Genomic DNA, 55900 nt, shown 5'->3' with positions numbered 1-55900 from the left:
TTGTACCTAAAAACTCCCGACAAGCACTTCACTCCCGTTCCAAGTTCCGATAAACCATCGCTAGCGAAAGGTGCGCGCGCGATTTTGAACAAATGCCGTGTCGCGCAACAGCTTCAGAAAAAAACCCAACCCCAGAACCACGCATCTGATCATACGGATCTCATTATGAAAGTCAGCAAAGCCACAGACGGTCCCTGCTTGGATGTTTGCGGACAGCACCGGGTGCCCGCCTGCCACGCGGCATGCAGGCGGCAAGCCCGGGCCGCCGCGAGAGCGCTGAGCGTGGATGGCGTCGGCTTTACCGCGCGTGAACGAAGCACCCGCGCTGCCCCGTTGCCGCGGGTTTGGGTGCGTGGCCGTGCCCGGCACGTGCCCCACAGGTGGCGGGGGAGGACGGGCCGCAGGCGGCCGAGGCGGTGTGACCGCCGTGGCGGGCAGCGCCTGGAGGTCCCGCCGCCCGGCCAGCTACGCCGCGCGGCAGCTCTCGCCGGCCCGGCGTTCAGAAATACTGAAGAGACGTAAAGGAGAAAACAAAGTCCAGGAGTTCTAGCTGAAGAAATGAAGGGGAGGCTGGAGAGAACGGGGCGGTAATTTCCAGGCCCCGCAGAGTTACGGCAGGTCTCGCACTCGGACGCGCTCTCTGGGGAACGGCGCAGACCGACATCGGCTTGCTTTGACGGGAACGACACGGACACGCGCGGCCCCGGCGCCCGTTCGGTCAGCAGCCCGACGCGGCGCCGAGAAGCACGGAGCGGCACCGCCGGCGGGCTCAGCGCCGGGACCGAGAGGCCCCGCCTCGGCGGCCGGCGGAATCCTCCCGGCGGGGCGCGGTGGGACGGTGGGTCTGGCCGGGCGCCGGGAGGACGAACTACGTCTCCCAGCGTGCCCCGCGGCGCCGGGGAGGCCATAAAAGGCGGCGGCGGCGGCGACCGCCTCAGACGCCGGCGGTCGGTCGGGCGCTTCCGGGCCCGTCGCGCCGCTGCGCCGCTGCCTCATGAGGCCGCAGGAGCCGCCGCCGCCGCAGGGCGGCCCCGCGCTGCCGGCGCTGGAGACGCTGAAGCAGCGGGCGTGCGAGAGCGTGGAGCTGAACGCGGCGCGGCTGGGCGCGCTGAGCCGCGACATCTGGAGCCGGCCCGAGCTGGCCTACGAGGAGCACCAGGCGCACGACACCATGACCCGGTTCTTCTCCAGCCGGGAGCTGCCGGGCGCCGCCTGGGCCGTGCAGCCGCGCTACGCGCTGGGCACGGCCTTCCGCGCTGAGTGGGGCACGGCCGCCCCTCGGGGCCCGGGCCCGCGGCCGCTCCGCGTCGCCTTCCTCTGCGAGTACGACGCTTTGCCCGGCATCGGGCACGCCTGCGGGCACAACCTGATCGCCGAGGTGGGGGCCGCCGCCGCCCTGGGGCTGAAGGCCGCGCTGGAGAGCCTGCCGCAGCCGGCGCCCGTCGCCGTCCAGGTGAGAGCCCTCCCGGGGGCGGGGGCCGCGGCCTGGGCCCCGGTGGGCCCCTGGGCCCCTGACCCTCCGCGTTTGTGCTGCAGGTCACGGTGCTGGGGACGCCTGCGGAGGAGCAAGGAGGAGGCAAAATAGACCTGATAAACGCCGGAGCGTTCGATGGCCTGGATGTGGTTTTCATGGCGCACCCCTCGCAAGAAAACGCGGCTTACCTGCCCGACGTGGCCGAGCACGAGTGAGTGAGCGGGGTCAGGTGGAAAGGGCCGGCTCGTTGTGAGCCTTTTCTCCCCTCCCCGGCTAGGGGAGCTGCTTTGCAAGGGGCTGATCTTAGGGCCGGGGGCCTTGCAGCTGCCCTTCAGGTGAGGTATGTGCGGTCAGTGAAGGAGCCAGGTCACTGCTGGGGACACCGAGCCGTTCTTCCGAAGCGCAGTGTTCAGCCCACTGTTAAAGATCCCTGACTGCTCTGATATAATCTTGCATGCGTCCCAAAAATCCATTCTTTATTCTGATCTTTCTAGGTGTTTCTTCTTGAACATGCACGTGACTATCCTGTCTGTTAAAAAAAAAAAAAATTTAAAATGCAACTGGGGGGAGTCTCATGGATCGTGGGTCCTTGCTTTCCTGGGCACCAGGTCGTGCAGTTCTCTGCGCACATTTTATTTTAATCAGTTTTGAACATGTTTCAGGTTTTCTCTCCCGCTTTTGGAAGAGTCAGCCAGCTGAGCTTGACTGCCGTTTGGATCCTTATTAACTTCCAGCCTAAATTTAATTCTATATACTTCCTATATATAAGTATTGACAGCAGTCATACTCTTGCTCAGCTCTTTTTTTGCCAGCTAGCCATATAACTCTTTGGAAATCATACTTTGTCTTCTTTTGATTAGCCCTACTGTTCAGTGGCAGCACGTGTTCTTTTGTACTTGGAGTCACTTGTCTTGAAGTACTCTGTGCCGGATGTGCATAACCAGATTTGTACACAGTACATGAGGTGGAATTTCCTTAGACCTTACTTAGCTGGTGCTGGGACCATAGTATCTCCTTACCATTTTGGAGCCAGCTGGCATGTTTGAGGCTTCCTCTTCAGTCATTTCCAAGCAGTCAACTCTTAGACAAATGCTTAGTTTGTAAGTATGTGATCTTTTAAAACATTTTTGAGCTTCAGTTTGTTCTTTCTCTGCCAGTCTGCAAGGCCATGCTGTTCTTCCTTTGATATTATAAATGTCTTCTGTTTTCATAGTGTTCCAGCAGTAGTCTATCAGCAGGTTTTGTTTTACATTTTTGTGTCACAGTTACTAATGATTCTTGATCCCAAGGTCTTACCTGGCAGAGATTCTGCTAGTAACATCCCTCCAGTGCAACAGCTTTTTCAAAGTACTACGTTTGGCTGTCTCTGACTAAATTCTGTAGTATTTAAATAACTGGTTTTCCAACCATTTCTGACTTGATGTACTGAGAGCTGTTTTCAGCATGATTGTGCTACCTTCCAGCTCCTATGTGCTTGATTTTATTGGCCATTGTGCTTTTGCCACTGCTGTTCCTGGTGGATAATTCGCTTCTGTTACTGCTAAATTTTATGGTTGCTGTACCTTCAGACTATATTTATAATCTTCAAGATGCAATTTTCATTGATAGTTTTGTCTTTCTGTTCATTTCAACTCTTGCAAGAGTCTTTTGAGTTTGATACGGTAAGATTTTGAAGTCTCCCTTCAGAGGTGATGGTTTGCTGTAGGATGCAAGTCCTAAACAGCCTTCAAACCTTGAATGTGGAGGAGGCATGGAACTGAAGTACCGAGTGAAACAACTTACTACCTCCAAAAACTCGAAATACTGAGTTTGTCATGATTTATGTAATTATGAGATTCCAAAGGTACAAAGACCATTTTGATAATTTGTAATTGATCTTTGGTTGTTTCCAAGGAATTTAAGGACTGGTGATCACGAAGTTGCTAGTATTACTGTATCTGCAACCTCTGAAAGCTGGCTTGTGCCTAAAGTAAAATTAACATACTGGGATAAATGTGGTGAATACCTGCTGAAATTTGCTGATTCTTATTCACTTATCCTTCACTTAATCAGCCTATTTAATGTTGGTCAAACAGGATCCACATTCTTCTGCTGATATTCTTAGACTGGCTTAGGGTGTTGTTATTCACCAAAATCCGTTGGGTTTTTTTCTTAAAGTATGTGACATTTGTGTAGCAATAGAAATACAGGAAAAGGAATGCTGAAAGAACATTTTAGTAAGAAGCATGTGTTTCTTGGGGAAAAAAATTATTGCAACGTGACTTTCTGCTTTATTTTGCCTTCTCTCCATTTTTTGGAGAATATCCAGGGATCTGTCCTGACTTCTTTGTGAGTTGATATGAGGGGTTGCAGTCTAATACTTGGGATGTTAATAGATAAGTTTTGTTGTCTTGATTTCATAATGATAATAAATTTTAAGTAAAACTCATACTTTACAGTATGGGATGTATTGTTGTCTTGGAGGATGAGGGGGGATGGAAGAGGGCATACTTAATTTGGATTGCAGGCAGTAAGTAGCAGGAGACATTTTCTGCTGCAACAGTACACTCCATTGTGTCCCTCTTGGCTATCCAGTATTTAAGTTCTGGTATTAACTTAGAGCTGTGGTGTGGTTCAGGGCATGAGGGGTCAGTTCAGGATAAGTGGCTAAGCTGGCATTTGTGCAAGATGGAGGGACAAGCAAGTTCAGGTGGTCCTAGCTGGGTGAGAGACAGGTTGTGCATCTCTTTGAGCTTGAAGATGGAGTTTTTTTATGTAAAGGACTAGGTATTGAGTAGAAACAGATTTAGTTAAAATCTCTCCTATTGGTAAAAAAACCTAATATTTGTGTATTTGATAAATAGTAATACCTTCTGTTGTTGTCAGTATTTAGTATTTGCCTCTTGTGTAAAGAGTTTTCATATCATTTGAAATATTAAATTATTCTGTAAGGCTAATATAAATGGCCCTCAGATGAAGCAAAGTATGAATTCTTATGGGATGTGTTTCGGTGCAGTATTTTATGACTTATACAAAGTTGGAGGATAACCTTGGTGCTAGATTTCTTCCTTGTTGGCAAGCCTTTCTACCAGCATTTTTGAGGTGTGCAGGGAAAGAACATCCCTGCTGTAGCATAGTAATGTGTATTTTATACTAGGCTATGCCTTTACTACACTTGTAAACTTGACTTTTGTTATTTAGACATGGGTTGTATGTGATCTTATTAATGTGCTTTTGCTGTCATATATATGTACACATTTTATTTAAGTTTGACAAGAATTAGGACCATCAACTTCTAATTTTGAATCAGAGAAAAGGGTTTGTTACCCTCTGAGAAGAACGTTAGTAACTTTAAGTCTCGGAACAGTCAGGTAGTATAAAAAAATTGTTGGAGAAATTTAATTAGTATGTGAAGCCCGTACTTCTCAGGAAAAGGCTCTATAGTGGTATGTTACCACTAACTCTTTTGCCTGTCTGGCCCTTGGTATCGTTCTATTTCATTGGTTTTCTAGGAATCTTGCAGTATGTTCTTGCATTCAAAGATAGTTCAACTTTGCTACAGTGTAGTGCCAGGTAAATTGTTGGTGTTCTGCTGCACAAAACTTAAATAACAAATATTTGTGTGAACAAAAGGAACTTTTTATTTTAGAGGTTTTCTTAGTGAATGAAAAACAAGTAATGCCTTTTATTTCCTAGTGTGACTGTGAAATACTATGGAAAAGCTTCTCATGCTGCTGCTTATCCTTGGGAAGGAGTTAATGCATTAGATGCTGCTGTTCTTGCATACAACAATCTGTCTGTTTTAAGACAGCAAATGAAACCGACCTGGAGAGTTCATGGTGAGATCTTCATTAAATTTAATGTCCAGCAAGTAGGAGTTTAGTCTGCTGAAATACTAACTTACAAAATCCCACAATTTAAAGTGTTGTATTATTGCACTAAATTAGTATAGTCACTTCAAATATTATGAAATAGCACCATTTCATTTAAATAGTTTGTCTGTAATCTTTAAAATCATGTCAGTGTCCAGAACTAACTGCTGAAAATAGGCTTATAAGTCAGATTCAAAAGAGGACACTGGTACCTCGGTAGAGGCTATACAAATCTTAAATCTTTGCACTTGCAGTTCAGAGAAAAAAGTGGTAAGCTTATTTTGATACATAGCCTTGAATTCGTTAAAGTTAACGTATGTGTTTTTGCAAAGGTGTAAGATTAAATGCTTCTGAAAAATGAAGTATTACTTACTGCATCATTTTTGTAGTAGACATTTCATTAATTAGCCTTTGTTGGAAGGTGGTCTAGAGTGACTGAAGCTTATTTGCTGAAGTACAAAAAAAAAAAAATGATGGCAGAAGCCTATAGTTCTGGTTAGTAGCCCAATCAAGTAGATGTTTACTGGATTCTAGTATTTAATATCTCATAGACCTTGGAGTAAAAAGGTCATTTTGCAGTAAGACATGTTAACCATTAAGCTTGACTTGTATTCCTTCAAAATCATGTGTTCCTTTTTGTACAGTGAGAAAGTTTCAGAAGTTGAGATGGAAGCTGCCCTTTAGCTGTAAGCCCAGGTTTCCCTTATTACTACATGCAACACAACTTTTTCCAGGTTGAAATTAAGAAACTGCCATTTCTACAGGACTTCTGAATGTAGAACTGCATATTTGGAATACTTGTTATGAGCTTAAAACTCTTTCAGAAGTTCTGAGCTAGTCATTATACATCTTGGCTGCTGCTGCTGTATAATACATATGTGTATTTCTCTTCAGCATATCTGGATGGAGTCTGGAAGCTCTAACCCTTGTGATGGTAGATGAAGATGTTTGCAGTTCTGCTGTGCAGCATACCCAAATGAATTTCAGACAGCGGGCATAGCCTCTCTATCCTATTGCTCTGTAGGAAACAAGGCACTTAAGAGTTTTGGTGTCTGAAACCCATGTGTTGCAGGTTTAAGGCTGGAGGTGCATAAGTCTTCTATTGAATATAAGCCTAAACCCCTCAATACTGCTTTCTTAGTTTCTAAGGGCTACATGGGTAATGTAGGCAAAAAAATAAGTATCCAAACAAGCCTCCTAGAGGTAATACTTCCTGAACCACAGCAAAACTTAAATTACTGTATCGATACAATTGCTGTCATAAATGTGGTTTTCAAACCGCAGATATTTAGAATACTTTTGGGAAAGTATAAGCAGCCAGAATGAGATTTAATTTTAGGAATGTTTTCTTTACAACAGTGTAGTGGAGATCTTGTATTGTAGACTTGCAGTAACAGCAGTGGCTGACTTAAGTGATACTAAAAATCTTAGTGTTAACCCACTAACAAAAACTAAACTAATTTTCATTACTTGAAGTCTAGAATTTTGAAGCAATGTTTTATGTACTTGAGTATTGTTGGTTTGAGTTTGTCTGATATTTGCTAAGTTATCTTTCTTCCCTGCTTATGAGTGGAGTAAATGTTGCCCCCTTGAAAAATAGGAATGTAGATTTTTTTCTGTTCAAAAAGTTGTATTAAACAGGTTGTAAAAAAAAAAAAAAAAGGTTCCATCTACAAGGGCAAACTGGGTGCTACTAGTAGTATGCAGGCAGCCTACTTTTAAGCTAGATCTGCTGTCCAGTCCATATTGCAGTTGCTTTGAAATTTAAGTGTAGATGTACTGTTAGACTCTATCCAATTCCATTTACAAATGTGCTGGACAAGACAAGTGAAAGTTGTTTACTCATTAGGCTACTTGTTTTGAGCAAGTGTGTTATGATATGTGTCATGCAAATTTGCATGCTTACTTACTTGCTGGTTCCTTTCCTGTCATGTCTGTCCCTCTCATCTGAGCTGTTCCTTTTGTTATGGACTAGTACTGATAGTGGTTTAATTCAGCACTTCGTTTACTTCGACTGTATTCGAGACTGGAAAGGTCTTACTTGAGGGGGAGTTCATAGTCTTAATAGGTTTTCTGCACCAAAAGTAAAGATTTGTTGCCCATTTTCATCCTGATAGTGCTGTCTTTTCAGGCTTCAGTGACACACATCAGTGACTTTGTGCAGTATTTCCATTTAAGGTAGATAGTTTCTCAGGTTCTAAAGAAAACAAATCTTATTCCATGTACATAAATTGAGGGTAGGAGGCCAGGGAAGCAAACAGCCTGTTGAAGGCAACTAGCTGTTAATGCATTGAAGTCTAACGTAGAATTGAGGTCTACAATATTTTGTTGTTGAAATATCTAAATATTGTGGTCCTTTATGGTCAATTATAGCCTCTGATGGCATAACTGAAAACTATGTAGTTGTCACACATTTCCTTGAGGGAACACTTTCAACTCAAACTTTCCTCTTGAATAAAATAGATATATTATACATTCCAATATTTCTAAAGATCTAGCATGAGGACTCTAATGAGCTTTCTGTGCACTGCGACACATACATTACTCCAGTATTGCTGAGAAATGCAACTTAATTTCTCTCCAAGCTGGCAAAATAAGTTGGAGACATTGTAGTTGAGGAAACCTTTAAAAGCTGGAATCCAAGGTAGCCTTTATAATGAAATTTTTTTCTTTCAATGGCAGCCAGATTGCTTTACGACTCTGATGCACTGAATTTCAGGGGATTAATTACAAATGCTAGTTTGGCTTGTCTTTAGGTTTATAACAGATGTCTAACCAAAGAATGCAATGAAATTGTGCTGAAAAACATGTACACATTCCACTTAATCTGTGATGAAGAAACTTTGTCCGCATACTGTATTTTTTACATTCTTTGTATTTCATGCTCAGCTGATGTTTTGTTGTTTTTTGGTTATATATTTAGTTCTTGAGCAAGGAGTTTCGTGACAGGGCTGAAGATCAAGCAGTTGTATTTAACACTGATAACATGACTTTCCCTTTCTGCAGGCGTAATAAAAAATGGTGGTGTGAAACCTAACATCATTCCTTCTTACACTGAACTAGAGTTTTACTTGCGTGCCCCTTCAATGAAAGATCTTTCTGTTCTGACAGAGAAGGTCGAGAACTGCTTCAGATCTGCAGCACTGGCCACAGGATGCAAAGTAAGAATATATTCATGGTCATGTGTTTCTGTTACACTGGAGATAAGGTAGGCCAGAACAGGAAATCGAGGCTTACATTTGTCTGCATGGGGTTTAGCTGAAATAAATCTAAATTTTTATGATACTATTTGCTATTGTGTTGCTTTGTGTCTTGAAAGAAAGCTTTGGTTTATAAATAGAATGCCACAGAATCATAGAAGAATCTAGGTTGGGAGAGACCTCCAGAGGTCATCTAGTCTAACCCTCTGTTCAGAGCAGGACAAGTTAGAGCAGACTGCTCAGGGCCATGTGGATTTCTGAGTATCTCCAAGGGTGAAATTCTACAACCTTTCTCAACAAGTGCTCTACCCACCTCCTGGTGAACAAGTCTTTTCCTGATGTTTATACTCTGATGACTGAGCACTGGAACAGTTTGCCTGGAGAGATTGTAGTGTTTCCATGCTTGGAGATACTCAAAAGCTGCCTTGATATGGTCCTGGGCAGTCAGCTCTAGGTGACCCTGCTGCAGGGGAGTTAGAGAAGATGACCTCCAGAGGTGCATTCCGACTTCAACCATTCTGTGATTCTGTTGTATCTAATAGGAATTTTCTTTGTTGCCTCTCGTCATATCACTGGGCATCTCTGAGAAGTCTGGTTCTGTCGTCTTTGTCCCCTCCCCATCTGATAACTGTAGACAGCAATAAGATTTCCCCCTAACCTTTTTTTTGAAGGCTCAACAAATCAACTTTGTTCAGCCTTTCCTTGTATATCATGTTCTCCAGCACCCTAATCATCTTGGTGGCCTTCCCCTGGACTAGCTCCAGTCTTGATTTGAGGAGCACAAAACTGAACACAATACACCAGATGTGGTCTCACAGAAGTTGTCTGCATCAATAATAAAGATATTAAAACAGTAATGGCACCAGTATTGATTGCAGAGGAATGCTGCAAGTAACAGGCAGCAATCTGGATTTTTGTGCCGCTGATCATAACACTTTGAGCTTGCATGTCTTCTGTGTCCTTTGAGCCAGAGCGGTCATCATGAAAAGCTAAGCTTGGTCATGCACTGTCTGCTCTTTTATGAATATATGCTGGATGTTCAGAATCGCCTTGTGATTCATGTGCCTGGACGTGGGTCTTAAGAGGATTTATTTGCTCTATAATCCTGCTGGGAGCTTGAGGATAGGACAGTCTGACCAGTCTGTAATTTCCAAGATCCTCCTCTTAGCCCTTCAAGGTGGATGTGACCTTTAGCTCTTTTTCAGTGAGCTGGAGCATCCCTCTATTTCAGTGACATTTAAAAAATGATAGCTCACTGATTGCATTGCTGCTTCTCTCTTACTCAGCATCCTGGTCCTGTGTACATACAATTTCAAGAGCCCCATAATCTTTTTTTTTTTTTGCTGTGGGTGATGCTCCTCCCCTACAGACGGTGCTACTAGGCTCAGAGACCTGGGAGGCTTGATGGCAAACCTTACCAGTAGGAACAGGCAAAACAGGTATTGAGTTTTTTGTCTTTTTTTTTCCATGTTCTTTGTCACTAGATCCTTTGCCCCGTTAAACAGCAGGCTCATGTAGCAACCAAATGTGAAAAATTGAGTGACTTCTCAGTTAGCATTCTTATTTTTTTTCTTTTAGTAAATGGAAGTGTCTCCTGTAGCATGTTCAAGCAATATGGTTACCTTGCACTGTATTGCTATGATAGGTGGTTCTACTTGCTCTGTAGTTACAAGTTTATGACTAATACAGCTATAAAAAGAATCTCTATGCTCATCAGAACAAATAGGTATAGTGTATATGAATGAGCTAGTGAGTTTTAAGGTCTATTTGAGGCATTAGATGCTGTTTTTGTAGTATGACCCCTCCACTCTAGCTGGAAAAGGATTTTAGAAAGTGCACTTTACGCAGAATGAAAGTTAAGATCTCTTTTGAAATTTGACATCGGTATGTTTTTTACATTTGTTTTCAAACTTCTTGCCTGTGTGAAGTCATTTCATGAATGGTTGTAAACAATAGTAAAATAGAATTTGGTGAAAGCCTAAATTGATTTCTGTGTAGTTTTAATAGTACCTGCAGTGGAAATCATTAGATGGTGTTACCAGAAATGTTTGTTTCCTATTTTTGGAGATGCTATCTGTGAAATCCATGCTTCTGGAATTTGGCTGCCTGGTGCAAGCTTGACACAACATCAGCTGTGTTTTGATCAAGAGTAATATTTGGCAGAATGTTGTATTTTTGAAAGAAACTTAGCACTTATGTCTCTTTTGACATGGGCTTGAAGTATGGATATGTACTTATTTTTTCTGGTCTTTAAATTCTTTATGTTAAACTGGCTTAAGTTGGAGAAAAATTTCTAATTATTTGGGGGTTTTTTGTCTAGGTTGAAATAAAAGGTGGTGAAAATGATTACTACAATGTGCTTCCAAATAAGAGCCTGCAGAAAGTTTACAAGGAGAATGGAAAGAAGCTTGGAATAGAATTTATATCAGAAGACTGTATCTTGAATGGCTTGTCAGGTAACTCCATCTGGGTTTTTTGTTATGACTTAAGCTTAAGTTGATCAACTCTAAAGTGTATAAAATAATGGAATAGAGCTAGGTTAAACATAGTTTGGTCAGAAGAAAAAGCCAAATTAGAAAGTTGAAGCTCTGTAAACGGATTGTACCTCTGGCCTGTGTTTCTGTATTTGTTGTAGAATCTGAGAAATTTTCCCAACACATATGAAGAGCACTAATAATTTTCTGATAATATTTCTGAAAATATTTCAAGAAAGAAGCAGTTTGGGCGGAGGGATGGAAGGATGAAAAGCTAAGAAGAATCTTACTGAGAACATGAGGGTGTGTAATAAATTGCCACTCATTCTGTTGCTTTGAAATACAGAATCCTGGTTTGCTATGAATGGAGATGAGATGTAGTTTTTAGGAACCTTGTTTAATAATATTTTCCAAGCTTACATATAAACAAATTTACTAGCATCTAACTAATATTTTAGACAGTTTTTTAAGAGATTTTTAAGTGGAAGTTTAAGCATCTCGGTAACCATAATTTAAAACCTCTTCCATTAACAGGTAATTCTATGCCTCTAATTTTAGTTCACAAGTTCAACAGATTAGTTTTCCAAAGGGTGCTGTTCAAGTAGATGTTCACTTCTGGGTCTTGACTATGTCTCAAACTATTTCACTTTCTTGGTGTCTCAGAGCTATAGTAATAGGAATATGAATTCTTGAATGCTTAGGTGGGTTTCTCATAACCCTTAACGGTTGGGTTTTTTTCAGAATCTTCCTACAGGAGCTCTGTTCAAGTCTTAACCACTGCTGATATTTTATAGCCTTCACTACTGATCATAACTGTATATAGAAATGTTTTTACTCCACTCATGTTAAAGGTTTTTCTCTTTGGTTAGAAGGAAAAGATTGTTCTCAGAAGTTGTTATTCTAATTAGTTTGATTGTGGTACTAATCTCTATATTAACTGCAGACTATCTTTGGACAGTTGAGATCTTGGTGTTTGGGGGCAGACTTCTCCAAAGTTGTTTTTTTTTTTGGGTGGGGGAGACAGCATATCTAATGGTATTCTGGTTGTTTTTCTCTATTTCTTACTTCCCTTCCAAATTAAGGCAACAGTAGCTTATTTTCTTCAACTGGTTTGTTGTCTTGGGTGTAAGAACAAATTATAACTAAAGGCAGATTCCTTTTTTCTTCAGTGTGGTACAAGTAAGATTTACTACTTGGCTCATTTAGCCTAAGAAAGGGGCTGAGGAACCTTACTTAGAATGTTTACTGTGAAACTTTCCAGAGCTCTGCTAGTTGCTTCCTTCAAACCATTGTATTAAGGGTGAAGATCATGAATACTGGTGATCTTGCTGTTTCAGAGGGCTTCAAATGAACTTAGTACAGACACCTAATTGTAATAGTGCTTTCATATGTAAGTTACATGATATGCTAAATGTTAGCCATTACCTTGCTTAAATTGAAACTCCCCATATGCCTGTCCTGTCCTTAAATTGCTTATCAAATGTCAAAATATGCTTGAGCAATTGTGGTTTTTATCTCACACTGCAGTAGGCTTTACTGAATTTTCTTTCCACAGCTTCTACTCTGAGTTTTTGCAGTGGGGATTCAGGAGTGCTAACAAAGCACAGCCTCCAGAGACATAGGAGTGGAATTTTGTATGCTACCCTTTTTTTTCGGGGGGTTGAGTGTTTTGTCTCATCTTTTTCAAGACCTCTATTTCTGTTTAGTTTTCATGTGGTTTTCAATGTTTTCTTTTAGGATATCAGTTTCTTCTGTTGAAAGGGAAGGAAGATAGCTCAGTTGCTTCTCCATGTCTGTGCAGCAGAAAAGTCGTTAACAGATGAGCATACTCGCTGCCACCTCTACATGGGTATTAGTATCGGTCTGCTTACAGGTATCGCTTTAGGCAGCTAAGCGTTACAAAGAGTTTCTTTAGTCTAAATCACAGTACCTTGTGTGTGCCTTGTGCACACTCCACTCATTTGGCACACGGCCAGGATGATGTGAAATAATGTGAATCTGAGTTAGATTTGACCAGGTGCCATGACCTGTTTCTCCTTCTGGTGGTAGGGTAACTCTACTACAGGATATTGAGAACCTCCCAAAGCAGATGGCTTAGTTTAGCATGCCTTAGTTGAGGCACCCACGCTTGTGATAACTTACCCGGATATATTTAGCATTCATGGGGTTCATTGACTTCCTGTGCACAAAACTGATATGGATGATCTTGGGAAGGAGCTACTATGTTTTGAAAACAGCACTTTTGAAGCTTGGGGCTGTGTATAAATGCTTCCTGGAATCTTTTGCATTTTCCCCTCCATTCATGTTTGTGGTAGTACTGACTTCCATTATGTGTTCAGTGACTTGGAGAGGCTTCACTATTGGCTTGAGGATACCTTTTTGAGAGGCTGGAGCTCCCAATACCTTTCTGTGGCAGATGGTGCACAAGTCTCTATATTGCATTGATAACTGTGCAATTATTTATGCTTCTAGAAGGAATCCCAACCTGTACATCTCTAGCAAGCATCCCCCCAGATGTTTGTATGGGAACCATTGGAACACCTGATGTTTTAAATATGCTGCTAGGTTATTACCACTAAAGGATGTAACATTTTTTCTGATAAAGGGGAAGATTTGACTGTCACATTTTTATTAAAAGCTGCCTGGTTTTTGGCTTGGTAAGCTCCCCATTTTACTAGAAAATACAAAGTTTAAATCCCTTACTTTCAGCAAAAATAACTTGTAAATTGGTAGTAGATTGGATATGGATGTAAATTTAAGTGGAATTACATGACCAAGAGATGGGATGCACTGGAATTTCTAATGCTTCATTTGCTGAGTGAGAGCAGGGAAAAAGGCCAATGCAGTCTTTCCTGCAGTTTGTGTATTAGGACTTAGTAAGGCAAGTCTAGAACTCCTGGTTTAGTCTGGAGTAGGCAGAAGTTCTAGACTTCTGGTTTGTCTTTCCAGACTGACCAAAGAATGGATCAATAGTGTAGACTACGGAAAATTAAGATAACTTGTTGCTGTGCCAAGAGTTGGATTTTCTTCAAATGTATACTGAACTTAAGGGAAAAGATCATGGTTTTGGACAAGCCTTGCTGCTTCTGTTTGTAGGCAGAGCAAATAGCAAGCTAGTCTTGTCCTCTTTGATCATACAATGTAGGCTCTGTGGACTTGCTTTTAATAACTATATGCTTCCAAGTAAAATCTCTATGCTTCAATCATTTCAATACTAAGTCTTAAGGCATTAGCAATATCTTCTTTCCATAAAGTGTCATGATATGGAGGCTACCCAATGTGTTACAAATAATTTTAAATCTTTGGAACAGTCATTTTATATGCCATTGCTAAAGAAAAAAATTCTTGCAGCTCTGATTGGCCTCCAAAAAGTTAGCTGAGATCCTAGTTGGTCATCCCTAATTTTCCCTGCTACGAAACAATGCTTCCTCTGGTATCTGAATTTCACAATAACTAGTATGTTGATTTCTCCAGCTTCTAAATGTCATTTTAACAAATACTGAGTGGATTGCTTGTTTGGGTAAAAAAAAGGCACTTGGGAAGTAGTTGCAGACTCTTGGATAATTTACTCTGAAGGATCTACTACTTCTGGATGGTATCATTAAATACATAAGGCAGTACTGTGAGATAGGTACTATCACGAGCTAACATACTGAAAGTGCTAGTCAGGCATAAAAGAATCATTAAAATCTGCAGCATTGCTATCAAGAATTTTTTTACATCTACGAAGCGCTAGCATTTTGTCTGGAGTTTAGTTATGATCTTGTTATTTCAAGAGTGCTTGTGCTGTTAAGGTTTCCATAAGTGAGAATATTCAAAAAGCACAGGAAAAAATAGTTGTCCTCAATTTGTTTTTGTTTAAAGGTAGATTGTTCCTACTTCACAGTCCCCTACCTAATGCTGAATATTTGCATACTGGTGAAAAGCAGGAATTGTTGGGCCTGGTTCTAAGGGCTGTAGCAGGAAAATAGCTGAACTGCCTGAAATTCCAAGGTTTGCAGCTTTCATTGTTTCTGAATTAACAGCTTACTATCAGGAGATGCTTGATAAAAAATTAACAGTAAATGGAATAGGAACATGCTGGTACATCTTCCTTGCAGTCCAGTAACTGATTATTGATCAGAAGCGCACTGGAGAGCAGCATCTGAGGATGGCTAGTTAGGGAAAACATCTCAGTGATGGGAGATTTTTGTATGGACAGTGACTCATTAGAAATGCTTTTATTTTAGTACTTGGGGCAAAGGATACTCCATTTTAGATAAGGGCTGGAGATAATATCTATCATACGTTTTCTTACAGCATTCAAAACTCTTCAACACTTGTTCATTAAGAAAATTTCTATGCTGCTTCTAGGTTCCACGGACTTTGGAAATGTTACATTTGTAGTCCCTGGGCTTCATCCTTATTTTTATATTGGCTCTGATGCATTGAATCATACTGAGCAGTACACAGAAGCTGCAGGTGAGTGGAAGTGAAAAGGTTTAGAGGTTTATATTTGGAACCCTTATGCTTTGTATGGACTGGTTGCTGACTCTTCACTACAGCAAATCTAGAAATTATAAATATTTCAAATTACAGAGGATTAAAGCTTTCACATGCTTTTATGGTATTCAAAGCTACTGTGTAGTATATGTATGAAAGTGTAAGTACTGGATCTGAAAGTGGCTGCATGTGAATACCCCTAGAGAAATGGAGTTGCTTTCTTCAAGCATGACGGGATCTCAGCTGAATATAGACCCTGAAACAATTAACTTAGTCAATTGTAGAGTTGCAGAAAAAAGCTGACAAAATGTAGAATTTCTATTTTTGTGTTTAAAGTTAAATGTATATGGGAAGGATGACCACTCCTTGTACTAAAAAGCCTGACTTAGTATATCATCTAGACAGAAGAAATTAGGATTATCCCTAGAGGCATATTCAGAAGAGTTTCTAAACATGAGCCAAAAGATAAAAGCAGTTTTTACTCCTAAAGCACAATACTCTGGAAATGTGATAGAGATAATGGTATAGAACTCTGCATTTTCTAAAAAGGAAACTGTGAACACTCACTTCCCTGTTTTCAGTCTTAGTTGTTTACATCAGTAGCAGAAAGTTAAGTACTTGCATGTGAAAATTCATTTTGAGGCATCAGAAAATAGGTGTACTTCATGCAAGTAGATTTTGAAGAAACTTCTTGCAATTGAAACTTGAAGATCTTATTTTATAGAATATGCCTTATGTGGTGAGCTAGTGGATTGTATCTAATACTAGTAATCTAACCTGAAATTTCTCTTTACTTTTTTTCTCCAGGGTCACAGAATGCTCAGTTCTATGCTTTGCGCACAGCAAAAGCTCTGGCAATGACAGCGCTGGATGTCATTTTCAAGCCAGGTCTGCTAGAAGAAGTCAGGGAAGACTTCAGACAGGTGAAGCTAAAAGAAGAGGAGCAAATAAATCCAGTAGAACCTAACAAAGAATCTAGCATTGGCATAGGAGCATGTGCATCACACTAAACTTTATTAAACCTCTCTCAGTAGGATTGACTTAATGGAGATGCTCCATTTAAATCCCAGAAGGGGCTGGATAAACACATAGCTGAAGAAATGTTGATTTTTCTTTTTGAACTTTAGGAGAAGCAAATAGTATCATTGCTTTCAAAAAATGTGCAGTTTGCTGTATTCAATATGGTGATGAATTTCAGAGCGAGATCTCAAATATGTTGTCTTTAAGTTGCAATGTTGAATAAATGATAGTGTTTAGATCCCTTGTCAGTGATTTTCTATGTATTGCTAAAGTAATATAGGGGAAATACAGCATTTACATGGAAATTTTTGTTCTAAAATGAGCACTGTTCACTCGGTGATCACAGGGGGAATCTGGTCTATGAAGCATTTCTCTCTGGCCAGTCACTTTTTCTTGGGACAAGATAGAGGCTTAAAACCTGAGCTGGTTTCATTGGAGAGAAGGGTATATGTTTGGAAGCATGCCTGGTTTTGACAATAGTAGCTTCTAGCAATGGAAAAGAACGGCTTGTATGGAAATGTGATCTGTAAAGGTCGATTGTCCTGAGATGCACTGACCTTCCTCCTCATAAATTTTGGAGGTGTCTTGGAGAAGTCGTTGATCAAAAAAATTGGAGAGCAACTAAATGTTCAACACATTTAAACCACTGCAGGGAAAATGCAAGTGCATCTTTTTTAAGTTCTACTCTAAGGCAATACAAGTATCCACACAAGGTGTTGCACTAGCTAAACTGATCTGAAGAGTATGTATAAACTTAGCTAAACTGGGGGAAATCTTCATAAAGATTCAAGTGTGGTACTGTGAAGCAGTAAATGAAGGTGACCTTGAACTGGTTGTGTGCATACCCCTGTAGTAAGCTTTGAGAAGCTTGCACTGAGGATTGCTTGTGCAGTAACTGGCTTCTCAAATGTCTTTGTTCCCTTATCCTAAGCAGCAGATCTGTTAAGTCTTGCCAGTTGTCCTTTCTGTGTGTTGTGTGGTTAGTCTGTTTAATCGTTGTTATTTTGCTTCCCAGAGGTGTTAATGTTGCAGATTTTATCTAGGTAGTGTTCTGTGTTTCCAGACGTGTTAGGAATTTTTTTAATTTGCTTTTCTTTATTTCTTTTGTTCAGATACAAATTGCTGAGTCAATGGACAGACTGAGTGGAAAAAGCAGCTTACTGGTTAACATTTTCTAAGCATAGGTATTATAGTAAGCCTCTGAAAAGAAATCAGGCAAACTGTATTCCCCAAGAAGTCAGAATACCCAGGATAATTTCAGAAATCTTGTTTTTAACAGCACGAGTTTCTAAATGGTAAACTCTAGAATTGGAACTCTCTGTAATTGGAATTTGTATTTTATTAATTTCTATATTCAATTTCTAATTTTGGAAAAAAAGAGGTTCCTAATCTTGATTTAACTGTGCGCTGCCTCTGCATTTCTGTGCACTCTTTAACACAGACCTCCAGCTGCTATTTAAGAATTCTATTGAGACTTTCCCTTCTTAGAAGGCAAAAAGTGTGACTAGGCTGGCTTCTGTTTGTATGTCACCTAGACAGTGTAGACAACATAATTTGACAGTTTTTAGGATTTCTGATACTTCAGCCTCTGTCCTTGTAGTAATAGGACACAGACTATCTGTTGATACATTAAATGCTCAGTGTCTTTGGAAAAAGGAAGTAACTTGTTTATCTGTTTGTGTAAGAACTAGAGGCACAATTGTAGGGGTTTGTTTTGTGTTATAAGCCAGTTATTTGAAGAGTTGAGCATGACCATAAGTATTCCAGGTTACAGGATGGTCCTTACTTGCACTGGGATCCTTGCTTTCATTAGCAGACAGTTTTGACAGATGAATGCATGAAACAGATTAGGGTTGGACTCTGAGCTGTAGGTATGTCCAGGGTAGTAAGTTGGATACTAAATCCAACTGAAATTTGGTCCAAGGTTTGTCAAAGGAACTTTCTCCTTAACTTTTAATGTAAACCCTGCTTTGCCAGGTCTCAGACACAATTACAATTCATTAAGTTCTACTGGGTTAACAAGCTAGTTTATGAACTTCCTTAGCATATGCAGCTTTTTATTTCCTCCTGCATGAACTGCTTAACTTCTTGCTTTGCTGTTTTTAAGACGGAGTGTTGGGATCCCAGTGATGGCAATACATGCTGTGTTGTTGTTTCCTACAAGCTGATATGCATTACAGCCTTCTCAGTTCTCTTTGTCCAGTCTAGCTGGCTGTTGGCTGCATCATGTCCAAGATCATTCAATTAAACATTTCTGCACTAAAAGCATATCTTATTTTTGTTGTAATCATCGCTGGAATTAAAATGAAACTGAAGTACGGATTAAAGAGGAGTTGATATCAATAAAGCAATTTAATTGTGACTGAATTTTCTTGTCCTTTGATTAATATTGGGATGCTGCATGACTTCATTTAAATAGCGTGTTTGATTCCCCCCCACTCCCCCCCCCCGGTTTGGTATGATGATGTAAGAAGGTGTTTTAGGCTTTCCATTTTAGTCTGCCCTAGTGAGCAGTTTTTGTGTGAGGGTTAATGCTTTTCAAATACAATATTTAATGGTAGTCTTTATAATCTTAGGGCTGTTTCAACTATTAAAACATGTTAGAATTCATAGAATAATAGGAATGGTTCTTGGAGGGCTCTCTGGAGGATCTCTGCTAGGCTAAACCTGGTCCAGCCTGAAGTGGGATTATCACCAACACTAGGTTAGGTGAGCTTGGTTTCATTTGCTGAATCCTGGAAGCCTCCAAGGATAGAGACTTTTCAGCTTCCCGAGGCAAGTTAATTCCAGTTTGTGTTTCAGAATGTCTAAGGTCCAGAACTAAAGGAGTTTCAGATTTAAAGTTAGGATTTTACTATCATAATGATTCTATATATAAGAGAAATTTATTTCCTGTGGGAATAAAACTCACTTTGATTTTCAGTAATTTCTACTCATAATAAACCACATGTATATGAAATATTTGGCATGGTTTTTAAGTTACCCTAACTACAGTCTTTTCCAAGCTGTTTGTAATTTAAGAATATTGGAATATTTGTCAAGAATAGTACTTTCAGCAGTGAATCAAAATGTACAGGTAATAAACTGTAATTGCTGAAATGATTCTGAACAGCTGATAGCAAATCACAGCTATTTAAGGATGAGGTGATTATGTCCAGACTTTGTGAAGAACTAAAGCCTCTGCCAGCCTACCAAGCTACAGTGTTTCCTTATTTAATGTCTGTCCTAGAACTTGAGTAAAAGATATGCCTGGTTTAAAACAGACACCCCCCCATGAACTGTGATGGATTTCTTCTTAGGAGGATTTAAAGGAAAGAACTTGTAACCTGCTGAGTTAAGCTATCTGGTGTAGAAGGGTCCAGCAGCCTTTCTTCATCAAACAGTAAATGGGGAGCAGCTTTACATTCTTGTGAATTGTATTTCTGTAATCGTTTCCTTCCCATTGTCTGAGTGCTCTGTACATGGTTACGCTGCAGTCACAAAGAGCAAGACTGTTCCTGTGAAGAAGAGTCATAACCCATTAGCTGTTGAAGTTTGTCTAGTATTCATTGAGCAATCTTCTCATAACTTGCTAATAGCATTCTTTAAAACAGATTTTTGTTGAGAGCAAAGTGCTTAGGATTAAATAATTTTAAAATAAAAAAGTCAGTGTACATGATTTCCTGTTTCTCCCCAAGGTTTACGATTTCTTGGTCCTGAAAGCAGCAGCCCTCCACAGAGCCTTTGTCTGTCAGCCTGTCTGGTTGACTGCTGCTGGTACCCATGTTTTGTTTTTATTGGGGAGCAAAAGTGCACCCTCTTAAAAGTTCTTACCCAACTTTGGCTCAGTAGAGAGTTTGGGTAAGATTGCTGCCATTTTAGACTCCTTTTGGCACTAATGGAAGCCAAAAGTATCTGACAAAACTCATCAAAGATTTTTCTCAGCCACAGCTGCATCTGAATGTCCTTATTTAAAAATACAGTGAGAAGCCAAATGCCTTAGTCCTTGGAAAGAATGAAGTCCACATCGTTATGGATAGTCTTGGCCATTTATGCAGTGCTATCATTTATGATTGCTCTACAGTACCTATAGAAAGTTATATTTTCAGATGTTTAGTCTCAAAGGTAACTGACAAATGTAGTAACAGCTCATCTCTTCTTAGCTTCTCAAGACCCTATCAAAGGATAAAAGCACATGAATGTAGTACATGTTCATCAGAATTACAGTGCTTGAGTCTTGTTTCATAACAACTGCTTGATAAGTACTTAAAATTCATCAGGAGTTGTAATTTTCCATAGTTTTCCTATTTATATGTACTTTTGGTTCTGTGAGACTGGAATGTGCTTCGTGCCCTACAATTTGTTAGGCTTTCAGGGATTTGTTTCAGCATCTGAAGGGCCCTGGTGTGTTGTACTGCCACTGAGCTACTTGTGTCCCATGGTGAAACATGCAGTACAGGTGCTCTCACAGTTGCTTTTCGTTTCTCTTTGCTGCCTCTTCAGTGCTCCATCAAACACCATCTTGCCATAGGAGCAAGTGCAGGAGAGGGGAGTCCCAGGGGTTTTGACTTGCTCTTCAGGGCTTGCAGGGAATTTGGATCTGTTTTGTACTGAGAGAATCACGTGCTCGGACATGCAGCATGTAGAAAGAGAGGGACCTAAGGGTTTTATTATTGTGATAATATCCTTTTACCGGGGAAGAAGAGAGATCATTGATCTTTCTTCATGCCTTCTCACTATTCTGTCTGTTGCTGACTGAAGTTTGCCGCCTTGCTGCTTCACCCTATCAGTAATTATCAGCATCCTTAAAGACTATTAAAGGCTTCAGTCTCCAAAGCTCTTAATCTAGAGGTGCTCACAGGCAGAACTTGTGTTTATCCATAATCCACACAGACCTGCCAACATGCTTCAGCTTCTAAAAACAGCATCATCCCAGGCTGGGCTTTGGGTTAACCGCCAAGAAACTGGTCTGAATTATAAAGTATCACCCTAAGCAAGAAGAACGAGGACTGTAACATATATGGTCTGGGGTGGAAAGCTTAATGTCATCTCAGGAATTTTGAGTTTGCATGCAGGCTTTTTGTCAGAGCCCTGCCTGTGAAATCCCAGGGCTCTCCAGCCCTACCAGCATTGCAGGATTTAAGGACATTTGGTATTTGACTGGATCAGGTCCTGAGCAAAAAGGTCTTACATACACGTATAAACTCATGGAGATCATTGTTTTGAATGTAGAAAACACACAGTGCTGTACAAATGTGAAGGTTTATTGTGATTCTGAGTGTTTCTAGAAATAAATGAAAACAAACAAATCACACTGATTTATTGTGAAATGGAAAGGAGCAGAGTGTTAATGATTGGATACAAGACCCATACACTGAAAGGTTAAAAGCTAAAACACTGTGTATGTGAATATGTTTAAGGAGTACAGTTGTTGATAGCAAACACTGGCTGTGTATGACATATCCTGTACTTATAGAATACATCTATATACACGTTTATATAAGACTGAAAAGGCACTAGAATTTCCCAAATAAAACACAAGTAAGTTAACAATGTAAATCCAAACATGGAGGTTGGGGAATCTGTTTAGGGAGATGTGCTGGAAGGGAAACTTTGAAAATCACATGGGAGGTTAGAAACCAGTCTCCCACTGAAAGCCAGGAAATTCAAAAGTCCAGCCCCCATTTGTATCTTCAAAAGCTCCCTTAATATACTGGCCAGATGCCAAATAATGTATGTAGTATGAGATTAATGAGTCTATAAAGGAATGTACAGTACTGCAGCAAACTACATAGCATTAAGCTTCTTGTGAAGCTGGAAAGCTTACTGTAAAATCTGGCACTCATGTTCACGCTGTTCTTAAATTGTAGAAATAATGGGTTCTTACAATATGGAGAATCTAAATACATTCCTGTGCAAGTAGTGCCCAAGAAATCTTGGAGCTATTTGTGGGGGAAGGTGTCGTCGGAATAAGGTAGGGTGGCCAAACCTGGTGGCCAGCCTTTCTTCTGCTTTTGCCAGAGTGACCTTTCTACCTTCTGAAATGTTAATAGTTTAAGAAAATAGGTATTTTTTTTAATCTCTTGAAAAAACCTACTGGAGGATAATATGATATGAAGGAAACTTGATAAAATGAAGCTAAGACAGTATGTGTATGTGAAAAAAAAAAAAGCTATGTAGAAATGAGTAGTAAAACTATCTTATGGGTGGATGTGTCTTTTAATGATTTTTAGCTTTCGTGATTTCATTGCCTTACCTATGGAATGTAGGCTGCAAGTGTAAGTTAAGCATAGGTAGTTTTGCAGGTCATGATTTCAGCAGTTGTAAGAAATAGTGATTATGTTTACATGACATTTATTTACATAGGAAATTAAAGCAGCAACCACCAGTGTTCAAACAACTGCAATGTCTGTGTCAGGAGCCTAATGGTAGAGTGGCAGATCAGTCAGTCCAGGGCAGATGTCATGTAAGAGGATTCACTTTCCTTTTGGAGACAACTGCTTTGGTCTGATTCTCAGAGCAGCTACATCTGTAAAAGACAACAGCATCTGCTGTGCAGGGAATAATGTATTTCATAATTGTGTGAAAAAGCGTGGGTGTGTTTAAAGTCTGTTCATCCAAACCCTCGGTTGGCTTTGTGGATGTAGGTGTATAACACATGGCAGCAGACCAACTGAATGACCACGCTTTCTGAGACGCCTTTGGTGTTCCTGTTATTGTAAAGGCCCCTGATTCCATTCAACTGATTCTTGTTTTCTGGAAATATTTTATTACTTCTGCATTACAGATTTTGCCTTTTCCATATGGAGTATTTATGCTGACTGGCTGCTCTGCAGAAACTGGGATGGAGAGTTGGGACTTAAGTCAATGCCGAATGCCCCCAGCTCCAGCTGTGCCTCTGCTCCTGCCCTGGATGATGCTGAGCCTGCTCGAAGGGCACGATGGGCTGCAGGGTGCTGGGGGATCAATATGCTGTAAAAGCAGAGTCGGTTAGTTGTATCTGGGTCCGCAATGGAGCTGCTGTCTCATGGTAGAAGCTCCTTTTTACTTCATTCGAAAGTTTTTGGTATGGTATCTTTAGTAACTCAAATATAAAGTCCTTACTGCTGCTTTGTCAGCTGTTGAGCACCTTGCTGTTATGCTTTTACTAAAAACAGATTAACTAGGCTTTTCCTGGAAGCGAGTACAATTACTGCTGGCTTTACAGGCTGCAACAGGTTCTCAGGCTGTGCAGACCAGTAATGCCCAGACTACCTCAGAGAAAAGAGGCTCCTCCTGGAGTAGTTTTATTCTTTTCGTAGACACCTGATTGTCTTCACTGGATCATTTTGTAGAGAAACATGTTTCCTCTCCCATGAAACTCAAGAGCAAAACTCCCACTGACCCAAAGAAGCAGACCCAAGGAGAGCTCCTGTGTTTCCCAGAGCATTTAGTTAGCATTGCAGGAAGTCCAGCTTTTGTTCATTCTTTAGTAAATGTACATTGCAAGTTGTATTTTAAAAAGATAGTCAGAACAGCTTGAAAAGATTTCTTTGTTTTAAACATGATCAAGACAAAGCAAAGTCTGAAAGTATTCCTATGTGGACCTGTCAGTGCAGTACTGCTAGGGCAGCATGCATTAAGCAGTGAAAGCAAGCTGTAGCCATCAATAACCTTGTCAGAGTGTTTCCTGGTACTGGGTATTTTGTATTCGTAATGACCATTTCTGACCTCATCCTGTAAACATGCAAGTATTTGCATATTCTTGTATTTATTCGTATTGAACGTGAGAAGTCTTTTGAGTTGAGAGATGTATGCATGCACTCAGGTACTTAGAGAATGAATTAGGATTTCAGGGGCACAAAATGGAGGATGCACCATATACAAGCAACTGGCAATTGTAGTCACTTGTTAAAATAGTTTACAGTGGCCTGTGAGGCACAAGAAGGAACATAGCACAGCTTTAAATAAGTATAAAATTTTAGATTGTATATCCTATATTTTGCTGAAATGTGAAACTTGCACAATTATTTATGCCACAGATGAGTTGCATCTAATAAAAAAAAATTAAATCCTGAAAAAAAATCAATCTTCCTTCCAGTTAAAACAATTCCCCATTTTCTGTCTGTTAGCCTATGAGACTGTACTTTCATTTAACGTCACAGTGCTCTGTGACTACAGAAGTTACGTATATTTATGAAAAAATGGACCAGTATATCAAATTAAATAGAATGTATGCACCAGGGAATATTATCCTGGAGTACTTGTCGATGGCGTGAGTGTCGATCCGCATGCTGACGTATCTCTGGTTTTTCCTCCTGCCCGAGCCTCTCTCAGACCCCAGCGCCAGCTGCACCATCATTCGGTCTTGTTTATCTCCGTTCTCCGACACGTAGTGCCCCAGTTCATTCACATCCCCGTCGTTGTAACTGCCGTCCATCATCATGGGCCGAGGCTGAGGTAGGCTGCACGCACAGGGAAGCTGTGGACACAAGTGCGTGCAGGATGGTTTTGAGTTGTCTCCAGATAGACATCCCTTTTCTCCTTACAAAAGCAGAGGAGGGGACAAGCCTGGAGAATTCAGGCTGCTGGGACGCAAAAGGGAGAACGAAAGGATGGAACTGGGCAGCAGCTTTTTCCTTCTGCATTTTCACATCTGCAAGGCACAGCGCAGTCAGGGAGAGAGCAGGGCTCTCTGTGGAAAAGCTCATTTGGCTTAAGCACTGCCATCAGGGTGTGAATAAAGACCTGTACCTTGAAGCTGAGAAAATCAGAGAAGAGGGCAGAGGGAAAGCACAAGGAGGAATGTGTGAGGCTTGCCCCATTTGAAGAAAAGAGCTTAGCCTGAAATTTTGGCTGGTTATAATTTAATGTAATGAAGGCAGAAGGGGGAAATTTGGACCACTGTGTAAGTTTAGACTGTGCCTGGAGAAAGGTGGGGGATATCTGCCATGTTATCTGAAACCCAAAACGCAGTATGCATCTGATGCTATTTACAGGTTCGGATCTTCAGTATAAAAAAAAATTTAAAGGTAAAATCCTAAAACCTATCCCATTTATAGAGGCAGAGGAGGGCTGTATGTAGAGGGAGTTAGCGTCCTCAGGCTCTGAAGAAAGAGCAGTGAGCTTGGGTGTGGGTTGTCTGTAGCAAATCTTTATAACCCAGAATGCCTCACTGCTGGTGTTTTTCGCATGCACCGCGTTCTCCCCAGGCAGCTGGGAGCAGCACACTGTAGCTGCAAACTTTTGAACTTTTCCAGACATTTGCCATACCTTTTCCCAGGGGCATAAAGCTGCATTGGAGATGATAGAAAACCTCACCTTGTCCCGCAGTTTTCTCTCCTTCCGCTCTTGCACCGTAGTCAGGTAATTCACTGCCGCATATTCCAGCACCGAGAGGAAGACAAACACAAAACTGACCCACAGGTAAATGTCCACAGCTTTGATGTAGGAAACACGAGGCATAGAGGCGTTCACCCCAGTGATGATCGTGGACATGGTCAGCACGGTGGTTATCCCTGGGAATACACCAGCAGAGAGACCGTAAGACACATTCAAACCAGACTCTTCGTCACAAATACAGCTGTCGTTACGATTTCTCGACATCTGAATTTACCTTGCAGTATTGTTTTTCACATTTGGGCGATGGGTTTCACTGCCTGAGGAGGGTCCAGGCAGCCCTGATTTCTAACTGGGGTTTTCTTGTCTTTTCAGTGAAAACAGCTCTAGTTCTGGTCTTGGGGTGTTGCTAGCCTTGTTCCTCGCCACACCACCACCCTCCCGCCCCATGGCCAGGCAACAGCGCTTTGATCCCGTGCTGGCTGCACCCCATCTGCAGGCTCAGGACAGTCCTTGGAGGGGACTTGATGATCCTTATGGGTCCCTTCCAACTCGTGATATTCTATGACTCTGTGATTCTGAGTATCTCAGCTTCCAGTTCAACCCCTCCACAGCATGGGCACAAGTGAAGCCCGTCTGCTGCTGCTGCTGCTGCTGCTTCCACCAGTTTCCCCAGGCCTGCATTTTCCACCTGCTCCTGGGAAGTCCTGCTTCGTGGGAAGTCACCAGCCAGCTCTCACGCCTGGTCTGTGCCTTCCCAGGAGCAAAAGCGGAGACTAATGGGGCCCCAGAGGGCAAAGCTGCCCCACATTACACCATGGGTGAGCACAATGAGCACATCAGCAAGGGCGGGAGCCCTCGTAGTTCGGTGTTATCCTGGCCCTGAGGGAGGGTCTCTGTGGTCCTCTTATTTCAGGGGCTAATTATGTCACATTAATGATGCCTTTGAAAGTTGAAATGATGTATATAAGCACAAAGGACTGAATTCACAGGAGTATCTAGGTGCTAAAAAGTACTGCTAAAGGCAGTGCCTACATCTTCCAAAAAGCCATGGCCCAAACCCTTATGCTCCTTTTTATAATGTCTCAAGGCAATGGATGTTGTTGTTTCTAAACACAGACATGGATAACTGCTCCGTTGCCATCTCTGCTATTCCTCTATATATCCTGTCACTGAGGAATATGATTTTAACAATAAATAAAATCCTGAGGTGCGTTGCCTGGAATAAGCAGAAGTAAGCTTGGGCTCAAAGTCTGCAAACCCACAAACTTTGCTAAGGGCAAAGCATCCGCTTTAGAAGATTTATGTCCATATCATAGTTCTGCTCTCATGGTGAGTCCTCTGACATATGCCTTTGAAAGATGCTGCAAAAGGGGAAGCTGAATCCCTCACATTGCACTGTAAACTTACTTAACAAGTTGAACAGCGCAGCTCAGCTGACTGTTACCTCCACCCTCCCTCCTCTAGCAAAACTCAATAAACTGAAATTTTGCCAGAGCTGCTAATGCTGATTTTCACCTTCTTGCTCACTGAAGTCTCTGAAGGATACTGACACTTTGGATCTATATGTGGCCTGTCTCTGTTAACAGCAATAAAAGCAGAGCGGGACGTTTGCTCTCTGATTTGCACTGCTTACAGGTAGCGCTTGTGCAAGTAGGGAAGGCAATTTGCTTGGCATCGCAGGGTAGATGGAGAGTTTCTACCATGAGCAGTCCCTGCATGGGGGACACACATGTGACATAGCTGATTTCTGTGCCACAAGGCAATGGAGGGGAAGTGCATAGCACAGGGGACTTTGTCTTGATGGTCAAGGCTGCAGTTGCAGCAATTGTTTCTTAGGTCTGCTGACTACAGGATTGTTTTTACCTAATGGGACTCTGGCAGGAACTGCTCGGCGATCGATCCAGAAAGACACCCAGGACAACATGACCATGAGGGTGGCGGGGAAGTAGGTTTGGAGCAAGAAGAAGAAGATGTGTCGGCGTAAAGTGAAGTTTATATAGAGGCGATTGTACCACCCTGTATAACAGAGAGAAGGAAAAAGAGAAGTCACACCAACACCAAACTACTTTCAGATAAGGTGATGTTGCATCAGGGGAATAGTGCCTCATTTGCTTTTAGAAAAACACGGTTAATGACCACAGATCATTGCAGTTTACAGAAAAGACTCCTTACTGAACTAACTATCAAATTCCAAGTGTCTTTCAGGACCATGTCTTCCAGAGAAGAGAATATAACCTGTGCAATCAGAGAGTTTAGTTCATGTTAAGGCTTGGTGTGACCCTGAGGAGGGATTGTCTTTCCACACTACATAACCATCAGGATGGAAGTCTGTGGCAGGGACAGCAGCCTCGGCATAGAAGAAAGGCAGGTCTGACGGGCCACAGGGAGACCTCCCAGTGGACAATCCTGCATGGCCAAGGTGGAGAGGGACAGTTTGCGCACCTTCTTCCCCCAGCCCACTCTCTGGCAGGCACCGCAGTACCCACCTGTGCTGCTGTAAAAGGCGAGCTTTGTGGTGGTGTGAAACTCCTGGATCAGGAACTGGGACAGCGATATCCTCTCATCTGTTTTTAGGGAATCATTCCCATTTTTCCAGTAGAGCATGAGGTCATCTTCAGTGTAGGCATCTAGGGGAGCAGAGGACACCTCGGTGCAGTGCACTGAGCCAGATGCTATCACACCCACAGCACTTTCCAGGCTACCTGCGAGGTCCCGGCTGAAAAGGCCACATGCCACCACCTAGCTGAGAACCACGCCGATGGTGGGTATGGTTGTGGCAAGGAGTGGACTAGCTCATTGTCACAGCCCTCAGGTCTGACGGCTGGTGCATTTTGTAAACCCTTCTGTTTCTCTAATCATAATTTTGCACACATAATATGTGTGTCAGGTAACCCACCGCACCCGAACTTGAAAAACTGTCCCTTATAAACATCCTAAAATCAGAAGCAAAGGAAAGGAGTCTTAGAGGAAAGAGCCTGCTTGAGGTAATGGGAGGAACAATCTATCAATGATCTGAGGCATGCAGGAGGAAAAACTCTTGAGTAAACTTTCTGCCTGTGATGCACACATGAACGTTACAGCTCTTGGATTTTTAATACATGTGGAACTACGGTAATGTTAATCCTTTCAGATGGGTTTAGTAGCCGCTCTTCCCAGACAGGGAGAAAAAATTACACATAAATGTATTAAAACAGAATTAAGATTATAATTTCTTATTGCAAGATTAAGAAGGAGAAGAAAAAAACCTCCTGAAAAGCTAAAAGTTTAAAATGTCTCTGTATGAAATCTACCCAATTCATATGTGCGTCATACTTGGGACAAAGGAACTACATGTGCGTATAAGCTGGGTTTATCTCAAATAGGTGTAAGAAATGTAAGAGGAAGGTGATTAATGTCACTGCCCCATCATGGTTTCTACACCATGGATGAGCAGATGGTGCACGTGCAGGGCGTAGGGCTATTTATTTATGTGTTTGAGGGCACCTGGGCAAGTGGTTGCTGCTGGGGACTGCTGACCTGCAGGCAAGTGGCCCAGGTCCTCTGGGGGCAGGGGGGCAGCCTGGCTGGCTTTCAGGGACACTGGCAAGACAGTGCTCACAGCTAGTTTTTAAAAACACTGGATTGTTGCAAACACCATCTAATTCTAGTGAAAAAATATGGGCAGGGATTTTTTCTCAGTGTTGAAGTCTGCCGACTTTGATTAGAGCTCCCATGAATGTAGCAGCAGTTTAATTATTGGTATAATTATTGATGTAATTAAATACAGTTTGGGTTCCCCTGGGGTGCAGCCCTTGGCTCCCCTACACCTCCGCTTTACTTACAGCTTTCAATCTCCAGGGAACATGTCTGTGTGTCCAGGGGAAAGCGACTAAAATCCATGTTGCACATTGCTGTTACTGTAACTCTAGGAATAATAAAAACCACTCCATTAAAAACTTGCCTTCTTATGTGAGTGAAAAATAGTAAAGCTGTGAGTTTGGTTTTTTATTAAGTAACTATCTGGCCAGTAATAGTCAACTGAAGACAAATACCTTCCATTCAGCTAAAGCTATTCCTCTTTAGTTAAAACCATTTTTTCTTCTGAGCAAACTAGTGTTAGAAAAGATAACTAGAAAGTTAGGCCATTACAAATTGCTACTAGATGACAAAAATATTGGAGAGGAAAATGGGAAAGGGCAGAGAGGGCACTTCTTCCTCTTTGACTATCAGCAAACATCTCTCTGCATAGATCTGTGCTTTCAATGGATGCTTTGTACAATAAAAGAATTTCCATTTATCCAAGCCATCCTAGTGCCATGAGGGATGCAGGTAGTTTTCTCTGCATACCGTGAATTTTCAGCTGCTCAATGAGAACCCGGTGGTCACACACGGGTATCAGCCACCAGAGGGCACAGGCAGTGCCTCGAGTTGGGGCTGGAGCTGGCATGCAACGCAGACCACTGAAGTGCTCTGCCCCATCAATCAAAAGCTCTGGTCTTGCTATAGTCTGATTATCTCATTTTCAACAGCATAATTCTGTGTTCGCACTGGAAGCATCCATAAATCTTGACTCAACTGTCTTGAACTCTAGGGAAGTAAATGAAAATAGAAGTATAAATTGGAATGGGGAAAGAATTAATGAATTATAGCAGGACTAATGGTAGACAGATGTCTGTCACATAATGATAAAAACACAATGGAGTCCCTTATGTTAGTAGTCCTTCTGCATGTGTGGGTTCCCACTGACATTGCTTTCCTATCTGGATTTAGTCTTTGAGTGAAAGTGCTTGGCTCAGATTTGTTGTTTAGGTGCCAGTGAGGTCTACAGCGGTTTCCAAGACAAAAGAAGACAAAGTCTGGCAAAGGGACTTAAAAATGCAGACACCAAGGAAAAATATAATGTACAGTCAAAGGCATTCAGCAAAGGCAGGCAGGCAGTAATGACCTCTTTGCTCTTAAGGGGAGACCAGCATTCATACTTTCTGAGCAGTCATAAAACACTCCAACCTGCAGTTGCCACTGAATAAAATAATGAAACTCTGTCAATTTGCTATTCAAGATGTTCACCACCATTTTGTACAGGACGATTGTTTAAGCACAAGACTGTGTGTGGCAGGATCTGAGTAGTTTTATATTCTTCTGTTCCCATCTTCTTTAGACAACCATAAATGCTTGCAACGCAGATGATGATTGGTATCATGCAGCTAAATGAAAGAGTATATAGGCATGCATGCTATAGCTGAACATTATGTCATTTTATTGTCCTTTTTTTATTGTACTAAGGAACTGAGCAAACTTTGCAAAGGCTTAAGGAACACCTGAACCTTGTCTAATATGCTGAGTGAAGAAAAAGCTTTAATAATGAGAAGGTAGATGCTGTTCAGGCTGTGAATTCCAAGGAACAGTAAGATAAAAATATCAGAGAACAAGAAAATTCTTGTCAAATTGATACCCCACCGGGATTCAAGAATTGCTTTGCTTGCCTGCCTTTCATAAAATTATAAAACACCTTGGCAGGCTGAGAAGTTGATCTCCTCAGCTTGTGGCAGGCTCAGCTCTACCTCTGCCACTCCTAAGGTTGCTGTCTAACATGCCCTTAAAGACCTCCACAGCCTTCCCAAGCAATGTGTTCTGCAAGCTTATCATTAGTTAAATCTATCCATCTTGCTGATACTGGCCTCCTGACAGTCAGTTTTCCTTCAGAATACATTATCTATCATCTGATGCTTTGTTTATCATGTATTTTGCTATTTCATTGCTGTGGAGGTGTTGTCGACATTCTTGCATCAGAATATTGTACAGCAATTTCCTAATAGGTTTTTATGGGTCATTTGGCAATACTTGTGATCTAACTGGATGGAGCTGCAGCCAAGAAAAACAGAACCACTGATTTTAGTTTCTTTTGGAGATTGACAGATGTTCCTCACTTAGCGTCTTCAAGTATGAAAGTGTTATTTATTAGAAAGAAAAAAAATCCTGGTTTAATAATGTTCAGACTTAGGTCAGCAATGTTCCTCTCAAAGCTGATCAACCATTTGGAAAATAAAGGAGAAAGCCAAGGCTGGGATCACCCCTCAAACTACAGGACGAAACAAAGTTTACCGAAAATGTGCCCTTCAAGGGGCATTCATGCCCCAGGGGACTGCTGCGTCTGGCCACAGCTTCCCAACAGCAAGAGCAGACACTAACCATGCACGCAAGGTGAAGGGATGCTGTGGAACCAGCAACACTGGCATAGGAATTGGCTTCCTGTGACAGGCACTTAATGAACTTGCACAGGGACTCAGATGTCAGTGGATAGTCAGCACATTCATTCTTTTTTATGGTTTTTTTTAGTATGAAGTCATGCAAAAACACAATACAGGAATCAATCAAAGTGCTTTCTCTCTCACTCCACTAATAGCTTGCACTGACCAAATGCAGCTTTACCTGAGGCTATAAAGTACCTTCCCATCTGGCTGGACCCGCAGCATGACGTTGTCTGTGGTGGTGTCATGGATGAAGGAACGCTTGGAGTGGACGAAGAACATGTCGGGGACCCAGATCTTCTTCACCAGCCTGCCGTCAAAGGTCATGCTTTGGTTGTTGGTGCTGGGGAAGGACAGCCTCTCATCTTTCCAGTAGTGCCTCAGATAAAGTGTCATGGTGAAGTCCTGCAACAAACAGGCTTGTGTCAAAACTTACACCTTACCGGCATAGTAGTGATTTCTCCTCTCTAGGACAAACCATGAGCTGTAGAGCACCATTCCTGAAAGCACATCCACTCCCTGAGCTGCAGGGGACATGACCAGCTGCAGCTTGTTTATTCCTCAGGTCAGACTGACCTACTGCGTTCAGAAATCAGAGGCCATCCACGTGGTGAATCCACCTCTGAATTGCAAATGTTGCGTTTTGGTGTCTGCGAGCCACTCCAGGGATGAAAAGGCAGACATGCCGAGGCAGTGGCAGGTGGAGAGTGCTGCCGACCACTTATTAACCCCCAGCCATGCGATGCTGCATTTCTGGAGCCAACAGGGAAGAAGGATTTGCTGCCTGCACTGCCCTCCACGCTGCTCCGGCAACTGCCTTCCCCCAGGCAGCTGGAAGAGCATGCTGCGGTGAGAGCTCTTCCTCCAGCACAGCCACTGAAATCTTTGTGACTCAGTATTTGACCAAAATGGGGTTTTTTTGCATTTTCTCCCCACATATTGTACTCTTGGATCCGAGGCATGCTCCTTCTCTTTGAGCTCTGCTGTATTCGGAGTCAGACCCCAGAGGCACGTATGCTTGGGTTTGCCTCTTTCCTTATTTCGAAGGAGGCCCTCGTGTATCTGAAGATAAGCTCACACACAAGTGTTTATAAGCATGGTATCTTTGAGTGTTGCATAATATATTGCCCATAAACTGAGGGAAGTGTCTAAGACTGACCAGTCTGCCCTGATGTCTGGAGTGGAGGAAGTCAGATGGATTTGGGGTGGGGTTTTTTGAAATTATTTGACATTTGATTTTTTTTTTTCCACAACACTTCCCAGGCATTTTGAAATATGGCAGTTTCTGCAGTCTTTTTTTAGTAGAAGTGATTTGTTAGTTGCAGCCTGTGCTATTATTACACTAGAGGCCAATATAATTCTTGGAAATGCTTTATATCACATTGTCGTGGTTTAACCCCAGCCAGCAACTAAACACCACGCAGCCGCTCACTCACTCCCCCCCACCCAGTGGGATGGGGGAGAAAATCGGGAAAAGAAGCAAAACCCGTGGGTTGAGATAAGAACGGTTTAATAGAACAGAAAAGAAGAAACTAATAATTACAATGATGACACTAATAAAATGACAACAGCAATAATAAAAGGATTGGAATGTACAAATGATGCACAGTGCAATTGCTCACCACCCGCCGACTGACACCCCGCCAGTCCCCGAGCGGTGAATCCCTGCCAGCCCCCACTTCCCCGTTCCTAAACTGGATGGGACGTCCCATGGTATGGAATACCCCGTTGGCCAGTTTGGGTCAGGTGCCCTGGCTGTGTCCTGTGCCAACTTCTTGTGCCCCTCCAGCTTTCTCACTGGCTGGGCATGAGAAGCTGAAAAATCCTTGACATTAGTCTAAACACTACTGAGCAACAACTGAAAACATCAGTGTTATCAACATTCTTCACATACTGAACTCAAAACATAGCACTGTACCAGCTACTAGGAAGACAGTTAACTCTATCCCAGCTGAAACCAGGACACACATCCAACTGAAGCTCCCAAAGCCACTGACCATGTAATTTCCTCTTTTTTCATTTCATCCATTCTACAGTGTTCCTTAACATCTTTTTCCTGTATTCAAATTTAAAACAGCTTGTTCTGGGAAACCTTTTGCATTGACTCCCATGTGTTAATATGTCCTTTAAACAGTAATACATTGACAGACATTTGTTCTTCAGTGAGAACTCAATGCCTCACTTTTTTGCATAAAGTTACCTTTATGCGTGCTGTGGAAAAATCAAGTATTGTCAGCTTTTATTAGGAAAGATTTATTAATACTAGCTGTAGGCTATTAAACTGGGAATGACAATATTTTACAATATGCATCATCTGAAAATCCCCCAAGCAACAACCATATAATATGTCTCTCTTCTTTTGGTCCATTTCTCAGAGACACTATTAGCTCTCCCATTATGTTTGCAAATTAATTTCCATCCTGGGTAACAATCTGGTTTTTTCCTTCTTCCCATTTTTCCTTGAGATAAAACAGCTGCCCAACATGTCCTGCAAAAGCTCTGTTAATTTCAGACTCAGTGGCCCATAATAGACATTTATAAAATCTTAAATTAATTGGACAAAAAGAATCTGATTTGTGACATCCTAATGAACTTCTTTAACAGCCTCTATTATTTTATGACTTTCTTGCAAATAGTCAGAAAGTAGGAGAAAAAAAAGGAAAGATTGATATATCTAACTCCTCAGGCTTAAATTCAGTACAGAGTGAGTATCTGTCACTGATGTTTCTTCATTTAAAAAGCAAGCAATGATCTTGCAAAGCACCATGGCCTTTTTCTATAAAGCTGCACAAGTTAAAAAGAATTGATTCTGACAATACAAAGTCTTCTCCGTCATTATTTTGCAAACAGCCAAAATTGACCCTGAAAGGTTTTTTTACCCGAGGCCATTCAGGGTTTTTCCCATGTTGCTGGGTGTTGCAGCATGATGTTACGCGAGGAGCAGGGTCATTATTCAAAAACCAGGGAAAGTCATTGAAAATCATAATGCTTGCTTAAAAAATGAGTTGGTTTGTTGGGGTTTTTTACTTTAAAATCCTCAATGGTAAGTTCTTTCCCTTTGCTTTCAAGTCCCAAAGCTTTTGGGGGGCTCTCCGGCCACCTTCACAAGCTTTCTCCTCAACCAGAAGAACTGGGACCGTCCCAGGAGAGGCGAAAGCTCAGAGTCCCCATGGCTGGTGGTCAGAGCGCCAAGAGCACCAGGGACAGGGGGGACAACTGGAGGGCTCCCCGGGGCTGGGCAGAATGTGCAGCCTGATGGGCCTCAGCATTGCAGCCCTGCTGTACCCTGCAAGTGGTCGGTCGACTGCAGATATCCCAGCCTGCCCAAAAGCTGAAATAGGTGTGGTGAGAGGAGCCCGGCGTGCAGCCGGGGTGGCTGCCGAACGCCAGCTGTGCTGCCACACAGCCACGATCCTAGCTTTGACATGGGAGGAGGTCAGGCACAGGCTCTTTAACCCTGTGGCTCTTAATTTGGAGCACAGAGAAGTTGGGGCTTTATGTGAAAGCTTCAGAGCTGTTTGATACATTTGTTGAAAGAGCAAAGTATTTTGAAAAGCATTCTGTATTGGGGTGTGATTTTCTTTTTTTTTCTCTTCCAAAGCAAAAGCTGAGCTGCTGAGAGACTCTGGGGATGCTCTAACAGGGTGGGTCTGACAAGCTCTGGGTTTCAAAAGGATGAATAAAATTAGTGTAGGTCTCACAGTATACATGCAGGGCCACCTCCTGTTCCCCTTCTGTGCTCCTGCTCTCCTGCGTAGGCTGTTGTTTACATGTCAAGTATGCATGTAAAATTTTCCCATGCAAAATCTCCTGCAGAAATCATACCTTACTTTCAGTAGTGTTTTGTGATGAAAAAAAGCCTCTCCAGCAAAAATCAAGACCAAAATCTGCACTAATTCGAGAGTGTTTGAAAACTGACTGTTTTCACATTACTAATTGTATGGTAGGAAATGAAGGACAGAGACTCAGTAAGGAATTTAGCCTATGCACAGCACGAGCATTAGTCCTGCATGCCCCTGAAAGTCTACTTCAGTATCAGTGTGAAGATACGGGAAGGACCAACAGAGCCTTATGCTCTTCCCCAGTGCACAGCAGGGGTGGTACAAGTCCTAATGCATCAAAAGCAAGTTCCAGAGAAAATTCTCCCCTGTGAGCTCATTCTGGCTCCCTTGTCAAGAGCAGAACTCACCAATCTGAACCAGTGTTGTTCTCAGGGTGGCTACATGGCTTCTGGTTGGGAGCTAGCTGGCCCCTGACCACCTCAGAATGTGGCCAAAGTGAGACTGTGTCTGCAGTATATCAAACTGCCTTAAAACTAACACATTAATTGGCCTCCTCAGAGCTTTTAATGTGTTATCACTTCTTAAGAAAGTATGAAAACCCAAATCCTTTGGGACAGTCTTGGCAGTGTTGTATCATTTGGTTCTAGAGAAAAGAAAATGTCAGATTTCTTCCTTCTGCTTCAAGGGAGATGAAGTGGTAGTATGAGGTCAATAGAAGTAATTGTTTGCAAATTGAGATCAAACTTGAATCAGAGGCTGTGGACTGTCCATCCTTGGAGGTATTCAAGCCCCACAGACACAAACCTGGGCAGCCTGCTCTAGCCAGCTCTGCTTTTAGCAGGGGTTTGGGCTACATGCTCTCCAGAGGTCTCATCTGACCTTAGCCCTTCTGTGACTCTTACCATGTCCACCTCGGAAATGCTGTCCAGACTTTCAACTTGGACATCCACCCCAACAGGAATTGCAGGGCCTGGGGGAAAAAAATTGGAAGTTGAGAAGGTATAAACCTGGTGAGACAAAGTAATCCTCTGGCTTTTGTATCTTAGAGATAAAAATAGATGCTCAGTCTGAAATAAAAACAACAGTAAACCAATTGAAAGTAGAAGCGATTTGAATTCATAACAAAACCCTCCTAATAACAACCAAAATCAGCAATGGGACTGTGCTATTACTGACTTTCTCTTTTTATTGTGTCATCCTACACGTGTCCCTTCAAAATGTAAAAGCAATTTTAATTGCTTTTAGCTGTAGTGCTTGGCTCCAGGGCTTGCAAGATGGATGTCTGGCAGAGCATCCATTCACATGGAGAGCAGTGGTGGTGGAGCTAAGGAAATGTAGGAGGGTTGCTCCGACTTTTTCCTCGCTTCTGCTCCCCTCTCAGGCTAATAGCATCCTTGGGAGCTACTCTGTGTATTTGGCTTTCACATCACTTAGTGCTCAGCTGTGGAAAAGACAGGGTGACAAGAGGGGATTCGTTGCAGGACACAGGCATGTGCCACTGAGCCTGGGGCTCCTGAGGGGAAGAGATTTACTGTAACCCCTTGTAATAGGGATTTCAATCTTGTTTCCCTCCTCCAGGCTTTGACTAGTCCCTTGTATACCTCTGGCAATTACAGTACAGGAGATCTGTCAAGACAAATAATGCTCACGTTAGCGGACTGCTATGAAACTGAAACCTTTTTAAATTAATTGAACATGCTGGTATTTGGTATATTGAGCATTTAGCAATAAAATCTTCTTTCATCAGAGTATATAATGGTATCCTGGATTTGAATGACCATCTGTCAGCCAGAAAGGGTAGATAAATTACAACATTCTCTAATCCAATGGGCTGAAAGAAAACGTGTTCTCCTTCGTCCATTTCCCTGAAAGCTTAGGTTGCTCTAGCACACAGCCACAAAACTGTAAGCAAGCATTAACACACTGCAGTCAAAATATTTTCTTTTGGGTTATGAATGAAATGGCCAGGTCAGTAAGCATGGTGCGTGATTTGCTTAAGCACACACGTTGCCATAGTAAGATGAAATCTTAGAATTTCCCCATCATCCAGGAATAAATATAAGGTGTATTTGCTGATTTTTATCAGAAGAAAGTGTCACTGAATACCAGGAATGTTATATTGCCTGTAATCACATTTCCATGCCTTTGACTATGCTATTTGCTCATCCAAGGAAGAAGACTATTTCATTGCACCCCTATCCCCCCGAGCATGTCATGAATTCACAAAACAAAATAACTAAAATTAGATACAGAAAAGGCTCTGCTTGTCAATCTCCTTGTTCACCTGAGTACGTGTTACAGTATAAAGAAGTGACAATGTAAAACAATAAAAGTGACAAATGTGCACATTTCATACCTCCAAAACCTGGTCTCATGCTGAAGTCATGGTCATCTATTCGCAGCAGCTGCTCTGACTTCATCAGGGGAGATTTGGTGATGTCAGGGCTTCGTTTTAGAATTGGGCTACCAGGAAGAGAGAAGCACAGCTATAAACCCTGAGCAGTGCCTGTGAGAAGTACGCGCCCGCTTCGCTCCATTACCCCTTAAACCTTTTACCCCTTAGACCATAACCACGCAATTGCTTGCAGCGGTTGGCAGCGTGTCATTAAAAAATGATTCCTGCAGTCCATATACAGCTTAGGCACCTGTGATAATTCTGGCACTGAGAAAACATTTGTTTGGTGACTTTTTGTCTCTGTAAAATTATCCCTGCTTATAGCACAGTTTGGAGACAATTGTTCAAAAGTGTGGGCTGGAGGAACAGTGTGTGTGGATAAGTGGAGAAATGGAAACCAGCCGGGGAGGCATTTCTGACATTGAGTTATGATGGGGCATGAGGCCAGGAATTAGGGAAACAATATATCAAATAAGCTACTGGCTGTTGCCCAGGAACAAAATGGAGACAGGCTGGGAACCAGGCCAGGAGGCAAGCCGTCCCGTAACTTGGGATAAAATGATTAGCTCCTGCCCCAGATTTCTAATGAGGATAAAAAGGAGCATTAAAGAAAGACCTGGGAGGTCTCTGAGCACTAAAGAGCCTGGGAGGGTCGTTCCAGAAGCTGTTGGAGTTGCACCAAATGCTGGGCAGAGGGTGCTCAGCTCCTCCTCCGCATCCAAGGTGCAAAACGCTGTTCAGTGCCCCCGTGCTTTGGCTGGGATGGTGGTGGCAGCGGCTCCTCGGTTGCTCCATCATGTACGTGAAGCCTTGCTGCCCTCAGAGCCGGCTGCATGCTAGCCACTCCGGTAGCAGGAGGGCTCAAAAACAGGAGGCAAGGTTTTGCTGGTTCTCAGTTTGATAAAAGGTGGCATGCTCAGAGAGGCTCTTGTCTGAATATACACAAGACAAGTCAGAAATAGATTAAAGAAAAACAGGACAACAAAGAAACTTGATGGGGAATATGTTCCTGGGATAAAGTTCTTCCTAAATGAGGCTGCTTAGCTGTGCTGTACTTCTCACAGACTCGTGGACAGTTGTATCACAAGAAGCCAAGGCAACAATCTCTGAACAGAGACCAGCAGTACTGTCAGCGACTCCTCTCCCAAACCCAGAGCTTTATCTGGACTATGGAGTATCTTAGAAAAATGCTCAGTCTCAGTCTAATAATTTCCAGGAGTGGCAAGTCATCTACCTCCATCAGTGAGTTCTTCTAGCCACGAGTTATCCCTCAGGCATTTTAAAAGGTGGCCCCTGCTTCTGCTTTAGATTTAATTCAGCCTCTGAAAGACCTGTGGCATTGTGAGTGTGCGCTGGGGAAGGTTTATACCCGGCTGAGACAGGGATGTGATATTAGCAGGTTGCTGGCAAAACCTTCAGCATTTGTGAGCAGGCTTGACGGTGCTCAGAAGGGTCTTTCTCCCTGGCAGTGGCAGAGGGGAGGACGAGCGGTGTGATGGAGACCCTGTGGAGGGGGGCTCAGTTCTGCAGAATGGATGCTCGGAGGGAAGGCACACACAGCACAGGCCACACAAACCGTGCAGCAGCCCAATGCAAAGCCCAAGGGGCTGCGGCAAATGGCCGCGGTATCACACCTCACCTCCGTGAGGGTGTCGGGCAACGTGGCTTCCCCTGGGCCCCACCGGATCCTGCTAACAGCATGACTCCCCCTAAATACAACCGGCATGTTCGGGTGGCGTCCCCTTCCCCTGCCACAGCCTCAGCCCGGCCACGGGGATGGGGCCGGTGGGGATGGGGCCGGCAGCAGCGGCCGGAGGGTTTTGCCTACCTGCCTTGCTTGTGCACCTCGCCGTGGGCTTCCCGTCTCTGCCGCTGTGGCCGGCTGCGTGGAAATAGCAGGAAAAGGGAGAGCTGAGACGGGCGGTCACGGGCGGGGGGTGAGGACATCGGGAGGGAAGCGTGGTGGGAAGCACCGGAGCCGCAGCGTTACCTTCTGTCACGTGTGTGAAATGGCTCTTACCTTCATTTTTTTACCTTTTTACCAAAGGCCAATGTCAGGCTGGGCATGGCGGAAGGTGCGGAGCGGGGCAGTGCCGGGGGCTTGCGGCCAGGACAGGGCAAAAGGAGGGGAGTGATGATTTTTCCAAGGTGGGATGCCACTGGTTTTGACTGCCTGGCAGAGGACCCAGGCAGGTGGCTCGCCTCCCTCCTGCCGCAGCCACGGCCAGCACCATCAGGGGCCCTGGAGAGAGCCCGCGCTGCCCGGGGGCCTCTGCCAGCCGGGAGCGCAGCCGTTACATCTACTCACCAGAGGTAGCCGGGAATTTTCATGAGAAGAAAATCTTTTCAAAGTGTTCCGGGGGGGAAAAAAAAGTAAAAAAAACTATTTGTTTCTGGTTTCATACTGTCTCCCAGCTGGCTGTCAAGAAAGCTCCTCACAGGGGTTTGGCCAATATTTTATTTTATCATTAAAGGAAAGAATATTGCTTTTAGCGATGTAAGTGCTAGCTTGAGCAAAAGTAATGTTTTAAACATTTAACTCATCTTTAATTAAAAGTTTAAAAAGTTAGCTTCTCTCTGTAATAAACACTAACTCTAATCAACTCTACTAATGAGACTTTTTGCCCATTAACATACATTTCAAATCCCTCTGCAGAGATGTACAGCGGCAAAACTCCTTTTGCAATAACGAGTTTCACCACCCAAGCACCATCGTGGTGGGCAGTGGCCGAATCCCAGGCCTTGGAGGATGGTTTTCCCCTGGGCTGGGAGCTCTCTGAAAGCTGATAGCGTTGGAGGGAAATTCATCTTTCTGCTGCCACAGCAAAGCAGACAACCTCTGCATCGCCTAGACTACGGGTGGGCACACTGGCCTGTTATCACTGACTCACCCTGAAGCGAAGCATTGGCCGAGTGGGGTTGGTTTTCCAGAATCTGCTCTGTGCTTCCCAGAGGAGGGCTGGGAATAAGCCCACAGGCACACCACTCTTTGGGGAAGCTTTGGGCCATGCAGCGCTATTATTATTGCAAGGAGCAGCTTCTATGGCACTGCTTGGACCTGGGCATCATGCAGCAAAATGCACTTGCAAATGCAAAATGTGCTTTCTGGGTCTTCCGCCTTGTCAATACGCCCTAGGGCTGCTGCTGATGTGTCTCGCTATTACCTGCTTCTCATCTGCTGGCTGTCAGGAAGTAATTTCACGTGTTTTGGGGATAAGCAGATTCTGGTGACAGGCTGACCTACTTACATGACTTTAAAGTGCCCTAGTAAACTCTTGGCTATTCAGGAATAACGCTGGTATTCAAACAGGAATGAAGCAGGCCATGTTCTTACAATTTCTAATTTTCATTTCTCTTTGTAGAGCTTATCTAGTGCTTCATGCTGGCGCTGGCCCTGGCCCTATCCTGCCTGTCGAGGGACCCTTCAAGGCATGGCCATCAAGGATTCATGGCCGACTCCTCCCCGTCCTCTGCACCCAGCAACCCCCGGTGGTTCCTCGTATTTCTCCCAGGTGATACTCCACCGCCTCTAAACTAAACTTTATTTCCTTATCCCAAGCCAGCATAAAATGTCCCCCATGCTCCAGCCACCGCAGGGGACTGTGTTCTTTTATGCTTTGGTTCATCTCCTTCACTTCTTTTTGCCAGTCCCATTCCCCTTGTCACAGCTCTGAGGTTACCGAGCCTCCCCCACTTTCCTGCCTCCTCCTGTGGCAGCAAAACATTTTTACCTGTTGCCAATCATTCCCCAGTTACTGCGATTTGAAGCCCCATTTCCTTCTACTCAATAAATAGCTTTTCTGGTCTGGTTCCTGGGAAGTGCTCTGCTGGCTAAGTGATCAATGGCAGCTCCATCACAGGACCCCATTAGCCTGCCTGTTCGGGCTGTGAATCAATGGCAAGCCGCTACGGCTTCTCCTTGCACATCTGCTGTCCCTGAGTGTCTGCAGCAGCCAGCCGCGCTCAGGAGATTCAATCCAGATGTTGCTCACAGATTGCTCAGCGCAACTGTTTGCCACTGTGGCCATGCAGTGTGACGGTATTGCTCCTGCCTTCGCTGGGGTGACAGGCTGTCTTTAAAACTAACACATAACTCCTGAGGTAAAATATATTATCTCCTAACAGTTACAGTGCCGAAAGGCATTTCATGGCTCATGAAGCTCACTGAGTCGCTTTTATGAAAAAGCAACAACTGGAGCAGAGTGGCATTTATTCACAGTGCTCCCTGTGCATTGCTGGAGTAGCTCTCAGGCCCCTGATGGCAGCTGGGGTGATGCAACCTCTCCAAAGTCTTCATTATTCCCCCAGGTCCCCCAACTGCTTCAAGGGATCATGAGATGCCTCTGCCCCAAAGGCTGAGGTTTGCTGGGGCTGGGCGGGAATGAGGCGACTGAAGCTTAGGATAGCCAGGGGAAAAAAAATTAACAAAACCAGATTTTCATCACTATCACTACAGACAAAAGGCGAAAAGCCGTTACTCTTTTTTTTTAAAAGCCCGAGATTTACTATGGCACTTATAGTCCCTCCAACAAAGGAAAAAGCATTGCAGGGTTAGGGATAACCATGTCTGATTTTCAGAAGAGACAGTCCAACCATGACATCTGAAGGTCCCAGCAGGCATTTCCTAAAGCCCAGCTTCACAGGATGTGTGCCAGAGGAGTGCCAGGTTCACACTTGCAGTGTGTATCAGAAAACCCACAGTATTCTTCATCTTTGAAATAAGAGCTTTTGGAAGCAACCACAACAAATGTGAGAGAAGTCACTACCCATCTTAGCCTTTTAGTTTGTAATAATTAGTTATGCAGCATACATTTCCCACCTATAAATCATACTCTTTTTTCTCTATGGGAGGCAATACACCTGTAGTAGACAGCGACCTATTTTACACTCTTATTAGGATAATCTCACTAGGATCTGAGAACATTTCTTCCTTGAGGAGTTAAATCAAGATACAGTTCCAGTTCTTCGGGAAAAAGTGAGATCCAGTGTATTTTCCTCAAGTGAAAGTAAGTTGCTGAAGTAATGGAGATTCACACAGTCTTTCCCATGTCCGAGGGGTGACACCCTCGAGGAACAGTGCTGGTGGGGTTGGCAGACTGGGCTAACACTAATGTTACTGTTATCAGATTTCATGAAATTCTGGGGCAATCTGTTCTCTCCACCCCTTACGGTCGGTATTCTTAGGCCTGCAAAGACGATGGCAGATCAGAGAAGAGATGTCAGAACAGATCCTGTCTCAGGATATATTGTTGAGATGTGGCTGTGGCATAATCTCTGTCCCTTTGGTTACTTGCGTCATCAGCAACATTTTGGCCAGGGTCTGTGCCTGCAACTGACCCTACCCCGAGCAGAGGTGCCCGCTGCCCCGGGAAGCCTGGCAGCCAGCTGCTGGGGAGAGACACTGGGGTGCCCGTTTCCTCGCTGCTTATCGCATGCCTGGGTGATGCCTCACCCCTTCTGCGGTGCAGACACTGCGGACTCTCCCCCCATACCCTCTGAAACGACGTGCTTAATTTTGTCAGATACAAGCTCTGCAGCTCACGCTGTGCTGTGGTGCAGCTGATCCACAGCCTCTCCCTACCACTGACGCAAGGCAAGGGAGGGTGTGGAGCTTGCTGAGCCAGTTTTCAGCAGGACTTTTAATTGGAAAGTAATGAAAGTGATGAAAACTCCCTCATTGCTGCCAGCCGTGCCGTGGCGCTTGGCTCTGGGCTCCCTGTCGCTGGGTGGACACTGATGGGCAGCTTGTGCTGTGCCTCCCATCCTGCACCCGCTATGCTGCACAGCCTTCGTGCCGTGCTGGTCACAGGAATGGCAGGAGCCGCATTCTCCTTGGTCTGCCCATAAAATTATGGCTGGGCAAGGTCCTGACGAAACGCTGCCTGAGGCAGAAGGACCAGGAGAGATCAGCGGAGGCAGCCCAAGTCCCTGCAGGGGACAAAGCCTTGACGGGGAGGACATGGTAATGGCAAAGGTGTATTGGTACTGCTAAAGAGCTGTGAGAAGTCTAAAGGTCTTATTAAAGGCCTACACCTAAATATTTGACTAGGTTTTGTTTCTCCCTCTGTGACCTCTGTTTCTCCCTTTTATGACCAGTTAGTGAGCTGGGATCATACCACATCAGCATCATGTTAAAGGCAGAAATCAGGCGGGGTGTGCTGGGTCAGGGAATGGGGGAGAGGCAGGAAAGGGCTGGGGATTGTATGCACAAACGTATAGAAGGTGTCTGTAGAGAAAAAGTGGGGCAGGGGCAAGGAGAGCTTGGATCTGCAACAGAGCCTATGCATCGGTGAGACTGAGGAGAAAAGTGGCTGGGTAGGCAGAGATGGGGAGGGAGGGGAAACACTGGGTAAGGCCAGAGGGGAAGATGTCAGAAAGAGCAGAGAGGAGACATCAGGCTCAAACAGTGCCTCATCATTGTGTGGGATGATTCCTGGGGCATGGACACCCTGGACAGTCCTGCATGAGTAGGGGTGTCCCCTCACCACAGAGTGGTGTGGGACAGAGATGCTGCCCAGAACCTGGAGATGCATGAGCCTCGCTGGGCTAAAGAGCCTCCCAGGCTGCATCCCAAAGGAAGGAAAGAGGTTTTGGGGCAGGGGGGTCACAGAAAGTTCCCCCATAACATGCATTTGACTTGCAAATGAATTGGGAAGACCTTCTCAGCAAGCAGGAGATGCTGGTGAGCAGGTGGTGCAGCAGGTCTGAGTGAAGTCTGAGAGGTGGTCCAGAGCCCAGAGATGTGCTTTGCGGAAGGAGGAAAGGAGGTAGCTAAATGGGGAGAAAAACCACCCAGCACCCGAGGGAGGAGAGAAGAAACTTGCAACGGGAGGAAGCTGCTCTTATCCAGTAACATGCACTGCAGGAGACACAATCTACTGTGTAACATACTCATTCCCAGGGATAATGTAGGATAGAAACTCACTAATTTGTACTCAAATTAGGAGAGTTACAAAGTTGTGAGCTGTAAACAAGCCACTAAAAACTGAGGAAAATTAATCACGAAATGTATTTTATCTTAGCATTTGGCAAGCCCTTGTTTGCTTGTAATTATGTTGGGTCATGTGTCCTTATGATTTGGAGGTTTAAAGATGGTGAAGAAAGGTGAGCAATTGCCATTGCAGGTAGTTAAATTTATGAAAAGAAATGGGGAAAGAGCACTATTTTCGATGTTCACAGCACAAAGTCTGAGAAACAGTGGGATTCAGAGCTGTTCTACCATCTTATTTTTGAGTGATACAGAAAATTCAATGAGAACGCCATTTTAGTCCAGTATTACTTGAATATAGATCAATCTCAGAATGCAAAATACGCAGAGGCAGGAAACATATATGCAGTCTTTAAAATTTGCACTTCCTTTGTTCTTTGCCTGGACATAAACACTGGCAAAAGAAAAAAAATTAAACAAACCTACACACATTGATTATTCACAGAAATGTCATGCCACCTGAGGTCTTGGCACTGTACATGATGTTGCAAAAATGAAAGTGCCCTTATGTGGCAGAAATTGCATCCAGTGGGTGTGCGTTTGTTGGGTTTTGTGTCACACAGGTTGAAAGGAAGAGTCGGAGGGAGCAGAAGGAACGTGACTGAGGTCCGTCGTGCCAGCTGAGGAGGAGACAGGCATGGTGCCAGGGCTCAGCTAAGTGTAAAAGAGAAATGGATGAAGGGAAGGGGAGCTACTAATGGGGCCATGCAGAACATGCTGAAAGGTTTCAAGTCTGCCCCAGTCTTTGAAGAAAGGTTGACTTGTAAGCAGATGTCAGCACGGTGGAGATCAGGGAAGGGCATGTTAAGGGATATTTAGATAAATTGGAAGTATTTAAGTCAACAGAGGCTGATGGCACTTCCCCGGGCGCACCGGGAGTACCAGCTGTTACAGTCTCTGAGCTGTAAGCAGGTACCTCCGAGGACTCCTCACAGACAGGTGATGCCCCTGAGAGAGGGTGAGGGTGAACACAAAACCTGGTTTTAAGCAGGGGACAAAAGAAAGATGTTGGAGTTTTGACGTTTGGAAAGAAACTGGGACAAACTCGTGATCCGTTTGTCTGCCCACCCCCAGGGATAACAAGATTATAAAGATCACTCAATGTGAATCTTTGCAATAATTGACGTCAAACCAGTCTAATGTCCTTTCTGACAGAGTAACTGGCTGCCTTAGCGTAAGCAGGAGGAAAAGTAGATTTGAATGAGGTTTTTAATATTTCATTACTAAACTAGGGAAATACGGTTGACATGAAACTGTGACTTTAGGCATGGTTGAAAGACTGTGGTTAGGGTAACTGCCATTAGTTTGCTGTCGAGGGACATTAAATGACATCTCACAGATTTCATCCTGGAAACTACTAGTCAATATTTTCAATAATAATGCAGATAACAGAGCTATAAAACTCAAGCATGACAGCATGCTTGAGAGAGAAACAGAGATTTTGGAGTCTAGGATCAGAATTCAAAGCAGCCTCAACACATTGGAGAAAAGTTCTGATGTCAATAAGATGACTTTCAGTAAAAGAGAATACAAAGAACTGCATGGAGTACAGAGAAATAATTGTACAAATGCAGAATGGGGAATAACTAGCTAATTATCAATACTACACTTGTCTTTTAGTTCTTTAATTACAGCAATGAAAGCACTCTGTCTTTATAAGTGAAATCAAAACCGTCAACAATTAAGGAATTTGTTTGTACTACAAAAAACACAGAATTGTAACAATTCTGCTGTTGGGGCAATGTTAAGAAATATTCATATTGACACAGGACAGAGACAGATTTAAAGTAAATGGACTGAATGGTAACAAGTCACCAGACTTTTACCCAGAAGAAAGCAAAGTAAGGAACTGTTGAACCAGCATTTAAATTGTCCTTGGTGTCACAGGAGTGGAAGGTGACAACTTTCCACTTTGTTGGAAAAAGAGCTCCAAGTGGACTCTGAGAAGCTACAGACGGCTCCACTGGACAAATTAGCTAGAAAAACAGAAAAAAACCCACCCACAGTAGACACCAGATAAATACAGTATATACTGAAGAAGAGTGAGAGGCAGTTTGACATTTCTTGAGGGATGCTATGCACTATAAATATAAGAGACTTCTTTAAAAAGTTAATGACCTTATAGATGAGGGTGACCAAGCTGACACAGTATACCTCAATTTCCAAAAGGGCGTTGACAGATCCTTTCCAGACACTTGTAAAGAAATCAACCAGTCAGAAAGAAGGAAGTTCCCCATGTGTGAATGGTTACAAAATAAGAAACAGAGGAATAATGGAGAGTTTTTACTGTGAAGAAAGGTTTTCAGTATAGTTCCATGGAAATCTATGATAGGATCACTGTTGTTCAATAGCTTTATAAATTATTTTGGAGAAAAGAAAAGTTACTGACAACAATATTTACTGAGGATATGTAACCGTTCAAGGTAGTCAAAACCAGAACTATGGGTGGAAAATTACAGCAGAATCTCATGATGCCAAGTGACTTCAGAAAAGTTCAGTGTTAGTAAATTCAGAAAAGTGTGCATTGTTTTGTACTTTGTATTTTTAAATCTTTCCACTGTACTTTCAGAAACAGTGTTAAGATAGTGGTGGCCTCCAAATCAACTGTTACTGCTTAGGAAGGAGGTCTCAGTATCATTGTAGCTATTTCTTGGTAAATATCAGCTTAATGCTCCACAGTGCTCAAAAAGACAAACAGAAGGTTAGGTATTGTTGGGAATGGAGCAGCAAACCAAGCAGAAAGCATTTCAATGCTGTTAGTAACACCGAGGCATGTCCTCATCTCACATATCCAATTCCCATAGTTGGAAAAAACAGAGCAGAGCAGGAGGAGAGAGCGAGCTTGGAGGTGGGGAGGGTTTCCAGGCAGCCTGAGCAGGTCTTTCTGAGTGGGAAAGGAGACAATGGCCAAGTGATATAGTGCAATGATATAAAATCAGGAGTGGCATAATGAAGGTGAACAGGAATCTGTTGCTCAAGACTTTCCACAACACATAACAAGGAGAAGAAATTTGAAAGGAAGTACGCAAACACAGCATGTCATCACACTGTGAAATTCACTCTCACCAAAAGCTGTGAGTGCTAAAAACACAAGTGAGTTTGGAAGGTGACTGGGTGGTTTTTAGAAGAAATACCAGCAGGAGCATTTCAGATGTGAATCCAACCCCAGAATCAGAAAATCAAACAATTTATATGTACTTAGAAGAGAGGAAACTGCCTTGCAGTATCGTTGGGTTTGTTTGTGATTTTTTTTTGCTGGGCTGCAGGTAGGATTGTAAAACCTGTTATGTCTCCTCACACCAGCTCATAAAACATATTGGAGTAATGGTGGGCTAGAAGACGATATGAAGCTGCTGATCCTGAGCAAGTTACATAGTGGCAACGTTGACTGGAGATTTTATCATCAGCGGCGCAGTAAAGTGGCACAGTACATGGGTGTATGAACATGGCTACAGAAGTGCCAGTAGAGACTATGTTCTGCCATGAATCACCTGAAGGTGATAGGAGGCTATGTAAAGTGTAGCGCCAAAATAATTTCTAGAAAGGGTGAAAGGAGGCTGGTGATGATGATGAAAGTAGAAAATATAATTTTCAAAGCATCACCATTTGCAATGATAAGCAGAGAGAGGACACTTTAGGCGGAGTTGTGAGAAAAAAACACAAGATTTCCAAGAAAAGTTGTCATGCAGGATTTAAGTTACTTGAAAGAACAACAGGGGTGGAAAGACAAATGAGAGAAATAGCAAAGCAATAATGAAAAACAAGTTAATTTATAACAGGGTAAAGAAGATGAACACTGTTGGAGAGCAGAAAAGGATTTCTGGACAGTGGAAGGAGAGGTAAGACAGGGAGCAGCAACAGCTGCTGGAGTAGAGAAGGAAGTTGCAGAGTAATACAGAGTTAAAAGCAACAGGAGAAAACTTAGCAGAGCTGTATGACAGGGGCAAGAGATGTGCTGTGGGGCAAATAAATGAGACAGCTGAAGAGGAGGGCACAGGAAGTCAGGGACAAAAAAAGAGAAACAGCAAGTTGGAGAAGAGGAGGAACCTTGAATGGGGGAAAGAAAAGGCGTGAAGGAAATGGAGGTGAAAGGAGGAAAGGGAAAGGCAAGTTACCACCAGGGGAGATGGAGACACTCCAGTCGCATCGGCCTGAAGCCCACACCGGGCCTCTTGTTGCTCTCCTGAGACCCAGCACTGCTGGTGCAAATGGTGTCAAGCCACAACACAAACTGCTGATCCTAAAAAGCAGTGCCTTGGGAGCTGCGGGTGCTCAGTGCTCCACTGGATCTGGCTCGCTACTGATAATGTGCTCCTATAGGCAATGCTTTCAACGGGCATTTTACGGGCTTACCGTGCACTCTGAAGATCTGATCCAAAGACAGCTTGCATTAGTAAGCTTTGTTCATGCAAATAAATGCTTTCAGGATCAATCCTGAAGATAAGATAGAAGAGCAAAACTCTAGGACAAGACAATGGCTTAAGGATTGCTGGGAAGTAAAGGAAGAAATCCTGTTAGGGATGAATTTATAAGGCCAGAGAAGGCATTAGGAGGGCAAGAAGATAGGAGCTGCCCTACATGTAAGAGGCAGCCTCAGTAAGGGTACCAGGATAGCCACGTGTGATTTACAGAGCTCAGACAGCCCACACACAGTGTGGCCAGGGTATGGAGGAGCTGACAACACAGAAGTACTATCCAAATTCAACAAAAGCAAGAGAAGGTAACTTTAATGTTGCAGATGTTCAGTATGATGCTGAGCCTTTGAAAAAGGACCAGGAAGGAACCATGGCCATAATGATGCAGGGCGGCTCCCATCACTTAGGAAAAGTGTCACTAATTGTAATAACATCTGAAAATGTCATAAAGAGAAAGATCTTTGGCCATGAGAGAGACCCTGTGATAACAAGCCCAGGGCTTATTGTAGAGGATGTCATTCAACTGCTGTAAAAGATAGCTCTTACAGGCAGAAACATGGACAGGGAGCTCTAGAGGAGCGGAAAATGAGTTGCTATTTGGAGACCAGAGTGAGGCAAAATGACTATAACACGGCCAGGGAATGGTAGGAACATGACTAAAAACATGAAGCGAGACTCTTAGCTAAGGTTAAACAAACATGATCCGTAGATCTTGTACAGTGAAATCTCTTCGGCCAAGAGTTGTTTTTCTGAAAGGTAGTTATAATGCTGTCCAGGGAGATTTTAGTGTTAAAAAGATTTTTTTCCCAGCAGTTAGCTCTGGCAGAACAACCTGGGCTCAGCTCCAGGCCAGTTCTTTTCCTATTGCTCATCCTCTCTAGCAGATTCTGCAGGTCTAATTAGCAACACAGGCTTTGGCCCTTTTGTTGGCATAACGATGTTGTGACCTTTAGTGACCCTTTGTATCCTTCTAGTGAGCCCTGTGCATCCTGGTGGCTTTCCAAGGGCCTGAGCAGTTGGGAAAGCAGCAGACAGCCCTCTCGCTGGTGCTCCGGATCTCAGCTCCTTCCTGTAGGAGTTCTGGCACTGGGGATTTAACAGGAGTAAAAAGCTTTGCAAACCCTGCAGGATTTGTACACCGCTGACTACAAACTGTGAACAGGTCTGCAAGGTGAGAAAGGTTTTATTTTTATATTGCTGCTCTTTGAAGTGAAATTCCTTTGAGGTGATTTGTCCTGGAGATTAGCAAAAATAAGTAGTTGAATCTTTGACTGGCACACAGACATTTTTACAGTGAATTACAATATTGGAGAGCTCTGTAATAAGTCCCGTGCAATAAAGCTATCATCTACTTTGCCGCTTTCACTGTGACTGTATGCATACTTTGACCTACGCTTATTTGCCATTTTCTTGTCACACTCTGCACTGTGTCCCAAAGCCTCATCACCTTTATTTAAGATATTATTTGGGACCTGTTGCAAAATTCCTGTCATGCAGACCCAGTCCCCAAAAGACCGTGGTGCATACATGAACTCTTGTGGGCAAAACCATGCTTGTCTGCTCACCCTTCTTCAGGGCTGTTGTGTCTCATGCTCGAATGGCTGCCTTGGGGTACCTGCAGTGCCAAAAATTGTGACAGAGAAGGTGTCTGATGCTGCGGCCCTCCATTCACCATACCAGCAAGAGTGCAAAAGCTGTGGGCTCAGCTGGATTTGAGCAGGTGAAAGAACAAGCCCTGGGGCTAAAAACTGCAGAGCGAATGGCAAGTTTTAATTGGAAAGCAGAGTTCAGAGCAAGTGAATCTCCTTGGAAGAAACTAGCACTTGCAGAACAGCACCATCCAAAGAAACAAGCTAAAAGCCTATGTATTTCCTCCGTCAGCGGCACCATGAGAATCGGGAGCAAAGCTGGACACGTCTGTCAGGCACAGCAGGATGCTGGCAGCACACCCAAGGTAGCAGGTCTCTACAGCAGGTGCCTGCGCCGCCTGCCAAAACCGGTGGCTGGCACTGAGCCCTGGCAGTAGGGCAAGCAGATGGTCTTGTGCCCCTAAAGGGCTTCTGAAGGCTAGGGAGGCCATGGGTGCAAATCAAGCCACCCTGAGCATCCTGCGGTGGTGTGGAGCCAGCCTTTTCCACTTCAAATAGATTTCCCCTACCAGTCTCCACTGAGGCCGGTGGTTCTCTTCAGAAGGTAAAGGCTGCAGTGAAGGGATGGATTTCCATCCCAGTCCTTACCACAAGTCTTACGGAACAAGAGATAACAGTGCTTAGAGAGGAGTGACAAAGTCAATTGCTATAATTTCTTCTGCATAATGGGTACTCAGGGCTGAGTGTTGAACAGAGGGGAAACAGAGTCAATAGCAAAATGTTCAGGAGCAATCCTCACTGCAAGCTTTTTCTGACGTTATATAGCATCCCCCCTTGCTCTGTTTTTCTTCCAGGACCTAATTCTGTGATGCAAAAGGCATTGACTTTGACTGAAATGCAAAGGAACTGTGCCTACTTCAAAACTGTCTTATATGATGTAGGGGGCCTATTAGAAAGCTGGAGAGGGACTTTTTACAAGGGCATGTAGTCATAAGACAAGGTAATTGCTTTAAACTGAAAGAGGGTAGATTTAGATTAGATGTAAGGAAGAAATTCTTCACTGTGAGGGTGGTGAGGCACTGGAACAGGTTGCCCAGAGAGGCTGTGGCTGCCCCATCCCTGGCAGTGTTCAAGGCCAGGTTGGATGGGGCTTTAAGCAACCTGGTCCAGTGAAAGATGTCCCTGCCCATGGCAGGGGGGTTGGAACTCGATGATCTTTAAGGTCCCTTCCAATCCAAACCATTCTATGATTCTATGATATTAAGCAGCTTAATGTATAGGGTCCTACATGTGAGAGCAAAGAGGGCTGGCTGTACCTCTAAGACGAGGTGTCCTGCCATACACAGAAGAGTGGTCATGTTGGGCAAACAGAATCTCCCACTGCAGGGCTGCAACGGAGACCATGACCACAATCCCAGGAGGTCAGCAGGAGTAACTCCATATACAGCACCTACGTGAAGACTGTACAAATACCACACCCAGTCCTGATGTCAATCCTGAAAAAGCAGTGAAGGGACAGAGGAAAACAAGCAAATGACTGAGTCAAAGCTTGGGCAACATCCTACACTGAGAAATATAAGAAGCTTAATCTTCTGAATATATCTTAGCAGAGATGAAAAGGGGGCTTGATCCACCTGCAAATACCTGGATGGTGAAGAGACAAGCTAGCATAGAACAGGAGCAAATGGTTGGAAGCCGAAGTCAAAACATACTTGTGATCCTATTCTGAGTTTATTTGACACTGAAAGTAATTATCGTAAATTAGGAGTTCGGTGTACAATTCATACAGAAGGCTTTGTTGTTCGTGCTTAGCAGGAAATCGAACGGATGACCATAATTGTCCTGGTTTTACCTTACAAATTATAAGGCTGTTCAAACCATTCATCTCTCATGGCCTGTCCCATCACAGGGGAAAGTGAGCACTGAACTGGGCACCATGCTGCTGATGGACAACCCTACAGCCACACACCAGCTTTGCTCATCTCTCCCCATCAGCCCTCCTCACGATCAGTACTGCTCTACTGAGGCAGAAATAGGCCAGAAATGACCTCCCAGGCTAGCGTGGGCACGCTGGGAGGGCAGTGGACCCAGCTTCTCAGAGCCGCGACACCTCAGTGCTTTCTGATGGGCTTGTCCTGGCACATTTACACCATATATACAAAGCACGGGTGAAGTAGTAGTTCCTACATGAACTGAATAGATATTTCTTTTCCATTTTCAGGTATTTTTAACACTCTGCTGCTGTGATTTGTTATATCATCACTTAATTGCACTGACACTGTTAAGTCTTTGGTGGAGTGGGAGTTTTCATTAAAGATGCTAAACAAGAACATGGCTGTGTGTATGCATTCCTCTCTGCTGGATGCTTTTCAGCTTAAATGGTGGAAACCTTGCTTCTCACCCCTTTATTTTGCTACAGCCAGCATATCACCTCTGCTGCCACTGTCACGAAACTTCAATGAAAACAAAGGTTTCATGGCTGTCTTGCATCCGTACTGTCTCTGGTAATGCATCCCCTGGGGGTTGATCATAAACAAAGCCACCACATCCATTTTGCCAGTTATACGTCCATGAAGGTGGCATCACTGCTAAAGCCATTTCCTGTGTATAAAACGGCTTATGGACCCCCAAGTGCCAACCGGGATACTGCAGTCTCTCTGTAATGTAGCCCTGACTTGCTACAAGGAGCTACAGGAAAACAAAAAGGCACTGCACTTTCCATCCCTTCCACCTTTCAGTCATTTTTCCTGAAAGCTAACAGGAGTGGTTTGAATTCTTCAGGACTGTGACATTCCCGCATTTCCATCCCCATACACTTTACAGTATTGATGGTGATATGGAGTCATTGCAGAACAGAAATAGTGACTATAGGAAAGCTGAAATGACATAAGTTCAGTCTGTCACATGCAGAAGTACATAACATTTGAACAGAAAACTAAATGTGTCAGCTATATTGTCCAAAAAAACCCCAAAGGATTTTTCCTCCAAATGTACCTTGTTATGTGCCTGAGTATAAAAATCCTCCTACAAAGTTCCAAATATTATGCAAATAGAATATAAGTAATCAGAATTCAGTTGTAGCAAAAACCTTCCTCAACTCAAAACCTCCTAAAATGGCTGTCTACAAGATAGCGGGAGAAAAATGTCACATAGTCTTTTTGTAAGAGAGGGAGAGAGAGAAAGAGAAGAACAGATATTATTTTAAAGAATTTTAAATATCTTAATTCAATACACTGAATGCTCTTTCTGTTTCCTCTGATAACTGACCATAGGCTTGAAGTTTGCAGAGACACTTTAATTTTTTCCTCTCAAAAGCTCTATAAAACAAATTGTATGGGAAAAATAACACAAATTCTGAATGTTTTCATTTGAGATCTCAAGTCAATCTAATCTTCAGTGAATGCAACAATCCTCATGGAACTAAATTTCCTCTTCACTTTCATGTAAATACTCTACCACATTTTAACTACAATAAATATAAGCAAACACCTTTTTTTGCACCCTTTCAAACTTTGAGATATCTCACAAACCCATTTTTGGGTGGGGGAGCAATGATTTTCACTGTAGAAAATGCATTAAAACTTATTCATTGGCAAAAACAGCAACAGAAAATATTTTTGACTGAGAGATCACAATCTGCAAATGCAAACTCTAATTATCTGTTAGTCATTATATCTTCACCTGAAACATTACATTAGTCCAAACAGTAGCTATTTGAATGTAAAAAAATGAGACTCACCTGCCTTTTTTGTATACCTCATGTATTTCTTTTCCTTGTCGGTGGGCTCTGCATTCAGTTGATAAAACCCATCCCCACAACAGGAGGAAGATGCTAAAACGCATTTTATGGACAGTCAACATGTTACCTGAAGGTTCTGTATCCAGAAATAGTCCATACAAGAAGAAGAAAACCAGAATGTAGATCCTGTTCCTCTTTTTAAGACATTATCGGTCTGATCGTTATTGGAAGGATGTTTACTCATACAAAAAATCATCCTGCAGTATTTAATCTGGACAGTGGGGAAAGCAATTTCCACTAAACCTATAAATCCTTCTACGTCAGATGGCAGGGATTTTCTAGCAGTGTTGAATTCACGTATTCTCAGAGAACAATTATTTTTTGTCCAAACAGGCTATTTTATTAAATGGTTTAAACTGAACCCTTTTCAAGTACATGTAGGATATGGCATATATGTATATTTCTGCCTGATTAACCAAAGTAGTGCAGTTGGTCAGGCAGATGTCATTAGTCGTTTTTTAATCACCAAACTTATCTGTGTAGCAGTGATGTTTGTTACAGGCATTGCAATAGATTGAAAAGTGTTAATAAACATGTATCAGTTTCCAGCAAAAACTCATTTCCATTTAGCTCTACAAAGAGTGTTTTGATCCTGTGTGTTTTTCTACATTACTTTTATGTACAGTGATACTGTGACTGGAGTGGTCGGTGCTTTCAGGACTTGTGTCACGTACCTCACCGCTCTGCTGAGCAGGGTCTCTGGAAAGTATCCCGGTGTGTAGAGGGGGGGGGGAGGACAGCATGGGGGACATAGCTCTCCTCTCTGCACAGGGATGTTTGGAGGGATCCTGCCAAAGCAGAGCAGCAAATGCCAGACCTGCACGAGAGCTTGGGGGGCTGGTGTGCTGGGTCTCATATGGCTGACAAAATCCTCGTTGGTGCTAAAGAAAATAAAACAGCATCG

General features: G+C 43.2%; 2 protein-coding genes and 1 long non-coding RNA gene across 5 annotated transcripts; 2 read left to right on the top strand and 1 right to left on the bottom strand.

Annotated features, from left to right (window-relative positions):
* The first annotated feature begins 981 nt into the window (after window positions 1–981).
* Window positions 982–18868, top strand: PM20D2 (peptidase M20 domain containing 2). 2 transcript variants are annotated; one of them, XR_008234320.1, is made up of 7 exons: window positions 982–1453; window positions 1537–1685; window positions 5150–5292; window positions 8332–8486; window positions 10846–10981; window positions 12737–12872; window positions 15353–15460. XR_008234320.1 is itself a non-coding variant. In XM_052781529.1 (7 exons), the coding sequence occupies exons 1-7, from the start codon at window positions 995–997 to the stop codon at window positions 16489–16491; spliced, it is 1353 nt and encodes a 450-aa protein (XP_052637489.1). In that variant the 5' UTR covers window positions 982–994; the 3' UTR covers window positions 16492–18868. The 2 variants fall into 2 exon arrangements, 1 of the variants encoding a protein (XP_052637489.1); XM_052781529.1 differs by lacking the exon at window positions 12737–12872 and adding an exon at window positions 16289–18868.
* A 4656-nt stretch (window positions 18869–23524) lies between these two features.
* LOC128139318 (gamma-aminobutyric acid receptor subunit rho-1) lies at window positions 23525–55422 on the bottom strand. Its single transcript, XM_052781528.1, has 10 exons — window positions 54937–55422; window positions 40034–40087; window positions 38167–38273; window positions 36713–36780; window positions 32210–32433; window positions 29623–29705; window positions 28288–28428; window positions 27665–27817; window positions 25781–25977; window positions 23525–24941 (listed from the first exon to the last, which is right to left on the bottom strand). The coding sequence occupies exons 1-10, from the start codon at window positions 55056–55058 to the stop codon at window positions 24654–24656; spliced, it is 1437 nt and encodes a 478-aa protein (XP_052637488.1). The 5' UTR covers window positions 55059–55422; the 3' UTR covers window positions 23525–24653.
* Window positions 38280–54564, top strand: LOC128139322 (uncharacterized). Of its 2 annotated transcripts, XR_008234322.1 has the most exons (3): window positions 38280–39546; window positions 50583–50779; window positions 52052–54564. It is a non-coding gene; the product is annotated as an uncharacterized LOC128139322 (long non-coding RNA). The 2 variants fall into 2 exon arrangements; XR_008234321.1 differs by lacking the exon at window positions 38280–39546 and having other exon boundaries at window positions 40603–50779.
* Window positions 55423–55900: the final 478 nt, after the last annotated feature.

This window comes from Harpia harpyja, chromosome 3 (assembly GCF_026419915.1).
Source record: "Harpia harpyja isolate bHarHar1 chromosome 3, bHarHar1 primary haplotype, whole genome shotgun sequence".
In the NCBI taxonomy this organism is placed as follows: Eukaryota; Metazoa; Chordata; class Aves; order Accipitriformes; family Accipitridae; genus Harpia; species Harpia harpyja.
Note: the sequence above shows the minus strand (reverse complement) of the source record. Positions and strands in the feature narration are given on the sequence as shown.

What these genes read in the sequence shown, in the direction of transcription:
- LOC128139318 (XM_052781528.1), bottom strand. Translation starts at nt 55,058, where the DNA reads ATGTTGACTGTCCATAAAATGCGTTTTAGCATCTTCCTCCTGTTGTGG. An exon ending in CATGAGACCAGGTTTTGGAG is followed by an intron (nt 36,781 to 38,166) that starts GTATGAAATGTG and finishes TTTTTCCCCCAG; the next exon opens with GCCCTGCAATTCCTGTTGGG. An exon ending in TCCTGCCAGAGTCCCATTAG is followed by an intron (nt 25,978 to 27,664) that starts GTAAAAACAATC and finishes GTGTATTCCCAG; the next exon opens with GGATAACCACCGTGCTGACC.
- PM20D2 (XM_052781529.1), top strand. Translation starts at nt 995, where the DNA reads ATGAGGCCGCAGGAGCCGCCGCCGCCGCAGGGCGGCCCCGCGCTGCCG. An exon ending in CGGCGCCCGTCGCCGTCCAG is followed by an intron (nt 1,454 to 1,536) that starts GTGAGAGCCCTC and finishes TTTGTGCTGCAG; the next exon opens with GTCACGGTGCTGGGGACGCC. An exon ending in GCAGTACACAGAAGCTGCAG is followed by an intron (nt 15,461 to 16,288) that starts GTGAGTGGAAGT and finishes TTTTTTCTCCAG; the next exon opens with GGTCACAGAATGCTCAGTTC.